This window comes from Eurytemora carolleeae, unplaced genomic scaffold (assembly GCF_000591075.1).
Source record: "Eurytemora carolleeae unplaced genomic scaffold, Eaff_2.0 scaffold1090, whole genome shotgun sequence".
Lineage (NCBI taxonomy): Eukaryota > Metazoa > Arthropoda > Copepoda > Calanoida > Temoridae > Eurytemora > Eurytemora carolleeae.
This window is the reverse complement of record NW_019396976.1, coordinates 35675-107763: the sequence shown is the minus strand read 5'-3', so window position 1 is coordinate 107763 and position 72089 is coordinate 35675. Positions and strand designations below refer to the sequence as shown.

Below are 72089 nucleotides of genomic sequence, written 5' to 3'. Positions count from 1 at the left end.
GAACAATATATTTAAATTGAGTTAAACTATTAATGAAAATAAATCAAATTTTCTAATCCATATATCTTTGCAACCTAGAGGTTAAGAGTGTTTTCTATGAAGATTTATCACTTATAATACTTATAATATCACATATAAGTATATATCACTTATAATACTTGGTAAATATGGAAACCTGGCAGGATGGAGCTCCAAGTCTGAAATAATAAAACATTTATACAGTTTAACCCAGTACTTCGAGTCATAAAACGAAATTATAAAATGTCGTCTTCTTAACTTACTGATAATGGAATACTAAAGATATTTAGCTTTCAATTGAATGATTATATGCAGCTCTTAAAAACTGTTCCAGCATACTCATGGCTATTTAATTATTTTTACAATTACTGAAATTTTGTTTTAATAGTATATAACCCATTGATAAATTTAAGCATTGCTCTAGTCGATGGATTGTCCGTGAGATGGGAAAAAGAGTGACAATCAAGATATTTTTAGTCTGTTATCAACTATCATATTCATCTTATAGGCATACCTTTAGGGTTTCCAGTCGAAAATTTTTGCACGAAAATCGTGTAATCGAGTTAAAATTGCACGAAATTTCGTTGTTTTTGCGCAAAAGCTATTTCGTGGAAATTCTGAAGAAAATCTTGGTATTTGCGTATTTCGTTCTTTCCTATTGTTTCGTTATTTCGTTAAATTTCGAGAAACAATTCCAGGAAATGATGAATAGATTCAAAATTAAACCAATTAGATGGAAGTTGTTTTTACTGAAACTAATTCACACCAATATACTGTCCAAATATTAAAATCTTTCATATTTATGCACTATATGGCATGCAACAAACAAGGGCGTATACAGGGGGGCAAGGGGGTAGTGCCCCTACCTAGACCTGTAAAGGGGGGGCTCAGAGCTATCACACTTTTCAAATCTGAAACTAAAGAGTGAAGAGTATTAAAAACATTGATTTGCTTTTTTTTCTGCTAGTTTTGTTTGAAGGAGAGATAAAGTACTCCTTGTATGGTAATTGGATGTGTATGTGTACCTTCAAAGTATCCAAGAAGCCAAATGTTTTGGATTTACGGTTCAAATTTGGACCCCCCTTGAAGCTCTTGGATGGGGGGAGGCAAAACACAATTTTTGCGCTTCGCGCATATTTAATTTCCCCCACCCCCAACGTTTATTTCTGTATACGCCCTTGCCAAATTAATTTCGTTTTCATGCACACTGCTGTACAAAAATTTCAATTTTTCGAATTTAAGGCATTGCAAAATTACATGCAAAAATGACCTGTACTTATGCGAATATCATGAAACAATTCTGACTTAAATTTTGTATTTATGCGAAATTTCGTGCAAAAAAAATTATTTATTTCGAATAAATGCGCAATTTCGTGCAAAACTGGTTTCGTATTAATACGAAAATTATGCGGAATTTCGTGCAAAAAAACTCATTTCGTGCAAAACCACGCAACTGTTGCGCAAGAGAATTGACTGTTTCGTGGAAACCCTACATACCTTATGGTCGGTTCGGTACGGCAAGCTGCTCAAATTTTGCAGTAATGAAATTATTCAAAGTAGGTTAACAAATAAACTGCGTTATAAATGAAATTATTCAAAGAAGGTTAAAAAATAAACTGCTTTATAAATGAAATTATTTAAAGTAGGTTAACAAATCAACAGATGAAATTATTCAAAGTAGGTTAAGAAATAATCTGTTTTATAAATGAAATTATTCAAAGTAGGTTAACATATAAACTGCTTTATAAATGAGATTATTCAAAGTAGGTTAACAAATAAACTGCTTTATAAATGAAATTATTCAAAGTAGGTTAACAAATAAACTGCTTTATAAATGAAATTATCTAAAGTAGGTTAACAAATCAACAGTTGAAATTATTCAAAGTAGGTTAACAAATCAACAGATGAAATTATTCAAAGTAGGTTAACAAATAAACTGTTTATATTTAAATAGTTTATACCTAAGCAGCTTATTGAGGAGTAGAGCAGCATATTTAGATAGTTTATACCTGAGCAGCTTATTGAGGAGTAGAGCAGCATATTTATGAGCAGCTTATTGAGGAGTAGAGCAGCATATTTAAATAGTTTATACCTGAGCAGCTTATTGAGGAGTAGAGCAGCATATTTAGATAGTTTATACCTGAGCAGCTTATTGAGGAGTAGAGCAGCATATTTAAATAGTTTATACCTGAGCAGCTTATTGAGGAATAGAGCAGCATATTTAGATAGTTTATACCTAAACAGCTTATTGAGGAGTAGAGCAGCTTATTGAGGAGTAGAGCAGCATATGTAGATAGTTTATACCTGAGCAGCTTATTGAGGAGTAGAGCAGCTTATTAAAATAGTTTATACCTGAGCAGCTTATTGAGGAGTTGAGCAGCATATTTAAATAGTTTATACCTGAGCAGCTTATTGAGGAGTAGAGCAGCATATTTAAATAGTTTACACCTGAGCAGCTTATTGAAGAGTAGAGCAGCATATTTAGATTGTTTATACCTGAGCAGCTTATTAAGGAGTAGAGCAGCATATTAAGATAGTTTACACCTGAGCAGCTTGTTGAAGAGTACAGCAGCATATTCAGATAGTTTATATTATACCTGAGCAGCTTATTATGGAGAAGAGCAGCATTATTTGCTGATCTATGTTTGAATTTGAGATATCTATAGAGAAGAAGAGTAAGGTGAGACTGAAGAAATTCTAGAAGTTTCTGCACCTAGATATTTTTTTTTAGATAATATATAATGAAAAAGTGCCCAGCGTTGTCCCGTGGAATTTCAAAAATCGTACAAACGACCACTTCTTGGGTAGCAACTGTTATGAGAATGTGCCCCAAGCCAATATTATCCATCCCAGGGGTAGTTTTTTTTCTTAATTTTTTTTAGTTTTATATAACATAAATGACATAAAGTGAGAACCGCAAACTTAAGGATATAAAGACGACATTGAAGCAATCTAATGATATTGTTAAAAAGCAAAATTTCAGTAGCTTGAAAATAAACGTATAACATGTTTATTGTGTCAAAGTAAAACTGTACAATTGCTGTGTTTAATCTTAATTCTTCATATGCCTGTCCCACTTTCTGCATGATGGGCCTTAACTTTTTATTGGTTTAGTTTTTTAAATATATTTTCTCGTAGAATACAAATCTTGCTATGTTTAATAAAAGCAAACTTGAACATGAGTAATGTTGGAAATTTTGCAAGCCTGCACGAAGCTATTGCGATCAATAATTCCATTGGATAAAAAATTAGGATTAAAAGATTAAGATATTTATTTCGAAATAGCAGTTTATGTTTGCATACATTACTATTTAGTAACTTGTTATAACGATGTACGATGTTTTTCTTAATTACTGTACAGAAATATATGTTCTACATAGAAATAATACAATAAATGTACAATATATAATAATACCTCTTTATCTGCTGAATTGTTCTCTGGTATAAAGAGAACAAGAAAAACCAAGATGGATCCAAGCTTAATGTCGTCTTTGATACATTTGCCAACTTCCTCAAGTGTCTCGATAAAAATAATCTTGAAATAAGAAATCTGTTATCTACTGAACCTTGTTAAGGTAAAATTCTAAGCATCTTGACAAAAATTATTGTTCGTTTCATTTAAAGTGTCTGTTCGCGCAATTTAAAGTTAGTTTCTAGTTAAAAATGTCCCTGCTCGAGTTACAGCGGTATCTTTAAATTTTTTTCTGATCAAGTATTAATAAGATATTCATGTGTTTGTTTCTTTAAACTTTTATAATCTCTTGCGGTTTCTCCACGAAAGTAACTTGTGCTTTTCTTTTTTTAAACGAAGCAATTGAGAATTTATCAGAATCAAACACTTTTCGAGTCAGAAAACGGACTGTTTCTTTCACATTTTTATTCATGTTATAAATCGGGCATTGCCATCTTTGCATAGAGGGTCCCTTAGAATTAAATTAAAAAATTTGTTTTAGTTCACAGAAAACTACCGCATCTGCAACTTATTTGTCATCTTTTGTAAAATTCAAACTTTATACTTTATTACTATAATTTATTTGTTCGGTTCTAGTTTAGAATATAAATACTATAAACGAACAAGTGTTTGACTGAAGTTACGAAAAATGCACGGATAAACAAAAAACTCCGGAATAGAAAGACGACTTTTAGACTATTTTTTTACTTTTTATAGTCCAATGGGCATTGGATACCACAATTTTGCATTGTAAAGTATCAATTTCACTCAATAGTGATTAATTAAGTGTCTAGTAAAACTATACGCCTTGTAACAACATCAAAGTATTGCTATAAAGTCGTCTTCCTATTTCAGAGTTTTCTGGTTATCACTGTAGTCCAATGAACATGAAACATAGAACTTGTTCAGTGTACAGTGCACACTTTTATCAATTTAACTTTTGAAATCTACTAATCAAACCATTTGCTTTATCACCTCCGTTTATAACACATCAAATACACATACGATTACTTTAATTGTCTTCCCATTCTGCTCTTTTAAGAGTCTTACTTTACTTAAATCAGAATTTGAACTATTTCTTACCTCATCTAGTTTTGATTTAGCCCAAGGAGATTCAAATATATCCAATCTAAGAGGATCAAACGCTCCAACCGAACTTCTAAATAAAAACACAGTTTAAAAAAACACATTATTGCTTAAGTTTTGATACTTCTTAAAGCATTTCTTAGAAATGATTTGCCAATCATATTCATATTCAGATTCATATTCATATTCATATTCATATTCATATTCATATTCATATTCATATTCATATTCAGATTCAAGTTATTACTTTTAAATTGTTTAATTAATTAACCAATACACAACCCATTTCACTTAATCAGTGATTTTGAAGTTCCAATATTCAACAGATTTTTTTTCTAAAAACACACATCACACTTAAAATGTCGTCTTCATATTCCTCAAATTTCTGTTCTCACTGTGGAACAGATTTAGATCAATTGGGGAATATAAATATAATCTAATATAATCTAATCCATCAATAAACTAAAAATAGAACTTAACTACCAAAATTGGCATTGGAATAAGAAAGAGTAAGAGATTGGCTGAAAATAACTGAATTAAATCCTTACATGTCTCCTATTGTCTGCAACGCCTGAACCAAACCTTCATTATAAAGCCCTGCTGCTCTATACTGATCAAGTAGTGTAGGAGCATCTCTGTTACCAATCATAAAACTTCTAGAATAAAAATTCATGAATTTTTGTCACAAAGTGAATTTAAATTATATTCCTGATGAGAAGGACCCCCTCCCCCCTCTTCAATGAGAAAATAAAAACTGTGGAATAGGAAGACGAAACAAGAGTATTTGATGTTGCTACAAAACAAATAGGTTTACTAGTGACTTATTAGATCAGTTATTCAAAACAAAAGTCTAAAAGTCGTCTTCCTATTCCAGACTGTTCTGGTTCCCACTGTACCTGAGACAAAGCTGGAAAACGGGGAAGGTAAAGGAAAGAACAGAATCCATAGATGTGTTATTGATTAATGGAATACCCTCAAACATATCAGATATAAGGAGCAGGTTATGTCTTTCATAATCTTAAAAATAACATTACTGAAAAGTACTTCAAACATGCTTAGTTTTATTAGTTTTGTCCTTTTCATTGTTATCATAATTATATTAGTATTATTATAATATTATATCTTTCATTAACATAATTATTATCATTATTATTTATATATTTATTATTATTATTATTATCATTTTTTAATTATCATCATCATTTTCATTATTATTATTATTTTTACCATTATTTTCAATATTTTCATTTTTATTATCATTTATATTATCATTGTTCTCAATATTATAATTGTTATAATTTTTATAATTATAATTGATAAGATTGTTCTTATTATCATTATAAATAATCAGTATTACCATAATCAATAATAGTATTATTGTAATTGAGAAAAATAGCATAAAATAGTTTGTATGTATTTCACCTTGCTGTAGTTTAGTTGCATAGGTTTGTGAAGTTGGTTCCTTGCAATCTGATAGACAAGGGACTAAGGACTGTATTATTCTGCTGCCAGCTGAGATATCTTCAACAATTCTTCGGAAACTTTGAACAAAACTATTGTTCTTCATTTGTTTTGTAAAATTATCTCCCAAAATAAAATCTTTTCTTGCCATCAACTCATAGATGCGGAACTCCTCTTCAATTGTGAATTCTAATAAAAAATGTTATCAAAACCGTTTGACCATCTCTGGATGTATGCATATCATAATGGAGGGTGCAAAGCCCTGAACATTTTGCACCTTTTTTTAATCATTGAATCATGAATAGGGGGGGGGGGAGGTTCACAATATGGTTTTGATGTACATAATTATATACGTAGCTAGGTTAGGTTATTATTCGCAATACAATATTTGCATATTTACTGATAAACACATTTCAGTTTATGAACAATTACACTGTATTTTATCTAGGGACATGACACTGTTTTTGTTACATTACATGCAGTTCTAAAACTTAAGTATTTTAAAATTTAAAAAAATGAATCAGGATTATTTCCTATTAGGAATTTAGGAAATTTCTCCCGGATGGGTTAATAAGAACCAATTCCATTAAAGCGTACTGAAAAATTCTGAAAGGGAAATAAATCCCTTAGAAAAATGTTGTTTTTAAAATAAATAATGGAACCCGATATTAAAAATGAAAATGATATGGAATGTTCAAAACTATACTCACCAAAATCTGGATTTATACAAAGGCATCCACTCTCCTCTGAGTTATTGTCAAATGTATCTTCTTGTTCGAGCAATGATTTGTCCAAACATTCAGTTTGAATGATAAAATTAGGGTTCAATGTCTCTAAACATGTCAGTTCAGACTTTTGGTCTGAGATCACTTCTAATGGTTGAGGTTGATCACTGACAACATGACAGAAATCAACTGATTCATCAATGTCTAAGTCTTCTTTCTCAAAATCTTTAGATGTTTCCAAAACTGGGGAAACTTGCTCGATTGGATAAAATTCATGATCGAGAGATGAAATCATTACATCATCCTAGAACAGAGTTGGTTGGAGTTCTCATATAAGCCATTAAAAATATGATATTTAAATGTCTGAAGTTTTAGTTTAGTTAAAAAGCAAAAATCAAGTTTTTTTTGTATTCTTATTTACAGGATGTTTGGGTGGATACCTGATAATTATATTGTGAGATCTGTGGGCGTAAGGTATCCTGGAATTGTGAGTTTACTTCTTCATATGGAAATGAAATGTCTTCAAAACTGCGATTGGCTTTGGAGGTTATAGGCCCGTCAGATTTTTCACATGGTGAGGATCTTTTATCTCTTTCAGTTATACCGTCATTGTTTGGTGGAGAAGTAGTGTTAGAATTTATTGTGTAGTCAATCAGACTGTTCTGATCAGGATCATGTGAAGATTTTCCACTTGCCGATGAAGTGATTGCAGTCAATGAATAAGTTTTTGCACATGACAGAGAAGTAAAGTCAACTGACGCTGAATCTATAGCACTTACCGAGGAGGTAATTGCAACTAAAGCTGAATTTATTGCACTTGTGGATGAAGTAATTGCAATTGACATTGAAGATACTGCACAATATGATAAAGTAACATCACTTTCTAATGAATTAATTGTACTTGATCCTGAAATTTGTGGATTTGTTGAAAATTCATATTTTGACGGAGAATTGTCTTTTTGGTGTTTTCGCTTGACTCTGTCTACTTTCTCCGGCTGCATACCAATCTGAAATACAAAAAAAAAATATATTTTCTTATTTTTTTAACCTTTAACAAAATAATCTCAACAATATTCATCGGTTGAGAAGCATTATAGATACCAAAATCATTTCTGTGAATTTATTATCTGTTATTACTCGTATTTACCGAACATTTCCCTGCAACAAAAATTTGTTGCTTCCAAATTTTCAAGTTTATAACAATCAAACATGTTCGGTTTATATTATTGTCAATATCATGATATTCTGGTGGAGGGGGGAGCGTAAGTTATCAATGAACTATATTACCTCTAAGCAGAGTTTATATTATTGTCAATATCATGATATTCTGGTGGAGGGGGGAGCGTAAGTTATCAATGAACTATATTACCTCTAAGCAGAGTTTATATTATTGTCAATATCATGATATTCTGGTGGAGGGGGGAGCGNTTATATCGACACTTTTTGCATTTATTTCTGGAATTCTCCTTTACACTACAGTTGTCTGATCCACTAGAGCAGAAGGAAAACACCTTCCCGTTTCCAACTGTCCGTCGGAAAAATGCTCTAAAAAGAATTTTTATGTTTTTGGCAAAAGAAACGGGGTATTGGCTGAAACCTTCGCATTTTAGGAGTTGATTGTGACCTATAAGATTTCTATTTCATGTTCCTCTCTAGCTTGAGGAATTGCTATAAGATTTCTATTGCATGTTCCTCTCTAGCTTGAGGAATTGATATCAAACTGGATTTTAAGCAGATCATATTCAGCAAATACGCAATCAATCTGAAAACGACGATATCCCCGAGGAGCCTGAAAAACTCAGGTTTGCCCCTTTTATTAGTTGAAATTAACAACGAGATGATGACGGAGACATGTGACAATGATACTGCGCTGCCATTGGTGGGAAATCTGGTCACGTGATTTGGACGTATTAATTATATTATCAATTATAGCTTTTGAAAATGAACAATTATTAACTGCCTGATCTTGAAATCTTTACGTTTTTAACCCTAAATATTTGCAAAAATGAACGAAAATTTTTGTTTTGGTTCCCATTTTCGTTGCAGCTGAACGAAACTTTAGAGAAAAAGATTGAACGAAAATTTGGAAACCCTTTACCTGCAGGAGAAACAAGAAACTGAACCATAATGTTTAACTGCTGTTGAAGGACCTCCACATACTCCACAACTATAAGAAAAAAGAAAAAATGTATTTTTCAGTTTTAACCAAGTTTCAAAATAATACATAGATACATTTACAAATTACAATTTTTTCTATTTCCATTCTGGAAAAGGTTTCGTAATTCCGATTTCCGGATCAATTCCGGAACGACTTTTTATCTGTAAATTTCCGTAACCCTACTCCGTAATTCTGGAACGTCCCGGAATATTGTTTCGGTAAATTTCGGTTTACGGAAAAATCATTCCGGAATTTTCCGGGAAAATGTTCCGGAAAAACGTTAGAAACATCTTAAACTTATGTAAAAGATAAAACCATTAAGTAATACTATCTAAATACTATCTAAATACTATCTAATACTATCTAAATACTATCTAAATACTATCTAAATACTATCTAAATACTATCTAAATACTATCTAAATACTATCTAAATACTATCTAAATACTATAGGGCTAGGAGAATCATGTGAAAGTTGTTTCAAGAATCATACATGTTAAAGTAGATAGAAGACTAAATGTCACAAATAAATTCAAATACCAAAGACGACTTTCAAGTCGTCTTGCTATTGTCATGTTTCGTGGGACACCCTGTACTTTGCTCGTCTTGGTGTTTGTCCGTTTGTTCCCAAAAATGTCAAAACAGCTGAACCGACAAAGCCCAAAATTTGTGAGGCAACTCACATGGCCCAAGGGAAAAGTAGTCGGAGTGTAAAAATGTCGAAATTTTTTTTTGTTTAATTCAACATTATTTTTATAATTTCTTATGGATATACATGCAGTCTACGTCTTATAGAAAACAAGAAATGTAGACAAATTCATATTCCCATTCCGGTTTCCAGACTGGAAACCGGAATGGGAATATGAATTTCCAGTTTACTTAACAAAACCCGGAAATTATTCCGGTTTACAAAATGTAAACTGGAATTTTTCTGGTTTACGGAATGAACCTCGGAAATTTGTCTGGTTTGTTAAAGAAAACCTGAATTTTTTCGGAACAGGGTTCCAAAAATTTCCGGTTTCCATTTGGTAAACTGGAAAAAAATCCGGTAACGTAACATAAACCGGAAAAATTCTGGTTTCCATTTCATCTGGAAATTTTCCCAGAAATTCCATTTTACGGAACAAATCACATAATCATTCCAATTCTAAATGGAATTATTTTTCAGGAATAATGGAAAACCTAAATTTAACGCCTGATGAAAGTTCCATTGCCTGCCTACTTGACAATATGGTGCGAATATGGAGGGAGGGGGGGTATATTATTTTCTACAGTGATAACCCGAAAACTGTATAAAGGGAAGACGACATTAATGCATTACTGAAGTGCATTCTATGTTGTTACAAAGCAAATAGCTTTACTAGCAAGTTATAAAACCAATAATTAAATGAAATGGGTCTGTTTACACTACACAGTTGCTGTGCCTCAAGTTCATTGGACTATTTTTAAGTCATCACTTGACTGCGTCTAAAAGTCGACTTCTTATTACGGGTTTTTCACGTAATCACTGTAGGGGGGTAATCACTGTAGGGGGGTAATCACTGTAGGGGGATATTAACAAATATAATCATCAACAATAGTAAATTATAATTTAGTGTTTTTGCTTGAGATATATTTATGTTGAATGTATTAAAATCTGACTGAGATTTAATTAACCTCCTTCTAAGAATTTTTACTATTTAAAAAACAATTAATTAAAAAAAAAATTTACATTTTTCAGATGTAAGTTCCTTTTTTTATCGATTTGAGTACTTTTTCCCTTCCTTAGACCTTTGGACACATTGTGAATAAAATTTTTTTGAATTTTGATAAATCATATATACCTTAAATTTAGAGGTCTCGGTCTCCATTTTTCACTGGTCATTTTGTTGAAGTTATCATCTAAAAAGTCCAAATAACTAATAAGAATTTAAAACATAATCGCCTATACGGCTATATACAGGGTGTTCCACGAAACTTGACAGTAGCAAAGACGACTTGAAGGTTGTCTTTGATTTTTATATAATTTGCTGCATTTATTTGTCTCCATACATTTAGGAGTAAAATTTTAGATTTAATAATCATTAAATACCCCCTAGTCCTGGGCCCTGGCATTAAATACCCCTAGTCCTTGGCCCTGGTATTAAATACCCCTAGTCCTGGGCCCTGGCATTAAATACCCTTAGTCCTGGGCCCTGGCATTAACTAACCCTAGTCCTGGGCCCTGGCATTAACTACCCCTAGTCCTGGGCCCTGGCATTAAATACCCCTAGTCCTTGGCCCTGGTATTAAATACCCCTAGTTCTGGGCCCTGGCATTAATTGCCCCTAGTCCTGGGCCTTGGTTTTAAATACCCCTAGTCCGGGCCCTGGCATTAACAAAATGCCTTATTTGTACTTTCAATATTACCCTAGATATGAAATATTCCGTTCAGATTTCGACAATTTTGGTTTTATTTACAGTTAAACCCTAAATAAGCCATGCATCAAAAGAATTCATCAGATGTCGTATTCTTCAATTTCTGATAATGGAATGTTGCAGTATAAATCTATTGACAAATTGTCAAGATGACAATTGATAAATTCTTTCGATGTATGGCTCATTTAGGGTTTAACTGTAACAAAACAGAAACCTGAACGAAATTCTTAATATCTCGATTGATATTTAAAGCACAAAAGGCTAACCAAATTTTGGAGATGCCATGACTAGGAGAATTTTGTGGTTAGTGTTTAATAAATATTAAAGAAAGTTAACGACTGAATATCGCAAGTAAATTCAAAGATCTAAGACAAATTCAAGTCATCTTGCTACTGGTATGTTTCGTAGGACATCCTGTAAAAAATAAATCCTATTCCCATTATAAAATATGCATAAAATGCTGACTAGGTAGTAGGTACTGTCGACGTAATTTACACTGAGCCTTTAACATTTAAGATTTCAATTTTACGTTCAGTTTACTATTAATTTAACGTTTTCACAAGGATGTGTCATTATCCTTGTATAACTATATATATATATATATATATATATATATAGAATTGTGTACTAGTGTGAGTTTCTACTTCAACTGATAATATAATATAGGAAGATATACTGGCGTAATCCAGCTTAAACACCTGTTATTATGTTATACACTATAAATCATGTACAAAGTAATTAAATATATTCCAGCTATACGTACGTCTGTAAGGTAAATAGAGATATTGCGGCATATATGCCCATAACAACAAACTAAGCTAATGGGGTAGGTCAGATCAGTGGCGCAACGAAGGAGGCCGGTTCGAATTAAAATTGACCTTAATACTGTGCCATCTTATTCTAAAGATTGGAAAAAGGGGGCAAAGTGAAATACTCAAAAATACTCTGAAAAAAGTCAAGAAGACACTTTTACATGCATCATAATATATAAAGTGGTAATCTCTGTTTATTTGTATGTCCGATCAATAACTCATGAATAACGTGACCGATCACTATGAGAATCCTAGTCAACGCTGGGCACTTCAGCTTTTACATGATTAACAACCTCTCTTTTGCCGGTCAGCCATTAAATAACTCGAATCTAGATATTGCAAAACATGTATTAAAAACAAATTATAAAGAGATAAATCAAAATTTTGTAGCGGGCCTCCCATGACCTAAAGAAATCTTGCTGGATATGTCCAGAAAATTGTGCATAGAGATATGCTGTTTATGTTCACCATGAAGAGGACAAACTAATCACAATAATGCAAACCAAAACAAAACAAGTTTAGAAATGATTTACAAATATATTCATGCACGGCTTAATGACGTATTTCAAGGAATTCTTAGAATGCGGGAAGATTAAAAACCGGTTTTTCAAAAGTTAAAAAGCGCATCTCTAATCTCAAGAAATAAATCTGAGGACTAAATTAGTCTTGAGATTATGAAAAAGAGAGGATCAAGCATTGCTCTCGATATCCACCATTCTCAAGTTTTCCGCTCTGAGTATATTAAATATTATAATATTATAATTTATTTTTATATTCATATGTTTACTCAACAAAATCGGTTGACGTAGTATTTACATAGTATATCACGATATTACAGTGTGATACTGAGAGTCTGAGAAAGCAGTATACTTGTATCGTACTAGCTTGAAAACCCGGCTTTAACTGAAAACTGTACTTTCCTGAAAAGATGATCCCACTGAGCTTAGAATCCTTAAACCTGCAGCTCAGAACATTCCTATGGTTCAATTCCGAGTTTCCCAATTTTGGAAGGAAGCAATTAAATATTCGCGGAATTGCGCAGAATTGCACAAAATTGCGCGGAATTGGGCGGAAGTGCACGGAATTGCGTGCAACGGAATTGATTTTCAAAAAGCTTTTCCAATAATTTTGAACTGGACTTACAAATTTATGCAGCAGATACAAGAATGGAAATGGATAGAAGTTATCTCTGTAAATTTTAAAATAATCCAGGTTCAATTATTTTTTTTCAATATTTAAAACATTTTCAGGTTTCTTGTGGTCAAGCTACTAATCTAATATGATAATATTATGATTGTCAGATTCAAAATTAGATATTTTGTTACAGTGAGACTGAGAACCAGAAAACTATGGTGCAGGAAGACAACATTACAGTATAAATGATGATGTCGTTACAAAGCAACAATCTTTAAGTTAAAGCAGACCCAGAGTCTAAAAATCGTCTTTCTATGCCAGTTTTCTGGTTATCACGTGAATATTATAAAATAAAAAATGAAGTTTTAATTCAATTATCTCAGCAATAGAGACTGAAATGTTAATGAAGTTCAGTTTATTGTATGCCACTGCCAAAGTTTAAATTGATTTTTTTTAAACTCAATGTTGTTGAACGAAATTGCTCTAAGATACCGTTATAGTTTTCAAAAAAATTGAAATCTTTGATCGTCTTTTAATTTGAAAAATCCTCAATTATATCATTAAAAATGTTAAATTTGTATTCTATTCTGTCGTATAAAACGTAAAAATTAAATCATAATTTGAATTTTTTTAAATCTTTGAAAATGACGACCGCGAGCACATTTTCGAATAATAGGTCCGTTTTTGAAGGTTAAAAAGGCCAGTTATAGAAAATATTTCATTGATGACCCCTAATTAGTAGAATTGTGCATGAATACAGCACTTTTTAGCACATTTTAACGATATTTAGTAGGCTAAAAAGCTAAACATACATTTTCCAGAGACACCCTCACTTCCTGCATGCCGAGTCCATTAGCGTCTGATCCAATCAGGGTTCAGTCATGTGTTTGATGTCTACTCTCAACCAATAGAAATAGTTTGGCGGTAACATCTATCTTCCTTTCTATCTTATTATCCAATTAGATAATGAATATTCAATCGGCGCTATCAGTAAATGGAAATATTTAATTCTTCTGTAGACACTCCTGCCGTTTACCCGCGCTTTTGATCGTAAATTACGATTTTAGCTATTTTTCCATCTCAAAGTGGACCATTTCAATTTAGAATATTAAAACCAAACTAAGAACATTCCCGTGGTTTTCCCAAGTTCCCCGGTTAATATTTAAGACTTAAATTCATACTTTATATATGTGGCAGTTCTTTTTTAATGATAAAAGTGTTTCACCCTTTTTCGTGTCTTAATGTGTCATATACTTAGAACAGTGTGTTCTTAACATGAGTAATTACTCCTTATTAGCAGTCCTCATTATCAATATACAAATCCTTAGTAGCAGTATATACGTCCATATTATAATTGCATACGTCATTATTATCAGTATATACGTCCTTATTATCAGGGGCGGATCCAACTTTTTAGAAAGGGGGGTCAAAGTCTGAATAATATAGGGTTGTTAACAAATTCAAGAAAACACGAAGACGATTACCACTGTGTAGCGAAGTTGACCGCGGAAGATTCACAATACTATAATACTATATCCGCTCCAAATGTGTCTCCTCATGTTCCCCCCCCCCTTACCGCCTCTACTTGTGGGGAACAGCGTCAGTTAGCTTTAGAATGTCGAGATGTGAACACCTCTGATCAGGAACTACTAACTCCTTCATCCTGCCGCCGATGTCTACTCTAGCAACAAATGCTGCTAATGTCTAAGCGTCCATCATGTCCAAATCCACAAAGCAGTCGCATGTCCCGGGGTTGAGAGGCAATTCAAGTTCCTCCCTACACATGTTCCAGACTGCAAACCCTCCAGGACCGTCGCCTAGATGTGAACCCTTTGCTGCCAAGATGCTGACACCTGTGAGCTGACCATCATGAAGCTCCAACTGTTCCTTTCCTTTCAACACTATTAATCAATGTTATTTCATTTTCAACCGTTTAGATGCTCCCAATTAAGGGCCAATATTTTTAAACTTTGCTTTTATTTCTCATTTCATGCTATTATTCAATAAAGTTACCGAATATCCCTGTGTGTTCTTTTATTTGTGTCAACAAGGGTATAGTACCAAGCCAAACGTAGTGAGCGAGGGGGGCTGCAGGGGGGCTTAGCCCCCCGCAAATTTTTTAAAAGAAATAAACGGCGTCAAACCTTATAGAAATCCAACGTATAGAAACTGCTACGTATAGCAACATGGCGTATTTTCCGGGAGAACATTTTTTATATTTTTGCGAAATTAAACGTTTTTGTAAAACACTGTAGCTTATCATTATCATAATTTCTATTTTTTTAACATACCCTGGACATTAAAGGAGCAAAATAGTTTCATACGTACATTTGTACTGCTCTCTATTGTGTTTAAGGTCCCCCATGGATTTTATTATGTACTGACAACATAAATGAATGATTATATGGTTATACATAAAATTGTGTGTTACTATTAAAAAAGATATTTTATAAAAATGCTATCTATAGTTTTATTTTTAGAAAAAAAAATCTTAAAAGTATAAAAAAAATTCTCCAGTAATGCTAATATGATTTCATAAAATTCCGTTTTATCATTTAAATACAGGATTTTATGAAAACCATATCTACTTTACACTGATTATTTAATTTCTCAAAAATATAAAAAATGTTCTCCCGGAAAATACGCCTTGTTGCTATACGTAGCGGTTTCTATACATTGGATTTCTATAAGGTTTGACGCCGAAATAAGCATTAGAAGTGAGTATTTTAAGTGCTCAAAACAGAAAATTACTCTTAAAGTATGTATAAATATTTCTACCTTAGAGCTGCACTTACAATTTTTTTACTCAGATATATTACTCCATAAAAAACATATTTCCATTTCCATTGGCATTACATAATTTCTTATTACAATTTTACATATTGTTAAAGATTAATATATTAACTGAAAAAGGTTCAGGGTTTTTTTTCATGTGAAGTTACCCAAAAGAATGCGATTTCAAGATTGTAGAGTTTAAATCTGTTCTTAACTCCTATTCTTTGTGGTTAACCCTGTAGGTTAAAATATAGCGATGGACAATTGTTAGATTCTTTTTACAGAAACTTTAAATTCTTTTCGACTTTTAAAGATCTACGGGTTCAAAGATTTGAAATTGTCTTCTGTAGAAGTTTACTATTATCAAACATGCAAATTTGTTATCCTAGGTGAAAACATAAGGCAAAAACGAACTAAAAATGATCGTTTTAAAAACCCAAAAACTATCATTTTTTCCTTATTTTTTCTTCGAGGGTAACAAATTTGCATGTTTGGTAAACTTCTACAGAATAAAGTTTTAAAATGTTGGAACCTTCTCATATTGTCGTAATACCATTTAAAAGTCTAAAAACATAAAAAGTTCCTGTAAAATGAATCTGGATATTGCCCATCCCTATTAAAATTTTAAAAAATGAATTATTTGTATGTAAACTACTAAACATTTGGATTAAAAGTAAAGTTTGCAAAGTTGTATAAAGATATAAGATTTAATCTTCCAGAATAAAGAAAGCCTGTCAACTTTGTTATGCATTTTATTATAAATGAAGATAAATGAACCCTAAACCTATTGAATATATTTAATTAAATTTTACGGGTATTTTTGTCTATAAAAGCTTTCCACACTTTTGTAAGTTTTACAGTTTCTAAGATCATTATATCTGTCATCGTTCATGCTAGCTTTTTGTTAAAGCATACATTTAAAGTATCTGTTGGATAAAAAAGTTACAGTAAACTTTTAGGTTAGTCTCCAGAAAAGGGGGGTCAAAAGATACTCTTGACCCCCTCTTTTTTCAAAAGGGGGGTCGTCTACCCCTTGCCCCCCCCCCCTGGATCCACGACTGCTTATTATCAGTGTGTACGTCCTTATTATCAGTGTATACGTCCTTATTATCAGTATATACGTCCTTATTACCAGTATATACGTCCTTTTTATCAGTAAATAAGTCTTTATAAGCAGTAAATAAGTCCTTTTTAGCAGTATATACGTCTTTATTAGCAATATTATAAGTCCTCATTAGCATATATACATCCTTATTATAGCCATATGTACTACTCATTAACAGGATATACGTTCTTATTAGCAGCATATAAGTCCTTATTAGCAACATATAAGTCCTTATTAGCAGTATATACGTCCTTATTAGCAGTGCATATACGACCTTATTAGCAGTATATAAGTCCTTGTTAGCAGTTTATAAGTCCTTATTAGCAGTATGTAAGTCCTTATTAGCAGTTTATAAGTCCTTATTAGCAGTATATACACCCTTATTAGCAGTTTATATGTCCTTATTAGCAGTTTATATGTCCTTATTAGCAGTAAATACGCCCTTATTAGCAGTATATACGTTCTTATTAACAGCAAATACATTCTTAATATCGGTATATACGTTCTTAATAGCAGTGCATACGTTCATATTAGCAGTGTACACGTTCACGGTTCATATTAGCATTATATATGTTCATATTAGCAGTATATACGTCCTTATTATTAATATTTATGTTCTTTTTAGCAGTATATAAGTACTTGTTTTCAGTATATTGTCATTATTAGCGTTCTTATAAATTAGCAATAAATAAGTCGATATTAGCAGTATACACGTACGTCCATATTAGCAGTATACACGTCCATATTAGCAGTATATACGTCCATGTTAGTAGTATATATACATCCATGTTAGCAGTATATATGTCCTTATTAGCAGTTATAAGTCCTTATTAGCAGTGAATATGTTCTTATTAGCAGTATACAAGTCCAAATAAAGGGTGAACCTAAAAAAAAACACACAAAACGGATTTTTTTTATTATTACTAAGAAAACCCACATAATATTGGATGAAAATCCACAAAACTATTATTTGGGACCAGTGGATCTACCAAGAAAAAATTGATAAAAAGCTTAAATCCATCTAGAAATCATAGATAGAACCTATCTCCAGAAAAAGCCACATGCCAGTGATGGTAAAATAAAAAAGTGGCTGTATATTGGTGCAGTCCCCGGTCCTGACACTCTCAATGCAATAAAAAAAGAAAGCCTCAGAAGCTTTGTTGTCTACCAGAAGAAGAAGTTTGCTATGTATGGGTTCTGTGCTGATCACCTAAAGGGGAACGGATGACCCTCTGTTCCAGGAAGAAAGATTGCCCAGGTGAAGAGACTGATGAACAAAAAGGAACGCAGGAGCACCCGGTCTGTTTCTAAAAGAGTTGGAGTCTCTCAAACATCAGTTGTAAGAATCATGAAAAAATATGGATAATAGGCATACCATAAGTATAAGGTACAGAAAATGTAAGATGAGCATAAGGAGAGATGTGTGGAGTGTGCAAGGATGTTCCTTAGTGTTTATGGGAGAAGAGTGAGAAATGACTGAAAGTGGGGAAAGATCATCAATACTGATTTCACTGCCAAAATCACTACTTATGGCCAATAGAAAATGTTTGAAGTATTCTTAAAGGGAGTGTTCGCGAAAAATAAAAGGGGGTATAGGATTAATGCGATAAAAAAGCGTTTTTGATCGCTACTAATCTTACTTCTATTTGTTGCGTCTATAAGGAGGAAAAATGTTAAAGACGTCTCATACCGAATAACACGGCGTCCATACAAGTTGAGAAAATTTCAACATACGACTTAGAACGTAAAAAAATCAATTTAATTTCAAACAAATCATTCAGATATTACAACCTATAGTCATCGATTATCTTTTGCCACATTTATATATGGTTGATTTTTCATAATATGTTTTAATCGTTATGATCTGAGAGTTACTTATAAAAACATTTATTCCTGTTTCGAGGATTTTTGGTAATGAAGACGACATTTTCATATTTTCCAGGAATGTTCGAAAACAAGTTGTAAGCTAAATATTATTTAAAAAAAAAATCAAAACTAGTATGAAATATCAAATATATAACCTTGTGGCGAAAGATAATCGATGACTATAGGTTGTAATTTATGAATGATTTGTTTGAAATTAAATTGATTTTTTACGGTCTAAGTCGTATGTTGAAATTTTTTCAATTTTTATGGACGCCATGTTATTCGGTATGAGACGACTTTAACAATTTTCTCCTTATAGAGCCCACAGAATGAAGTAAGATTACTAGTGATCACAAGCGCTTTTTTATCGCATTGAGCCTATGCCCCCTTTCATTTTTTGCGAACACTCCCTTTAAGGGAAAGGTTGCTGAAAAAGAATGCTCTAATGACCAATAGCTGAAGAAAGCAATCATTGCAGCATGGAGAGAGATGTAGACATTTGATGGCATCTCTGTCCCACCGACAAAGAAGGCCGTCAAATCCAGAAGGAAGACTACTAAAAGATTCCAAATACTCAAATATATATGTTACCACTAAAATATATCCAATAAAACTGTTTGAATCATAATGCAATTAGAGAAGAATTTGTATTATGTGTGTTTTTTTAGGTTCACCCTTTATTATAGCAGTATATAAGTCCATATATTAGCAGTCCTTATTAACAGTATATACGTCCTTTTAAAATTCGGTGATGGTGATGGACCAAACCTCCGTAGAGTAAAAAAGTAGATGTTAGTTCCACAATTATTGAAAAAATATTTTGGTCTGGGTTGACCCTCGTCAGTTCTTGAGATTGTTTCTTCACAAAGATTAAAAACAAACTATACGTCCTTATTAACAGTTTATCAGTCCTTATTATTAGCAGTATATAAGTTCTTATTAGCAGTATATACGTCCTTATTACCAGTACATCCTCATCACTGCTTTGTCCAATAGGATAAGAGTTTTGCCTTATTTAATGATTTTGCAAATCAAAAAAAAATATTCAAATAAGGAATCAGACAGTATAAATTCCTTACAGTCTCATTCTCTGTAACCATTTATATCTAGTATTTAACTGTTTACTCTACGCAATACGCGTACCATGACTTAACTAAATGTAGTATAAAACCTGTTAAAATGATAATCCATTTATTTCACGATAAAGTACGTTGAAATTTCAATAAATAAACGCAACCACGCAAATGCCACGCAGAGAATACAGAGAATACAGAGAAAGAGGATTAAGAATAAAATCAAAAGTGTGTACATTGGATACTCAGATTCCAGTTCCACCCCCGACACTCTCCAGTTCCACCCCCGACACTGAGCTGTGAGGACCTTAACCCTTCCTTACCCTGTTGGCCCCCCATCAGCTGAATCAAATGGCGGGACCAGGTATCTTCTTCAGTCTTCAAATCATCATACAATGAATATAACTGAGCGTATCCTGGGTGTATACCAGGACTGTGTGAAAGCTGGCCTGGAGGTCAAGTTGAACCTGTGGAGTAAAGGAGGAAATGAGTACTTCTCATTTTCCAGAACCCCTGGACCTCAGACACAGTCCCAGTCTTGGAAGAGGAGAATGAGGAGAAAAAAGGCTCTTGGAACCCCTGACAGAGAAGCGAGATCTAGGGAGACCCCAGTTTGTGAGGAAGGTCGCAAAAGGGCCCCTTTTTTTGACAAGACAACAACTGAACTGAGGCCATTAAACCTTGAGAGGCCCGTGAACCCTACTTATTCTGAGGTGGTGAAAACAGTAAAAAGTTTTAAGAGTCCTGCTGTATATAAGGCTAATGTGACCCCCTGTTCTAAAGTACAGAATGTGCAGTCCGTGTCTAGCCCCCAGAGGAATAAAACCCCACAGCCAAACCCTGTTAGTCCTAGCCCTACTCAAATACCTCAAATAGATGGTGGAAATTCGGCTACACCTGAACACCCTGAAACTGAACCTTCTTCCCTAGATACACATGAAAATGTATCCTCCTTACCTACTATCCACGATTCAACCCATCCGACATCCTCAGTGAACAGAAACCTAAATCCTATTTTATTTCTAACTATTCCTGAAGGATATGAATTCACTCCATTTGATATCGACACTTCCTTTATTTACCAAATCTGTAAACCTCATGGTGAAATAAACAAAATAGTTATGATCGAAAGATACAGGGTGTATCATGCCCTGGTAGAATTCAAATCAGCTGAAAATGCACTTGAGGCTAAAACCATCCTAGACAACACAGAACTTTTTCCTGATGAACCCTGGTCAACTACACTTAATGTGGAATTTTCTTTCCAGAAAGAGCTAAAAATAGAAGAAAATATTAGGGTCGAGATTGCTCGTGATTTTACTAAAAATCCTATGTAATGTTTGTAATTCAAAAATCTATTTGTTTTCTGTGATGATGAATAATTCAAACATATAACATGACATAGTTAATAAATATTTAGATCTTAAAAAAAGAGAATACAGAGAATGCAGAAAATGCAGAGAATGCAGAGAATGCAGAGAATACAGAGAATGCAGAGAATACAGAGAATGCAGAGAATACAGAGAATGCAGAGAATGCAGAAAAAGCAAAGAATGCAGAGAATACAGAGAATGCAGAGAATGCAGAGAATGCAGAGAATGCAGAGAATGCAGAGAATGCAGAGAATGCAGAGAATACAGAGAATGCAGAGAATGCAGAGAATGCAGTGAGTCGTTCAAATTCAGCACTTTCGATGCACTTTTAATTTAATTTAAGGTTTTTAATTAAATGGTAATTTTCTAGAGAATTATTTTTGGACCCTCCCCTCCCCACCCCCTCCTGATTTTGTACATGGATCTCATATGTAACACATGGATATAATTGGTCATTTGGCCGCAGCGCCCGGCCCCCGAGCCTTTCCTAGCCGCGGCGCTTGGCCCTCTAATCTGTCCTAGCCACAGCGTTTGGCCCCCTGGCCTATCCTAGCCATAGCGCCAGGCCCCCTAGCATGTCCTAACCGCAGCGCTCGACCCAGAAATTGTATTAACCTAACCTAACTCTGAAATCATAAAAAGATAAATAATAGTAATTTTGATGAAAAATAGGCGGGGGGCGGGGCCGGGTGATGGGGGTCCAAAAATCGTTCTCTAGGACAGACCCACTTTTAGCTGTCTATAAATAGTGCCTTGATATTTTGGACACCATATAATACATATAATTGATAGTTCACGTGTTATGATTTACAGGCTGCTGGTAAACTTATTTGTGGGAAACTTCAAGTGTGATTAATGAGGTTCCGTAACACTCCGCGGCACCGGGCACAGAGAGAAAATTCTATGTAGAATGGAAAGTTCTGGATGTTCAAAGCACTGTACAGCTTAGGGATGTTCAAAAAGCACTGGACAGAATAGGGATGTTTTAAGCACCAGGTTGATTACGCTGTACAGTTTAGGGATGTTCAAAATATACTGGGTCTGAAAGGGTTGTTTAAAGCACCACGTTAATTACGCTGTACAGTTTAGGATGTTTAAATTAAACTTGACATAATACGTCAATTACGTTGTACAGCTTAGAAAGGATGTTCAAAATAAACTGGTTATAATAGGTCAATATTTTTTTTATTTTTGCCGCTTACATTTTTTAAGGTCTCTTATCATGTCTATTTTGTAAGGACTTTTTAAAGATCTAAGCTTCAGACATGTAGCTCAAATAATGAAAAAAGAAATGGACCATTTTTGTTGAAGGCCCTTAAATGTTTTAGAACGCGGAACGATCAAAATCATTAATGTTCTTAACGATCCAGCTGGCCCTCGTTCTAGAATTAACCTGGAACGAACAATTTCAAAATATAGGAACATGCCCAGACCTATCCTTTGCTTATATAATTGCAACCTGGTAACTTTTCATATTTCAAACCTAGACAATTTGTTCTATTTGAAATCATCAAATATTTACGACACCGGGTTGCAAAAATTTAGAGATTAGAAAGTAAGGTTTGTGGTAATACTTTAGGTAATTCTTAAAATCATCCATCAATCACAGTTTCGAGATCTTGCATAACAATTTTATTTTCATAAAGGAATGGCGATTTATTTGTAGCTAAAAATATATTGTTATTTCGGATATTATCAATAATGTCATGAATCTCTGAAAAATATTTCTATACATATTTCAAGCATAATATGTATATTCTTTTTTAATATTTTTTACTAACATTGTTATTCCAGAATTCAACAATGGCTTTAGAACAATTGGAGATTTTATTTCAGGCAGAGTGTTACCAGGGTTCACCTATTATTAAACATCTTATTTTTTTACACTCTGTTTAAGTAATAATCTTTTTAAGATATTAAGAAATTAAATCGTTGCCACAGTTTCTGACTTTCTACTCCTATATCTTTGCAAACATTAGATAGTTCAAACTTTGAATTCTGTTAGATCAAGTTATCTAAGTTTGAAATATTAAAGGTTTCTATCATCAGTTTACAAAGATATAGTGATTTGAAATTTGAGTTTGTCTACTCCGTGATCTAGCTCCTAAAATAGTCATTACTATTTCTTTGCAAGACCTTGTAATTTTAATTACCATATTTTAAAAATTGATTTTTTTTTCAAACCGTAAACCAAATCATCCGATTTGCAAAGTTTAATTTTGAATAAGAATTCTTTTACAATTTTTTTTGGCCAAATTTTTCTTTTTTTAAATTTACAAACGTTTTTTTTTAATGCAAAACAATACAGAGGGCTGAACTTTTGGAGGCAATTAACTACGAAATTATTTTTTGCTATTTTAAGAATTTTGAACATTTGTGAAATCTTAGAACATTGCAGTTATTTAGGAATCTTCGGCAATTTTAATATCAGTAATGTTTGTATTTGGTTTTTATTTCAATAAATGAAAACAAGATTTTTTAAAGATTCTTTTATTCAGCGAAATACAATAAAAGTGGAGCCGGAGAGGTTGGGTGTGCCCCCAATAGGTTTAATAATAGATTGATTTCAGCATGCTGATTCATGCTCTGCTCTTCATACTATTACAGGAAATACATTATTTATCATTACAACCGTAGATCAATAAAAATAATATATGTCGTCTTTTCAAGATTTGGATGAAACTCGTTCACAATAACCCTAAGGGAGTTTCGCGAAGTCGGCGTAAAACAAACTCTCTCTGTCTTTTATCTACGCCGACTGAGCCTGAAATTTAAAAGAGTATCGTTGGACAAAACTCCCGAGTTTTCTCTTTTGGGGTCTTAACATTTGTGTAGGTTTTGATTTAAGAGATTCGAAAAAAATTGAGAATATAAACAAGCTGAATAAAATAATATTTCATAACAAAAATATTGATATTCACAAAACTGCCTAACCCAATTCATGAAATCCGGGTTTTAAAGCTGGTTTTCAGAACGATACCATGCATTAAGTTTTGGGCTCTGGGTAAAATTCCTTGAGCTTCTGCCTTAGAGTTAATAGCCCGGTTTCTTTGTCCGGTTCTAGCTATGATTTAGCTGCGACTTCCTAGCTTAGCTATGATTTTGTATTCGTTAGTCCAAAATCAGAGCAAGATCGAAGCTTAGGTTAGATCTGAAGTCGGAGCTAAATCATAGCTAAATATCAGCTGATGGAAATTACACCTGAGGTTGGATTAAGCTTCGACTTCACAGCTAAATCACAGCAAATGGGAACAAACTATTCGCCATTTTTAGGTTTTCACATGATTTTGGGTACAAATAAGCAGACATTAAAACTACTAAAATTGCAAAACATGAAAATAGAGACCAGAAATAATATGCCAAGATGCATAGTTCAGAAAAATAAAAATATTTCTAAGATTTTTTAAAAAAACCTAACTTTTTTAAGAAACATATTTTTTTTTTATTTTTTAACTAATGAATTAAAAAAAATATTTCTAAAAAGTACTTTTTAAAATAAAAAATAAAAATTTTCTTAAGAATATTTATTTTTATTTTGAATACTAAAGAATTTTTTAATTAAATAAACCTTTTTATCAGATATTTCCTTTTAAAGATTATTTCTGTTATTCTCTTTTTCTTCTTCATCTTTTATCTCTATCTATCTATCTATCTATGTATTTATTAGTCTATCCATCTAATTTATCAATCATTTTACAATTTTAAGGCCAAAAATCAAAGACGACTTTTTAAAGTGGTCGAGAAAATATCAATGCCCCACAAAATTTTAGTTTTTGCTGTCAGTTAGGAAGGCCAGCTGTCATCAAATCATAGTCAGAGCAGCTGAGATTGGATTCATAAAACAAATTACTTGTATTACTTGACTAGATCTGAAATCATACTAAATCTAACCTCAAAATTTTGAATTATGAATGAGCTTTGACTATGATCTGAAATCTAACCTTGTAGCTGTGATCTCAAATAATAGTCAGAGTCAAAGCAAGTTGCAGCTCGATAAAGAAACCGTGCTAATGTGAACGAGTTTCGTCCAAATCTTGTAAAGACGACATCTAGTGTAATATCTGTTATTCTTACAATATTTAGTCGCTATAAAGTTTAAAGGGACAGTCAACGTAATTTCAAGTCCGATTCACAATGGTAACCCTTCAAATTGAATATAACTAACATTATGAAAGATGCATAAATCTTCATTCTACTGCACTCTACAGTGTACTCTTACAATCAAGCCACAATTATCAGACAGGAAGAAAACAAGAATATTGCCATGCTTAGAAATAAGTTTTAAAAGTAGTGCTTTAAATCGTGCTAACCACATGAAATTACATTGACCTACAGGTTGGGCTATTTTTGTCTAAAATAGGCTGGGCCCCGCCCCCCCCCCCCATATGATTTTGCCCGTAGAGTTGAGATAGGGGATACAATGTCCTTGGTCTAACATTTTCAGGCCTGGTCATCAAAAAAAAAGTTAATGGGGTGCACGGGAGGATTTTAAAAAGTTTAAAATTTACGTCGGAAAAAAGTTAAAAATATACTTTCTTTATAAGAGCAAAAGTTGAAACTTACGAACATGAATAAACAATTACTTTGAAACAAAACGTATATTTTAATTCTTTTCATTTGAAATCTTATTTTCCTAACTTCAATAGGTCGAAAGTTTGTTTTTTGTTTGGTATTGTTTGTAATAACTGAATGATTTGTTTGGAATTAAATTGATTTGTTTACGATCCGAGTTGAATGTTGCATCTTTCTGAATTTGTATGGACACTACGTTCTTCGGTATTAGTCGTTTTTAACAATTTTCTCCTTATAGACGCAACAGTAAAGAAGTATACTTATAAGAGTAGTAGCGATCAAAAGCGCTTTTTATCGCATTAAGCCTATACCCCCTTTCAAATTTCGCGAACATTCCCTTTCACAATAAAGATTTTTTTAGATCTGCGGCAATTTGTTTTTCCCCCAACATATCCAGATTAATAAAAATAATCAAAGAATCTTGTCTCAAATATTTCATGGATTTTTAACACAATAATAACTTAATTACATTCAAATTTCGGATTTCTCTAAAAATAAAATTTGTTTTAAACAATTAAATTATTTTGTCTTTTTTCAAAACAGCTGGAGTTACTAGCAAAAGTCCTAGGCACATCTTAAATTTACAGTACATTTACAGTTCATGTTATAGTACATTTACAGTACATTCCCAGTGCATTTACAGTACATTCTCAGTACATTAACGGTAAATTTACAGTACATTTACAGTACATTTACAGTACATTCACAGTACATTTACAGTACATTTACAGTACATTTACAGTACATTAACAATACATTTACAGTACATTTACAGTGTATTTACTATACATTTACAGTACATTTACAGTACATTTACAGCACATTTACAGTACATTTACAGTACATTTACAGAACATTTACAGTACATTTACAGTACATTTTTAGTGTAATTACAATACATTTACAGTACATTTACAGTATTTAATAAGGTATGTAAGGTTGTTAAACTGAGTGTGCAGTGTTGTGGACAAATTCTTCAGGAGACATATAAAACGTTTCCACGATGTATAATTACTGAGTTTGAGCGCAAAGTCGACGTTCAAAATCATGAATTTGGGTGGGTACGTTTTCAAAATCGGTTTTATTAATTATTAAATAACGACGACGAAAAACATAGTAAAAATTATTTAGTAATTAGATGGCTAGGAACATATTTCTCAAAAGAAATTTGTCAATAAATCGAAGTTAGAATGAATTATTTTCTTTTTCATCATTATATTGAATTTCTTAGGTTCTATGAATTTGTTCGCAGATTTCTTCAAATTATTCAAATGTCGTCTTTTTAATAAAGATTCCAGAAAATCTGCAGAAAATCTTTGTGACTAAAGAGAGATTATAGAAACTAATAATTGAATAAGATTACTTATTTTCGATGATAAGAGTTAATTTTTAGTTTCTCAACGTGTTCCTAAACAACTAATTAGTTTACTGCAGAATTTTGTTTTGTCGTCGTTATTTAATAATTTTAAAAAAAAATTCTGAAAACGTATCCACCCAAAATTAAGTACGATTTTCAACGTCGACTTTGCGATCAAACTCAGGATTTACAGATCTTTAAAAAGTTTTATATGTCTCAAATGAATCCTAAAGAATTTGTCTACAACACTGCATACTCAGTTTAACTACATTATATAGCCGTCCCGTTAATTCAAGATTTTGGCAGATTTGCAGGTTTTTAAATGATCATTGCAAACAAACCCACCTAACTGATTGTTAAATAAGAAATTAATTCTTTGCCACAAATTTTAATTTTCTAACCCTATATCCTTGCATCCTGATTAAATTAGATTATTTGATCTCACTTAATTCTTAAAATAATGATGTTTCTTCGGGATCAGGGACATTAAGTCTTCGTAAATCACGTAAATAGATAATATAAATTGTCATTTTTATTGAATTTCTGAATAAAGAATAAAAATAGCGATTAAAAGAAGAATATTGGAAAATGAAACAAATTTCCTATAAACAAGGTTTTTTAACAAGCAAAATTGTGATCATTTCTTTTATATATTCATGACAATAGGTGAAATCAGACTGGCTTAATTGAAAAAAAAATCTTAAGAATTTTTTTTTTTTTTTTCTTAAACGTGATGTCTTCATAATATAAATTAAAATTTTCATAACAATAAGGTTATATTTTTTAACAGTGTGATATTTTCTTAATTTATTCATGATTATGATCAAATTAGCCTGGCTTAATTGAAAAAAAAATATTAAAAAATGATGTCTTCATAATGGCTTCGTTTTGTTTAAGAAATAAAACAATGAACATAAAACTTTCTCAGAAACGATCGAGTGGCCACTGGCTGCTTAGTTTGAATTGTTGAATCTCTCAAGTTTGAATTGTTGATGGTAAATGTAGTTTTAATTTAACATTTTACATAACCAACTAAGCCATATCTGTCTCATTTTTGAGAAAATTATTGTTTTTTTATGAAAAATGTGCAATAGTTTTGAGAAGGAACGAAATCAATTTATTTTTGACCAATTGAAAAAAAAACGAACAAAAACGGTCGTTCTGGACCAAACGAACGAACAAAATTAAAAAATCCGATAGCGCCCATCTCTACTGGGAGGGAGGGGGGAGGGTATATGAAGATTTGACTCGAATGTGTTTGAGACCTACATCACATATTTTCTAAAGTACAAATTGTGTCATTCCCTGATACAGGGTGTCCCACGAAACACGACAGTTGGTGAATAGTTTTAAATGTCTTCTTCCATAATTTGTTAAGTTCTTTGATACAAAAAAGAATAGTAACAAATAAAACATGGCAGTCATTTTATAGAAAGTTGATTTCAAAGTAAAATATATTTGAATAAAAGAGTGTGTTGACGAAATAAACTAAAAAAGCCTTTAAAATCTAATATAATATTTGGAAGAAGACATTCAAAACCATTCACCAACTGTCATGTTTCGGGGGACACCCTGTAGATTGATACAGGAAAATGTAAATAATGAATTTGTACAGGTGTTTACTCTACCCCTCCTCACATATGGAGCAAAATATCCAAAATTAAGGTAAGCAAATAATATTCATTTTGTTTCTTTCATTTTGTGAAATATTTAATAAAATGAAGAAATACCAACGGTCATTAGAAAATGAGGAATACAGTGTTCCTTATAATACTTGGAATACAGTGTTTCTTATAATAATGCGGAATGCATTGTTCCATAAAATAGTAGAATACAACAGTGTTCCCATATAGTGCTTATTAATACAGTGTTCCTTATAATTCTGAGGAATACAGTACTCCATTCAATACTGTGGTATAAGTGTTCCCTATATTATACTTAGTGATGTCAATGTTCCTTATATTACTGTAAAATACAGCTTTCCCTATAAAACTTTGGGAATTAGTTCTTCATACAATACTATGGAATACAGTGTTCCCTAAAAATGTTTAAATTCAATGTTCCATAGAATACAGTACTCCATTCCAATAATGTACAAAAAAGTGTTTAAAATAATATTGTGGAAAACAACAATGTTTCTTATAATACTGTGATATACAGTGTTCCATAGAATTCTTTGACACATAGTGTTCCTTTTTATGATCCTCAAAATGTTCCTTTTTATGATCCTCAAAATGATCGTCTAAATCTTCCCTTAAATGATTCCCTAGGGCATAACCTCCTGGATTTTTTAAAGATCTTGTAAATGATACCTAAAATAACCTCTGAATAATCTCTTAAATGATTCCCTAGGGCATAACCTCCTGGGTTGTTTAAAGATCTTGTAAATGATACCTAAAATAACCTCTGAATAATCCCTTAAATGATTCCCTAGGGCATAACCTCCTGGGTTTTTTAAAGATCTTGTAAATGATACCTAAAATAACCTCTGAATAATCCCTTAAATGATTCCCTAGGGCATAACCTCCTGGGTTTTTTAAAGATCTTGTAAATGATACCTAAAATAACCTCTGAATAATCTCTTTAACGAACACATGAAGAACCTCCTATTATCCTATATAATTCCTAAACTGCCTTTCAATTGAATACTTAACATTGTTAGTTTTAATCATGCGACTTATTTAAATTACGCTATAAAACATGTTCGGAGATACAGGGTGTACCACGAAAAATGAGAGTTGCTGAATATTTTAAAATGTCTTCTTCCATAATTTGTTAAGTTGTTTCATACCAAAGAAAATAATAATAAACATTATATGTCAGTTTTCTTATAGTAAAATCGATCCCAAATTAAGATATATTGGAGTAAATGATTTTTCTACAGAGCTAAACTGCAAAAGTCTGTAAATCTAATCCAGTATTAGATAAACGACATTCAAAACTATTCATCCCCTGTCATGTTTTGTGGGACACCCTGTAGCTTAACTGCGTTTTATCTATTCTCTATAGTCTTATAAATATGTAATACGATGGTCTTAATCATGTAGTATAGATACCATCGTAGGAATTGTAACTACGTTAATTCCTATTAAGTTTGTGACATAAGATATTAAATAAAGTTTAGCTCTATAGAGTAACTCCGTACTGTTTACTGGGAGAGAGTGATCCTGAAACCCTGAAGCTTGTATTCAGGTCGATCATCCCCTTTAGTTTGGGATCGACATATAGCTTTTTGGTATAGCTAAGGCTTAACTCCCGGCGTGACATTTAGAGCAGGTCGTCCCCATCATTTGGGATCGATATATAGCTTTTTGATATAGCTAAGGCTTGTCTCCCGGCGTGACATTTAGAGCAGGTCGTCCCCATCATTTGGGATCGATATATATTGCTATATTGCTAGCTAAGGCGTGTGTCCTTGTGAGACATTTAGAGCAGATCGTCCCCATCATTTGAGATCGGTATACATATAGTTGGATTTTGATAGCTTTGCTTGTGTCCATGATTCAGTACTGATTGAGTTTGATAACGGACTGACCCTGGATAGATACATTTCTATAACTTGCTATGGAGTAGGTGTTTACTACAATCCTCTAAATGAACTCGTAATGTGCTAGACTCAAAATTTTCCGTAAATGATCCTATACATGACCCCTAAATGACCCCTAAACGACCCTTAATTATAATTTAGTAATGATGAGATGCACCAGACTTTGATGAGCCAGGATTCAGCTGTTACAAGGAATTAAACATTTACATGATTTTTTCAGGAAAAACTCTAAATATCATTGATTCTATTCTATTGTGTGTTCCAACCACAAAAAGTTCAGCAAATTTATGACGTATATGATAAAACTATTCAATGTCGAAACTTGTCGAAAATGGTCGAAAATTCCAATTGCATAAATGTCAGTTTTTAATGTGTTTTTTTTATGTCAATTTTATTCTTGTTTGAGATGCCAGCTTGACGAAAATTGTCGAAAATGGTCGAAAATTACAATTGCATAAATGTCAGATTTAATTATGTGTTGTTTTAAATCAATTTTATACTTCTTTGAGATGCCAGTTTGTCGAAAATTGACGAAAATTGTAGAAAATGGTCTAAATTCCATTTGCATATATGTCAGCTTTTAATGTTTTGTTTTATATCAATTTTATACATGTGTTTAAGATGCCAAATTATCGAAAATTGTCAAAAATTGTCAAAACTTGTCGAAAATGGTCAAAAATTCCAATTGCATAATGTCAGCTTTTAATGTGTTGTTTCATATCAATTTTATTCTTGCTTGAGATGCCAGTTTGTCGAAAATTGACAAAACTTGTCGAAATTCAACTCATTCAACTTAACTCATTTAACTTAATCAACTAATTCAACTTATTCAACTTATTCGTCTTGTCCATTAAAATTTAATTCAACTTGTTCATTAAAATTTATTCAACTTGTTCATTAAACTTATTCAACTTGTTCGTTAAAATTTATTCAACTTGTTCATTAAAATTTATTCAACTTATTCGTCTTGTTCATTAAAATTTAATTCAACTTGTTCATTAAAATTTATTCAACTTGTTCATTAAAATTTATTCAACTTGTTCATTAAAATTTATTCAACTTGTTCATTAAACTTATTCTACTTGTTCATTAAACTTATTCAACTTGTTCATTAAACTTATTCAACTTGTTCATTAAACTTATTCAACTTGTTCATTGAACTTATTCAACTTATTGAACTTATTCAACTTATTCAACTTTTTCAACGTATTCAACTTAATTAATTTGATCAACTGATTCAACTTATTCAACTTAATTAATTTTTTCAGCTTATTCAACATATTCAACTTATTCAACTTATTCAAATTATTTAAATTATTCAACTTATTCAACTTATTCAATTTAATCAACTGATTCAATCTGCAGATTAACAAAAAATCAATATCTCAATACCTCTACAATACAAGAGTTACCTGCTGAGATCTTATATAAGTACAATATTTCCTTGCATGGATATATCAACTCCAACTAGATTTAGTAAATGTTTAAAGCGTGGAAAAGCCTGAAGACTGTAACCGTGAAAAGTGCCCGACTTTGATGAGTCGATGTCCATTTGGGGGAAACTGTTTAGGTAATATTTTTCTTTATTTTTATTGTTTACTTATTAAAGTAGCTTCAGTCAGAGCTGAAAACTTTAGAATGGAATATCCTTAATCCCGATCGCTTAATTAACCTGGAGATTAATAACAAGAGGAGAACAAGCATTCTTTAATCACGAGATTAAGAGAAAGAGTGGATCAAGCCTTAACCCGGATATCCACAGTTTAAAGGTTTTCATCTCAGTTCAAAGGTTTTCATCTCTGGCCAAATCCAATAAATAGTAAGAGTAAGACGACAAAAAATAACTTGAAATCGAATGTCGTCTTTGTTTTAGAAATATGATTGGAAATACGGTAACATGATAGTGAATTTGAACGGCGTCAATCGACCATCTTTACTGGTTTCGCCCTCGCTGTACTGTACATTGTACATTGTTCATATTTGTAACAAAACCAATAATATTTACTTTTTCAAAATAGTACAGGGTGTCCCAATAGACATAGGAATTGAGAGAATACTTGAAAGTCTTTCTTTATTTCTGATATTTGAGGCATTTAAAAGAAAAGTAAAAAAAAACGAGGCTGGAGCCTGAACATCTTACTAGAATTTCATAAAGTGGTAGTAACCCCAAACTCAACTGTTGGCCGCCCTACTCGGTTACACCTTGGGTGATTAAAAAAAATTAAATCACAAACCAAGCCTGAAGTAAAGGCCCTTCTCAGTTCTCACCTATAGAGATAACATGGACAGATTGAAATTGGGTAACAAGGTCACTGTATAATCGCTTTCTTTAAGTGAACGGTGAATGTGATGACGATGGGTGCAAATGCGAAGTTACAATCAATTGCAGAACGGAGAAAGGGTAAGTTTAACAAGTTTAACAAGCTTGCTCAGTGCTCAGTGGCAAAGAAGTAAGGAATTATGGCATGAATTTTACTTAAACTCAAGTTTCAAACATTTAAAAACCTTGCAGTAAAATTATGATTAATTTTTTTCCAAAATATTCTAAAAATTTTCTAAAATTGAGATTAGTTGATTGTTTAATCTTCACCGCTTGTTCAGGATAATTGCATTTTCACGCCTCCACGCCCCGCCTGTTTTGGGTTAAAAGTCTCATCAACTTTAGAGACAGGGTCGACTTTGGACTGTCCCAACGCCTAGGGCTTTACTTTTACCACTCTAACTCATTTATGCTTTACTGTTGTCCTTACCATTTCCATTTTAGCACTGTAAAGAAATTGTTGTTAGCTTTGGTTTTTTAAGAATTAATGTCAAAATTCTAATCGATTTTGTGTGAGGGCTTCAGAACTTAAAGTTGTTTTGCGTTATTATTCTATTTGCACTTCACACATTAGTTTCAAGTCCCGTTTTTCCGTCAATTTTCTGTACGTGTCATGTCATGTAATGTAGCTCTGGCCGGTACAATACTTCATCATGAACCAGCTCTAGTCGGTACAGTACTTCATCACGAACCAGCTCTAGCCGGTACAGTACTTCATCATGAACCAGCTCTAGCCGGTACAGTACTTCATCATGAACCAGCTCTGGCCGGTACAGTACTTCATCACGAACCAGCTCTAGCCGGTACAGTACTTCATCATGAACCAGCCGGTACAGTACTTCATCATGAACCAGCTCTGGCCGGTACAGTACTTCATCATGAACCAGCTCTGGCCGGTACAGTACTTCATCATGAACCAGCTCTAGCCGGTACAGTACCCCATCATGAACCAGCTCTAGCCAGTACAGTACATGAACCAGAGTTTGTAGTTGTGTAACTACAATATACCTCCTTAATCAGAAATTAAAAGTCTGAAAAATCTTTTAGGTCTGAAAAAGAAGTAAAAATGCAGAAGACACGGCATAAGGTAAATAAATCATAATAAAAATTGTACTCCAAAATAAATGGACTGTAGACCTTTGTATTTTCAAGTGACCCCCATTTTAAGAGTAGCATGTCCCATTCACAACAGTACCCTTTAAACCTTTGATTAGCATGGAGGAAGATATCGTTATTTGTCTGATATGACCTGTGTTAAATTCGGACGATTTTCCTTTTTGTCTTTGCTGCATTAATCCACAACTCACTATTATAGAAAAACTAATAATTGAAATGATAAATTTAAGTAAGTAGAAACTGACAATTAAAATTGCTCTGATTTCAGTGTACACTTTTTATGCCAAAATTTTGGAACATTTTTTCAGTCTTGCTTGAAAGGAAAACATGATCCAACAAAGTGTAATCTATGGGGACAAGCTGCATGTAATAAGAAAAAGAAAAACAAATGTAAAGAAGTGAGTATCTTTTATTTTCAGAACTGAAAGGGATTGTTCACCGAATTCAAAATTTGTCCCTAAGTTCAGAACTAATAAGTGTTTTTTGTACGATGGTAAGCGATCTTATCAACATAACGAAGACGACTTTCGATTTCAGTTTTAATCTATATCAAGCTTTTAAAAAGCATGGATAGACAAAAAAATGGAAACCAAAAGAATCTGTCAATTAAAAAAGCTTATCTTTAATTATTTAAAAACATGTAATTAAAAAAAAAGCTTTTTAACAATAAAAACTTAAATTAAAAGTTGTCTTCCTTATATTGATAATATTACCAACCACCGTATATTTTTTGGTATTTGCAAAGAATTTGAAAATTATAAAGCATATATCCCTTCTTTCAAAATTACACAAAATTCTTTATTGTTTTCAATATTTTATGATATCTTAATATCTTACAATTTGTTTTTCAAACAAATGGTCGATTAACTTCAATTCTTATTCTAGTTAAAATAATAGATTTTTAAAGAAAGGACATTTCACAGATAGGACATTTCATAGATAGGACATTTCAAAGATTGGACATTTCATAGATAGGACATTTCATAGATAGGACATTTCAAACATAGGACATTTCAAACATAGGACATTTCATAAATAGGACATTTCAAAGATAGGACATTTCATAGATAGGACATTTCAAAGATAGGACATTTCATAGATAGGACATTTCAAAGATAGGACATTTCATAGATGGGACATCTCAAAGACAGAGAAATTTAATCATTGTTTTTTATCTTCAAAGTAATCTTATTTAATAAATACCCTGCTATTTCAACAACTTTTCTGATTTTTGCTTCACATTTCTTCTCCGTCTATGAAATTACCTGACTATGAAAATTATTCTGTCCATGAAAATTCCTGTCTTTGAAATGTCCTATCTGATAAATGTCCTGTCGATGATTTGTATGAAATGTCCATCTATGAAATGTCTTTTTATAAAGTGGTATAACACCCTAACTACAGGCGAACAATTTCTCTGAGAGAAAATTTGTAAATTGGCTTTTGTTTAAATATATTCAGGCTGGAACTTGTGAAATATCAACAGTCAATGAATGCTGTTTTGTTCTAACCTGCTTGGCAGTGTCTGACGTTAATAAAACTGGAAATAATACAAACAATGATCTGCCCGGGGGATCTGAATCTGGGAATGATTATAGCAACGATGATGGATATGATTATGGGGATAATGGTGGAAATGGTTATAGTGCAAATAGTTCAACAACTTTAGCACCAGCTGTGCCTGGGTCAAATTCTACAACTCCTGCAATTGGTTCTACTGCTTCCAGTTTAGAGCAGTCTGAAGCTAGTACTGAACAACCACCAGCTTCAAGCACGGTCCTGCCAGAAGGTTCAGATCCTGTATCAGAGCTAATAGCTGGTTTAACAAACGCAACTGATGCTACTGGTAACTCTACTGCAAACAATGATAACGATTTGCAGAAGAATGATTCATCCAAGGATGAAAATTTAATCATGAAAACTATTACAATTGAAGTCATGAAGCCAGGCCAGGACAACCAAACTGGAGTTGACAATTCTACAGCTACTGACTTAACATACGGAACAGAGGGTTCAGTCTCATCTGATCTAATGTCTACGGATAATTCTGAAGCAGGTAATTCATCCACCATGGTCAGTATTACAGACACAACAACAAATAATCCCTCTGAGAATGCTGAAGATGGAAGTATTACAGATGATGAAAATAATGCTGGAGATGGAAATACGAATAAAGATAGTAATAACACTTCAATTAGTGAAAATTCAGTCACACCAAGCCCTGCTACTTATGAAAATGGTAACAATTTTATTTTAGATGATTTAACTTATGTTTTATTTGTGTTTTAGCCATCTAAACATGTTTTAGAATGAAAATTTACAAGTTTATAAAAACTTTACCAATTTCAACTCAGTGTCTTTTTTTAGGTTCAGAAAACTCAACAGATGAAAATTCTTTGAAACCTGATGGATACAGTGAGAAAGAAAAGCCAAGAGGGTATAATCAGGTTGGAGATGACTATGCTCTAAGTCCGCCAGAAGATGAACAATTAAATATAGAACCCAATAACTTGGAAGATAATTCAGAAAATGACAGTGGTTCTGGATCTAGCACCAAATCAGGAAATGATTCTGAACAAAATGCATCCACAACTGAAGTAAATACTGAAAGTGAAATTGGTTCTGGATCTAGCACAGAATCAGGAAATGATTCTGAAATGCATCCACAACTGAAGTAAATACTGAAAGTGAAATTGGTTCTGGATCTAGCACAGAATCAGGAAATGATTCTGAACGAAATGAATCCACAACTGAAGTAAATACTGAAAGTGAAATTGGTTCTGGATCTAGCACAGAATCAGGAAATGATTCTGAACTGAATACATCAACAGCTGAAGTAAATACTGAAACCACCTTGGGAGCAGTAAAAACTCCAATAATTGGAGATGATTATGCTTTGGATCCGTCTGATGATGGGAAAACAGATGCAGAAAAAAATAATTCTGAAAATGATTCAGAAGCAGGAAGTGGTTCCGAATCTAGCACCGAATCAGGAAATGAGTCTGAACTGAATACATCGACAGCTGGAGCAAATACTGAAAGTGAAAGTGGTTCTGGATCTAGCACTGAATCAGGAAATGATTCCAAACTGAATACATCAATAACTGGAGTAAATACTGGAAGTGAAAGTAGTTCTGAATCTAGCACAGATTCAGGAAATGATTCTGAACTGAACACACCAACAACTGGAGTAAATACGGAAACCACTTTGGGAGCAGTAAAAACTCCAATAATTGGAGATGACTATGCTTTGGGTCAGCCTGATGATGGGGAAACAGATGTAGGAAGCAATAACCCTGAAAATGATTCAGAAGCAGGAAGTGGTTCTGAATCTAGCACTGAATCTGGGAACAGTGATGATGGTACTGCATCAACAAAAGTATTAAAAATTGAAATATCAGGTCCACCGGAGGAATATGAAGAAGGAAGTAACTCTGCTGGAGCCAATCCTGACAATTCTGTTGATAATATTGAACAAAATACTAATGGAAAAGATGGTTCTGGAGCAAATGCTGACTCTACCTCAGACAACTCTGATAGAGGCAATGGGAAAAACCCAGATTTACCACCAGATAGCTCTAATAATGGTAACGGAGGTAATACAGATGAAAATGATAATAGCAGTGGGCCAAATGCAGAAGGTGATAGATCCAATGTAAATGAAAATGATGGTTCTGAAGCCAATAATGATCCACCCACTGATAACTCTGAGACTGGAAACAGATCCAATGTAGATGGAGACAATGGTTCCGGAGCTAATAATGAATTTTCACCTGACAACACTGACAATGGCAACAAATCCAATGTAGATGAAAATGATGGTTCTGGTACCAATTCTGATTCACCCACTGATAACTTTGATACTGAAAACAGATCCAATGTAGATGGAAATGATGGTTCTGGAGCCAATAATTATTCACCCACTGATAATATTGAGAATGGCAACAGATCTAATTTAGATGGAAGCGATGGTTCTGGAGACAATAATGATTTACCAACCGATAACTCTGAGAATGACAACAGATCCAAGTTAGATGGAACTGATGGTCCTGGAGCCAATAATGATATACCCCCAAAAAATTCAGAGACTGGAAACAAATCCAACATAGATGGAAATGATGGATCTGGAGCTAATACTGATTCACCCACTGGCAACACTGAAAATGGCAACAAATCCAATGTAGATGAAAGCGATGGTTCTGAAGCTAATACTGATACACCCACTGACAACACTGAGAATGGCAACAGATCCAAGGGAGATGAAAACGATGGTTCTGGAGCTAATAATGATTCCCCCACTGATAACTCCGAGACTGGAAACAGATCCAGCGTAGATGAAAATGATGGTTCTGGAGCCAATAATGATTTACCCCCAAAGAATTCAGAGACTGGAAATAGATCCATTCTAGATTTAGATAAAAATAGTGATTCAGGACCTAGTAATGAGGAAAAGGGAGGTTCAGATCCTAATTTGAATAGAAAAGAAGGTTCAGGACCTAATACTGAGGAAAAGGATGGTTCTGGAACTAATGCTAATGAAAAAGAAGGTTCAGGAACAAATGTTGATGAAAAAGAAGGTTCAGGACCTAATACTGAGGAAAAGGAAGGTTCAGATCCTAATTCTAATAAAACAGAAGGACCCAATACTGAGGAAAAGGAAGGTTCAGGACCCAATTCTGAGAAGAATGAAGGTTCAGAAACCAATACTGATGTGCCCTCTGAGATCACTACTAGTTTAACCAAGGATAGTACAGATGATTCTGCTAAAGAAAATGGAGACACTGATTCAAGCAATTACTATGAAGATAGTTACAAAGATGCCAAAATTTCAGCACCTGAAGTTGACAATAAAGAAAGTAGTTCAACTGATAATACTAATAATGAAGAAAATCCTGATGCAGAACAAACTTCATTGAGCGGAAATAAAGAAAATCCTAGCACAGATGCGAATTATGAAGATGACTCATATTCTGATAAGAATTCAAAAAACAATGATGAAGATACTCCCCAACTGAAATCAGACAAAACGGAAAAGGAAACCTCTTCAGTACAGAATGAGAATTCTGGGGATGGAGCCAAGGCAGATCCTGAAGGTAGTTCTGATGGAAATAAAGCTCTAAACAGAATGGAAAATGTTGATGAAAGTACTGATCCAACTGAAATTGATGATAAAAAGGACACAAAGGTAGATAAAAGAAAAAGCAATGATAAAGAAGAATCTTCAGGAAATGGAAATCCAGCAGAAGCCTTTCGTAGTTATGAAGAAGATGGGAGAAACATGACTAAAGATTCCAAAACCAAAAATGTTGATGAATTATCAACCACAGAAGAAAACTATGAATCAGATTTAACAACTCCAAAAATAGTTCAGTATCCATTTGACGAAGGCAGTGGAAGTTTTGCTGACACACTTCAGAGCATAAAAAATGAATCAGATTCAGATTTAACAACTCCTAAAATAGTTCAGTATCCATTTGATGAAGGCAGTGGAAGTTTTGCTGACACACTTCAGAGCATAAAAAATGAATCAGATTCAGATTTAACAACTCCTAAAATAGTTCAATATCCATTTGATGAAGGCAGTGGAAGTTTTTCTGACACTCTTAAGAGCATAAAAAATGTTAATCCAGAAGAAGAGATGTCTGAATATGAGGGCGATGATAGTGAACCAAAAAAAAGGTTACCAAGCAAAAAATTTATATTTTAAATGTAGATTTTTTCAACATTTTATTTAGAAAACGGAAGACACAAACCATTGAGTATGGATATAACGGGCATCCATCTGCCAAGGAGATGCTTGAAAAGCATATGTGTGACAAAGCTGTTCTATGCGCGGTAAGCCAAACTTCAATATCCAATAGTTTTTGCAAACCTTTTATAGCTTATATTATACTTAAAGATGAAACTAGATTATAACTTAAAAGAACTTGTCATTTACATTTAATTTGAAATCAGTTATAATGAAAATGTAGCATGGAAACTTTAATTTTGGAAAGGTCTTTGTTATCTAAAGAATGAAAGTATTTTGAGAATAAGACAACTCACCTGCTAAATTATTGCTCAATTCTAGAGTTGTATCCCCTTCAATAAGCAACTATTTAACCAATAAAAGCAACAAATTCAAATAAAAAAGATATTGATTTTGATGTTGAATTAAGATCTTTTCTGAGGCTTGTGAATATTATCTCCACAATAGTATTGAATAAAAATATTACTAATTCATAACCTTATCAAAGTTTTTTTTTGTGCATACTGCAGTGATCTAAACGTACTTTGAACAAAGAAATAGTGTGCTTCAGTAGTGAGTACCTCTTTAATAAACATTCCCTTTAATATTTCTATGTGTTAAGACTCTGGCAGAGAATAAGATGTGTAAGGAAGGAGAACTGTCCTGTAACGTAGTACAGACCTGCCAAGGGGATAAATGTCAATGTGAGGTGGATGCTGATTGTCTAGTTGCAGGTATACTATCAACATTTTTATTTTAGATTTTTCAAATTAATTTTTTAAATAGATGGTTCGAGATCACGCAAATCCGCCGCTTTAGTGTTTGTAAATTTAATTTAACCAGTTGTAGCCTAAAGTCAGACCTGGTCAGCCTATAAACCTATAAACCCTGGGGCAGTACAAACTAGGACCGTAAGGGTCGGTACATGACAGTTCAGTTTTAAATGCATATTTTTGGACCGTTTCATTAAATCCTCTTCTTGGCTAAATTAAAACGTCTTTTGTGCTTCTTTATTTGATTTTGATAGGTATATATAGGTTTATAACAGATGATAGTTTAAACAAGCGAGTACAGAGATCTATTAATGGCTAAAATATACGATATTTTCCACAGCAGGTTCCATTGTGTACAACTGGCGTACACGACCAATAAACAGACGTCTGTATTCAGGGATGTTTAAGGATCCTTTGGATACAAAAAAAAACCTTCAGAAAGAGACAAAATAAAAAAATTTCATATTTTATGTTAAAAGTAAGAGTATTTCTTTAAAGTTTGTAAAACTTAAACCGCAACAAGTGGCCGTTAGTTTGCATTCGAAAACCTTTTTTGGAATGTAGCATATGGCATACCAGTAAAACTTTAGGTCTGCTTAGCGTTTACCAAGAAAAAAAAAGCATTTAGAAAAGAGCAAACTGAAAATTCTTTTTTATTGAAGTACACTCATCAAACTCTTTATATTTCCAGAGTAAGGATTTATTGCACTTAATACAATATTACGTTTATCTAGATATTCAATAATTTATTATTAGCAAAATCAATACAAATATGGTTTTTATTAGAAATATTGTTGCCCTTGATAAAATATCATCTTTCTACTGCTGGGAATTCCATATAATTTAGTAATTTGTTTCATCTAGAATTATATTCATTCAAATGCAGCATACCTACAGTACGGTGGTAACCGATTATATCAATACAATGAAGACGACTTTCGATTTTCAAATTTTAGATATACTTTATGACTTTAAATAATCCTATGAATAATGAAAACCACCGACCAATATTTAATAAGTTTATTTTCAAGCTTATGGAAAACCTTTCTGACAACAACATAATAATGTTGAAATGCTTAGAAAAAATATCCCCCCTTTTCACAGTTTTATGGATCCCACTGTATTTCTAGGGATCCTGACCAGCGGGGATATCTCTGAGCTCCAAATGTATGGAGCGGCCTGTATAAACATGGCAGGATTAAATCACGATAAAGATGGCGCTGATAAAATTGAGAACTTGAAACCTGACCGTACAGCCCAGGAGAAGCAGTGCAAATCTACCTGCGACAGTATTTCCAGCATAGATCAGGAAACAGCATGTTTTTCTTTAAATGGTTTTTTTCCCAAAAATATTAAACAAAACAATTTGCCAAAATATCATAATAAGATTTCATATACAGGGTTTTCCATAAGTTGTTTGATTATATGACAGTCATATTATAGTAAAATTGATTTCACAGTGAAATATAGTTGATTTAAACATTTTTTTAAAGAAATAAACCGTGTAAGGTCTTTAATATCTAATAATGCAGTATGGAAGAAGACATTCAAAACTATTCTCCAACTGTCATGTTTCGTGGCAAACCTTGTATGTAAAACTCATTAAAAGGGACTGATCTCATAATTTTAAAAAACCCTCCATGTCCGATTCACAATGGTAATCTGATCAATACAATATAGAAGAAAACGACGTTTTCTAGCTGAACAATTTTTTATTTTAAAAACTTTTCTTTTGTTTTCTTTGTAAAAATGTCACTTTTGCAGAGAAACCAAAAATGAAAATATTAAGTTTTTATAAACAAAAAAAAAATATCTTATTCATCCATTATCAGAAAAAGCTTCTAAAGGTACAGTTGTAAATCAGACATGCCACTATAAAGGTCATGCACTAAGAAGAAAAGCAATTACAGTCACCCTAAAACTTATTGTACAACAACTCAAATTGAATTTTAAACCTTTAAAGGGCCCATAGTTTTTAATTCAAGTGACCCTCCATTTAAAGAGAGTTATGTCAGATTCGCAACAGTACCCTTTGAACCTTTATTTGATCAATAATGTAGAAAATACCTTTTTACCAAAAAAAGTTTGAGCAAATATAATTTGTCACTTTTTAAACAGAGGGTCACTTGAAAAAGCGCTTACAGTCCCTTTAAGCTGATGTTTACATAGAATTACAAACTGTTTAGTTGTGTAATGGAACCGCGCCAAGGTACAATTTTTTAAAAATAATTTAGGCAAGAAAAAAATTTCCTTTTTCTAGTTCTTGTAAAACTGATTTCTCTTGTGAAGAGGAATGTAAATGCTGGATAAATACAGATTGTCCTCCTCTTTCCCCAGGTAACAGACTTTATTTACCCAGGTAAAAAACTTCTTTTTCCCTAGGTAACAAAATTTATTTTCCCCAGGTAACAAACTTCATTTTCCCCAAGTAACAAACTTAAATTTCCCCCAGAAAACTTCATTTCTCCCAGGTAACAAACTTCATTTCTCCCAGGTAGCAAACTTCATTTTCCCCAGGTAACAAACTTCATTTTCTCCTGGTAGCAAACTACATTTTCCCCAGTTGAAAAAAATAATTTTCCCCAGGTAATAAACTTATTTTGCCCAGGTAGCAACCTTCATTTTCCATAGGTAGCAAACAACATTTGCCCCAGGTAGTAAACTTCATTTTCCCCAGGTAGCAAAACATAATTTTCCCCATTTAACAAACTTGATTTTCCCCAGGTAGCAAACATAATTTTCCCATTTAACAAACTTGATTTTCCCAAACTTCATTTTCCCTAGGTAGCAAATAATATTTTCCCCAGGTAGCAAACTTCATTTTCCACATTTAACAAACTTGATTTTCCCCAGGTAGCTAAAGTTGAAATCCCCATGTAGCAAATTTTATTTTCTCCTTGTAGCAAACTTCAATTTTAAGACTTACCAAATAAAAAAACAAATTTCTGAATATAATAAATGTAACAGGAGACCAGGCTGCAGACCAGGAGGATGAGGAGGAATCAGGAACTGAAAAAGAAAAGAAGGAGAATGTTCCTAAAGATGAAGCTGAACAAGTAGATGAAAATGGCAATGACTATTCCAATGATGATGAATATGAAGATGAAGATGCTGAAGCTCTGAATGAGGAAGATGACGCACAAGATGGAGATGACGACGATGAAGGTGAAGATGAAGAAGAAGAAGAAGAGGGTGAAGATGAAGACGAAGAAGCATTGGATGAAGAAGATGCAGAAGATGGAGAAGAAGAAGATGAAGATGCAGAAGTTGGAGAAGAAGAAATTGGAGATGAAGGCGGAAATGATTATTCAGACGATGGAGATGATGATTATGAGGATGGAGCAGAAAAAAATTCGATTGAGTACAGTGAAGAAGAAGATGAGGATCTTCTTGGAGAGGAATTTGGTCAAAACTACTCTGATGATGATGGTGAAGAGACTGCTGATGAGGATGAGGTTGAAGAATCTGAAGTAACAAACATCAGTCAGAAAGTGACAAGACCAACATTTTACCAAGCTCATATATTCCCTATTAGTGTAATAGATGCGCTTCAGGTAATTCTTTTATAAGAATCTGGAATTTAAAAAAACATGATTTTATAGAAAGAAATTTTGGTTTTGAAAAAAAAATCTTGAATTCGTCGAAAGAAATTTTGGTTTCCTAGAAAAAAATCTTGATTGAAAAAAGAAGAAACCTTAATTTAAAAGAAAATAATCTGAATTTCTAGAGAGAAATATTGATTTAAAGGGAGTGACCGGCTATGTTAGGTAGTTGAACTGAGTATCCAGTGTTGTGGAAAACTTCTTTCGGATTCATTTGAGACATATTAAACTTTTTAAAGATCTGTAAATCCTGAGAAATATATATTGATTTCCTCGAAAGAAATCTTGTCTTCATGAAAAGAAATCTTGATTTTCAAGAAAGAAATCTTGATATGATGAAACGACATTTTGATTTCATGGAAGGAAATCATGATTTGATAAAAAAAATCTTGATTTTCAAGAAACAAGCCTTGGTATTTGAGAAAGATAATCTGAATTTAATGAAGAAAACTTGATCATGAAACAATCTTGATTTTTTGAAAAGAAATCTTGATTTTTTATGAGAAATCTTGATTTGATGAAAAAAATCTTGATTAAATTGTCTGGCTAGGATGGAGGTGAGATAACTGTTGATGTCTCGAATGAGAAAGCCTGCTCTTCTGAAGAATACTGCAGTCAAATAGGATTCTTCTGTCCAGCAAAGTAATTTATAATAACTTTCTTGTCCCGGCTGATCACTTTTATGTCCCGGCTGATCACTTTTTTGTCCCGGCTGATCACCTTATTGTCCCGGCTGATCACTTAATTGTCCCAGCTAACAATTTTATTGTCCCGGATGATCACTTTCTTGTCCCGGCTCATCGGAAACTCTGTATAAAACGACGTGTGACCTCCTTAATACGGATAAATGCACCATCAATAACCCTTAACAATATTTATCAGCCTGTATAAGATTATGTTTACAGTCCCATTAATCAATATTCATTAACGAATCCCTTTAACATTTACAGTGATAGTCAGAAAACAATAGAATAGGAAGACAATATTTTAGCAGTAATTAATCGTATTTGATGTTTTTACAAAGCAAAGCGTCTTACCAGACACTTATCAAATCGCTAATTACACTGCACAATTTCTGTGGCTCATGCTCATTCGACTTTTTAAAGCTATAATTTGATTCTAAAAGTCGTCTTTCGTGTTTTCTGGTTATCAGTTTAGTGAATTATATTTGTAGGTCTGGTGACTGTGATGTATCAGCGGACTGCAGTGCTCCAACTCAATGTAAATGTACAATAAAAGTTGATTGTAGAACCAGTAAATAATGTAGATATATATTTTTATACTCCAAATAACATTTTAGAAAATAATAAATAAGTTTAACAATTAATCAATCAATAACGTTTTCTTTTTCTTCGAAGTCGTCTTCGTTCCTCCTCGGATCCAGTGAAGAAGAAGAAATCTTTAAATCAAAGTTTTTAAATTATTTCTTAAATATGATCTATTCATCGGAAGATGAGTAAAATGTGGGTAAAATATTGGATATTTGTTGATAACTTGTCTTTTAGTTTTAGATAAAATTTACTTTCGATCAAACTTCAATTTAAAAAAAACTTTCCTAAGCAAAAATCATCACTCTCTGTCAGTTCAACAACATCTGCGCAAGCCTAGAAAAAAAATATCTCTTTTATATTTTGCTTTTTTTACAATGAACGACAATTGTATGAGACAGTGCAACCTTTAAACATATGTGAAAATATTTCTTGACCAGCTTGATTAAGTTGAAGTTTTTTTTTCTAAGTTACCTGTTTGCTTATATAATTACAAATATGTTACCGCCTGGTAACAGAATATTTGACCCAGAACGAAGCAATCGTTTAAAATTCGTTAACAATATCTCATATTTGCTTCAATATTTTACAAAATGCAGTATAAGAAAACACGTTTCAAAAACACAATGATTGTTCTAACTATAAAATTCTGCTATATTAAAAACACTATGACTGTTCTAACTATAAAGTTCTGCTATATTAAAAACACAATGACTGTTCTAACTATAAAATTCTGCTATATTAAAAACACAATGACTGTTCTAACTATAAAATTCTGCTATATTAAATACACAATGATTGATCTAACTATAAAGTTCTGCTATATTAAAAACACAATGATTGTTCTAACTATAAAATTCTGCTATATTAAAAACACAATGATTGTTCTAACTATAAAATTCTGCTATATTAAAAACACAATGATTGTTCTAACTAATCCGGCGCGCTCCGCGCGCCAAATTAAAAATATTTACCCCCCCTAAAGAATCCTTATGTCCGCCCCTGGTTCTAACTATAAAATAACTATAAAATAACTATAAAATTCTGCTATATTAAAAACACAATGATTGTTCTAACTATAAAATTCTGCTATATTAAAAAAGTAAAGTTTGTTGGAAGATTTTAATTCCTTTGTGTATCGTTCACTTCCGCTTTTAAGTTAAAAGTTCAGCATGATACATCTTTCCCGGGTAACAATGGTGCAGATAACATTCAAGATGTTAAAATTTAAACTTCCAGTTCAAGTTTGAGGAAATTCAATCCATCCGGTTACATATAAAAAATTCAAGACACTTAATAATAAGATGTATGATTCAAAACGTTCACATTCGTGCCATGGTATATTTTTTACTGGCATTTTTGACCTTAAAAACGAATATCTAAGACAAACAGAAGACAAATCCCATGCATGAACAAATTGAAGAATTGAAGATTTAATGGTTTTCTTCGATATTTTGGTCTTTTTGAGGCCGATCCTAACATAACAAAGTAGTCCGCCAGCCACGTTTTATATATTTATATTTTACAAAATGGTTTTTTTGAAATTAGATATTTTTCTTTGTCTTTTTTACCCTAAAATATTTCATAAACAAAAACAAGAATTTGAAAAATTTCGTTAGTTAATATTTTTACTCGAGCTTCTAAATTTTTTAAGATTTTCCAGCCCTGTCCCCGTTAAATAAAATATTTGTTTCCCTTATATTAAGCTGTTTGCAAAATTTCGGTCAAATCAGAGATGATCACTTCTGGAGCATTTCCTTTTTTAGAATACCCTGCTCCTGAGCTAGATTATATAATAGTAAAAACCTCCGTTTTATTATATTTATAATTCGGATAATCCTATAATACATGTTTCAAAGAAGAATATAAAAACGGAAAGATGTTTTGTATTTTTTACCTCTTTAATCATGTCAGTACATTTCATTTCTCCCTCTTCTCTCAGTTTTCGGCCTCGTTCTCTGCAAAATTAAAATTATCATTTGAAATGGGAAAAAAAGACATCGAAGACTTTAATCTTTATTTTGTCTTTTCTCATAAACATCGAAAATACTTGCAAAATAAATTCCGTTTTAGGGTTGAAACTTGCAAGGTTAATTCGGTGTTTCTTTGATTTAAAAAAACCGTCAACATACTGAAGGTTGGGGTGGAGGGTTTGTGTACCTATATAGCAGAGATAAGAAAGTACAGAGATTAGATGGCAGTCAAAAACCTTTCGAAGGAATGTAGCATGTCATGCCGGTACGACTATAGACCTATTTAGCATAGCCCGTGAATGCTTATTAGTCTAATCTGTCACAGTAATAGGTGTACAAAAAACATATCCCCTCTACCTTTTGTAGGCACACCTTGCATAATGGTTACCTTAAACCTTTTTCTGAGTAAAACTGAGTTTTTGCGATTCCTCTAAATACGCTACTTGCAGATTTGCGCAGCGGAGTGAGAAAAATTAACAGAATAAATCTACTTGAAATATATTTTCATCATTGTTTAAAAAGTACCATTGTCAATGGGACATGAAACTCTTTAAATGTGTGGTCATTTTAAATTCCATTGATAGTCCCCAAATGTCTTACGCGAAATCATCTTCCACTTCTTTTCTTCTAACTGCTGCTCGTTCCTCTAGTTCAGCTCTTGTTCTATTGCTCAGTTCCATCCCTCGCATCTCATATTCTTGCCTTTAAAAACAAATATTTTCATTGAAAATTTGTTTTTATATAAACTAGCTGAAGTGTCGGACGTTGCCCGCGGATTTTTAAAAAAAATCGAAATTTGAAAAAAAAAATTATTGATGAAGAAAACAGTTTTGATTTTTGAAAAAAAATCGAGTTTTTTAGCCTTTGTTATCCCAAGGATGCCCATGGGTTACCTAAATAAATTTCAGCCAAATTGGTCCAGAAGTTTGGCCAACTATAGCCAACATATTTGTTTCATTGTAAATATGTTTCATTGTAAATATGTTTCATTGTAAACATGTTTCATTGTAATGATGTTTCATTGTAAATATGTTTCATTATAATATGTTTAATTATAATATGTTTCAAATTGTCAATATAATTCATTGTAAATATGTTTCATTGTAAATATGTTTCATTGTAAATATGTTTCATTGTAAACATGTTTCATTGTAATGATGTTTCATTGTAAATATGTTTCATTATAATATGTTTAATTATAATATGTTTCAAATTGTCAATATAATTCATTGTAAATATGTTCCATTGTAAATATGTTTCATTGTAAATATGTTAGCCATAGTTGACCAAACATAAGGACCAAATGGGCTGAAGTTTTTTTAGGAAACCAATGAGTACCCTGGAGGTAACAAAGGTTTAAAAAATCTAATTTAATTGTAAATATATTTCTCTCCTAAAAACCATGAGCCTCTTTATGGCCAACAAGATTAAAATCTACAATTGAAAAATGTATTTTTTTTGGACTTACATAATTTCTCTCATGAGGACCTCTCCTCGCTTTCTCAATTCAATTTCAACTCTAAACAAAAATACTTTCATGGAGACAAACAAATTAACTTATTAATTTCACTCTAATTGTTTAATCAATTCATTCTACAGTTTGAGGAAATTAAACTAACTGAGTAATAGAATCACATGGAAAATAGTTAAACCCCTTGTTGTGAACTTGTGTCCGAATGTTGATTCTAATTTATAATGTAATCAAATATTTTTGATATTCTTTAAACTAAATTTTTAAAAATTCTCTTTTTTACTTTGCCATGACGACCTCTCCTCTGAGCCGAGTGGTTTGTTCAATCTGAAAATAAAACACTCTTCAAACTTAAAGAAATGATAATGTCATTAAAAATGACGAAATATTAATTTTTTCAACCTTAGAACATATTTTGTCTTCCAGAATTTATTAAATCAAAACATGTTATAATTCTCTTGAAATATTTTTATTGGAGTAACAAAGATAAAATTACAAATCTTAAAATTATAAATTCTCAAAGTGTATGATTTTATTACAAACAAATTTTCCAAGATAATAAGTTTTCAATCAATAATTTTGAAAAAGAATTTTACGCAAAATAGCAAAGTTTAAAAAAGCGTTTTTGACAGTATTTACCAAAAAGATACTTTCCTAAAAGCGCTCTGGTGTGTTAAATTATGTGGAGAAAGTGATGTGGATAAGAGCGTGTTATATTTGTTGTTAATTTTGAGATATTTTATTCTCATAAGAAAGTATATTTACCCTTTCTCGTTCTTTTTGTCCTCTCGCTTCATACTGTGCCTGGAGTTCTGCTTGCACTTTTTTTCCTCTTTCTTCAAACTCTTTTCTGAATTATTAATATTTACAAAAATAGATTTGAGCTTTTGACATAAACTTAGATTTTTATATCCCTATATCTTTGCAGCCCGACTCCATAGACCTTTGATAATACAAACTCACGCAAATCTGCCCCTTTAGTAAAAGTGAATTCAACTTATATGAAGCATAAGGTCTGACCACGTCAACCTTGTTGCACCGGCTAGTCCTTTCCAAAGAGCTAGGTACAGTACAAACTGGGACCGAAAAGGTTGACCCGGCTCGGAAATTCAAATGTACTACGGCTGCCCGTGAACTATTAATTAGATTAATTAAAAAGTCTAAATACTAAAGGTTTCTACTTTCTGGTTTCAAAGATATAGGAATTGCATAACTTGAATTTGTGGCACGAACACAGTTTACTTTTTTACATAGTCCAACCTTAGTGCTTAGTCACCCAAGCATATTGAGCAGGGCACCATATAATTCCTTCTAATACGATTCAAAATTTTGATTTAATGGTATTTTGGGCAAACATTCATATGGTTGTTGTAAACAAGTGGAAGTATGGAAAACACCGCAAATGCAGGACACATTTCTGAAGTGTAGTAAACGTTCACAAAAAAACTTGACAAAGTTTAAAATGACACAGAAAGGGTCTGTTTATGCCATTGAATTAGATTTAATATTGTTTTGGTTTGTAATATGAATATTTAATATTGTTTTGGTTTGTAATATGAATATTTAAACTTGTTTGGTTTGTAACATGTATATTTAAACTTGTTTGGTTTGTAATATGAATACTTAAACTTGTTTGGTTTTTAATATGAATATTTAATATTTTTTGGTTTGTAATATGAATTTTTAAACTTGTTTGGTTTGTAACATGTATATTTAAACTTGTTTGGTTTGTAACATGTATATTTAAAGTTGTTTGGTTTGTAATATGTATATTTAAACTTGTTTGGTTTGTAACATGTATATTTAAACTTGTTTGGTTTGTAATATGAATATTTAAACTTGTATGGTTTGTAATAAGTATATTTAAACTTGTTTGGTTTGTAACATGCATATTTAAACTTGTTCGGTTTTTAATATGTATATTTAAACTTTTTTGGTTTTTAATATGTATATTTAAACTTGTTTGGTTTGTAACATATTTAAAGTTGTTTGGTTTGTAATATGTATATTTAAACTTGTTTGGTTTGTAACATGTATATTTAAACTTGCTTGGTTTGTAATATGAATATTTAAACTTGTATGGTTTGTAATAAGTACATTTAAACTTGTTTGGTTTGTAACATGTATATTTAAACTTGTTTGGTTTGTAATATGAATATTTAAACTTGTATGGTTTGTAATAAGTATATTTAAACTTGTTTGGTTTGTAACATGCATATTTAAACTTGTTCGGTTTGTAATATGTATATTTAAACTTGTTTGGTTTTTAATATGTATATTTAAAGTTGTTTGGTTTTAATATGCATATTTAAAGTTGTGGTTTTTAATATGTATATTTAAAGTTGTTTGGTTTTTAATATGTATATTTAAACTTGTTTGGTTTTTAATATGTATATTCAAACTTGTTTGGTTTGTAACATGTACATTTAAACTTGTTTGGTTTGTAATATGTATATTTAAACTTCCTTCTTTGAGTCCTTTTAGATCTTGTTTTTTGTTTGTGGATAACCCTCTTTATTATACTTTGTCTTGCAAATTTTGTTCTTTGTACCAAACAATATTTTTGCCTTTTGTTCAAATTCTGTTAAATGGTGGTATGTAAACTGACGATTACTACATATTTTTTACTCACCTTTAAAAAAGAAGAAGAGTATATATACCTTAATTTAACTTCTTCTTGTGCCCCAAGATTAGTATAAAACTTCTGCAATCTTTCTTCCTCTAACTTACCCAGTGCACTAAAATCAAAGACGACAATTAAAAGAAAACTTCAATTGTAGCCACTGTTGTTGTAGCTTAAATAGTTCCTAGGAACAAATAGGTTATTAAGTATTAATGTAGCCACTGTTGTTGTAGCTTAAATAGTTCCTAGGAACAAATAGGTTATTAAGCTTTAATGGTAGCTACGATGTGCATGGTTAAATGATAGCTACAACGGTTGTGGCAAGTACGATAAGTGCAGTAACAAATAAAAGTGAAGAATTATATTTACAATTCTAATAAACATGAAACACTGAAATTGTACAGTGTACAATAAGATCAATAAATGGCGTTTTCCCTTTCCACAGTTTTTTTGGATCCTTCTGTATACCTGTATCTTTCTTCTTCTTCCTTCCTTGTTCGTTCTAGTGTTTGCATTGTCTCCTCAGCACACCTGCAGACATTTTTTAATTTAAATGAAATTTACATTTTTTTATTTAAAAATAAGTTTTCACTGAATTGTGCCTTCCCCCGCACCTCCTCCCTCCTGGGACCCATCCTATATTTCTAGTTTTGTACACTACAAGAAAATTATTATTCAAAATTGCCATATTTGTACACATATCATGAAAAGTGTATAATTTTCCTTCCCTTCCTTCTTAAATAGAAATGCGCAAATCAATTTTGTAAAGAAACCACAATTGAATATAATCAGCTCTCAGAAAGAGAAACATGGACATCTATTTCATACTTGATCAGACAAAGCTTTGAAACCTGGGAATCGTATATTTCACTTTCTAAATGGAAATTAACTTGAAATAAAGTCTACGATCCCTACAAATATCTGCTTAGGAAAATGTACCGCTCTTGTGCATCTGTCAACAAATCTCTTCCACTCCTTTCCAGGCTTGAAGCTAAGCTCTCTATTCTATTCTGAAACAAGATGGTCGTTACAGTCGTCTTCATTTACGTAATGGACAATATAGTCGTCTTCATTTACGTAATGGACAATATAGTCGTCTTCATTTACTTAATGAACAATATAGTCGTCTTCATTTACTTAATGAACAATATAGTCGTCTTCATTTACTTATGGAAAATAGGTCGTCTTCATTTACGTAATGTACAATATAGTCGTCTTCATTTACATAATGGACAATATAGTCGTCTTCATTTACACAATAGTCGATACAGTCATCTTCATTTACACAATGGTCGATACAGTCGTCTTCATTTACACAATGGTCGATACAGTCGTCTTCATTTACACAATGGTCGACACAGTTTAGTTTAATTTGATACCTGACAATCTGTTCCAGCGTATTCTATATAGCTTCTACATCTTGCTTCAAGATCCTGAGATATTTCTTTAAATAAACTCTCCCCCTGGGCTCGGAACCTAGAACATCAACATCAAATTATTAAACATTAAAGGGAGTGTGTTGTTAGACATGGTAGTAAAGCAGAGAATGCAGTATGGTAGAGAAATATTTTAGAATGCATTTGAGACCTATGAGAAGTTTTTACGGTGCATATTTGTTCAGCTAGAGCGAAAATTCAATCAATGAAATCCTCAAAGATTGTTCCTTTTAGAGGGAAGATTTTGAGAATTTTGTAAATTGAATTTGTGTTCTTGCTGAACAAATATGCATTGTAAAAACGTCTCATAGGTCTCAAATTTCTCTACAATACTGCATTCTTAGCTCAACTAACATGCCTATACCAACACTGAATCCTTGCCGAATCATTACGGTTTCATTACAAAAGCATTACTGTTTCATTACAAAAACATTACTGTTTCATTACAAAAACATTACTGTTTCATTACAAAACATTACTGTTTCATTACAAAACATTACTGTGTCATTACAAAACATTACTGCTTCATTACAAAACATTACTGTTTCATAACAGAAACATTATTGTTTCATTGCAAAAACATTACTGTTTCATTACAAAACATTACTGTGTCATTACAAAACATTACTGTTTCATTAAAAAAACATTACTGTTTCATTACAAAACATTTCTGTTTCATAACAGAAACATTAGTGTTTCATTAAAAAACATTACTGTGTCATTACAAAACATTACTGTATCATTACAAAACATTACAGTTCCATTACAAAAACATTACTGTTTCATTACAAAACATAACTGTTTCATTACAAAACATTACTGTTTCATTACAGAAATATGTCTGTTTCATTACAAAAACATTACGGTTTCTTTACAAAAAAACATTTTTGTTTCATCATTTCTGTTTCCTTACAAAAACATTTCTGTTTTCTTACAAAAACATTTCTATTTTCTTAAAAAACATTACTGTTTCATTACAGAAACATTGCCGTTTCATCACAGAAATCATTACCAAATTGCAACCCAATAATTACCAAATCATTTATAATAATAATAATAATAATAATAATCACCCCCATATCAATACCGAATCATTTGGGAATTATTACCCAATCGCAACCCAATAACAACAAAGCAAATCACAACCCAATTCACTACAAAGACAATTATTTATCACTGAAAAAACATTTCATATTTTTCATATTTTTATTCAACTACAAAGCACGAGATAATACAAATAAAAAAATCACAATTTACTATGTAATTTGGACCCGCCTAACCAGAGTAGGTTGTTTTAATTGGTTGGCCCACAATACATTACATTACAAAAACATTACAACACAATAGTTCTAACTTCTAATTGGTTTTCAAAAACGTTTTAATAAATTTAATAATAATTTTAATAAATTTCAATTTTAATAATTTAATAAATTCTTTTTACGATTTTTATTTATGAAAAGTTGTGGAATAACATTTAAGCTTAAATCTATTCTTTAATAATCCAAAAACACAAAATATTTATTATAATTGAATACCAGCATTCACTTCATTTCTGGATAAATTATTAGGACCTTTCATTAAATATTATTTACGACATTAACAAGGGAAAAATTCCATTCTCAAATATCTAGACATAAATTTTACATTTAGGGTTTTTATGTTTCCTATTTTTCTATAGACGACTTCGCATTAACCCCGCCTGGACTATAGTTATTGGTTGGTCACAGTTTTGTAGATTTCCCTCCCAACATCTATATCTTTTTCTAAAAATTATTGTTCCGCAAAACATCCTAAAATGCCAGAGTGTGAAAAAAGCTGTGATTTCCTTGTATGACACATTAATTCACAGTAGAAGTAGATGATTCATTTGATGTACCGTCCTTTTTTTCCAATCTATAGCAGGCCCGTAGCCATAGGAGGGCACAGGGGCACGTGACCTTATATTACCTGTTTATGAAATTCTCCTCTATACTATTAGAAATATTACCTGTTTATGAAATTCTCCACTATATTGTTAGAAATATTACCTGTTTATGAAATTCTCCACTATACTGTTAGAAATATTACCTGTTTATGAAATTCTCCACTTTACTGTTAGAAATATTACCTTTTTATGAAATTCTCCACTATAATACTGGAAATATTACCTGTGTATGAAATGCTCCACTATAATGCTGGAAATATTACCTTTTTATGAAATTCTTCACTATACTGTTAGAAATATTACCTTTTTATGAAATTCTCCACTATAATACTGGAAATATTGCCTGTTTATGAAATTCTCCACTATAATACTGGAAATATTACCTGTTCATGAAATGCTCCACTATAATGCTGGAAATATTACCTTTTTATGAAATTCTCCACTATAATGCTGGAAATATTACCTGTTTATGAAATTCTCCACTATAATACTGGAAATATTACCTGTTTATGAAATGCTCCACTGTAATGCTGGAAATATTACCTTTTTATGAAATTCTTCACTATACTGTTAGAAATATTACCTTTTTATGAAATTCTCCACTATAATACTGGAAATATTGCCTGTTTATGAAATTCTCCACTATAATACTGGAAATATTACCTGTTTATGAAATTCTCCACTTTGCCCCGAGCAGATCCCTCGCACCTTTGCAGAGCTTGAGATATGGGTACATATCCAAGCTTATCAAATCCTCCAGTCAATAATCCTAAATTTTGGGATTTCTATCTAATCAATAAAGAACTGAAGCGTTTTCCACTTAAATTTGATAATTTGAAAATGTTTTAAATACATTCTTAGATTTAAAAAAGTACCCTTTAGAATAGTAATATGTTAGGCCGTTTGAATAATATATAATATCAAGAGATAAGCATCGCTTTTGTGTAAGAACAACATTTTTCCGGAACGATGGTGTCAATTAGAAAAAACGGTTGTTGGACGAACGACTTTTTAAAACGATAGGTTTTTTTCTGAATGAACGATTTTATCGAACAAACTTGTGAATAAACGATTTTTTACTGAAAGAACGATTTATTGAACAAACGATTTTACAACACGAACGAGTTTACTGAACGAACAATATTACTGAACGATCTTTAACTGAGAAAACGAATCAAATAGATGAAAAATTATCACTAATTTTAAGAACGAAAGAAATAAATTTGTGTTTTACACTATTAAAAAAACGACAGAATGGATCGTTCATGTTCACGACCGCTGAACTATAACGAAATGAAGAAAAAACGCACCAATCTCTCGGCATCTTCAATAGTATGATTGTTCGATCTTTAACAGGACCAATGACATGTTTCAGAAATTCTCATTCGGATATAACTAGATCATGCTGGGGGGGGGGGGNGGCTTACCTCCGACATTTATTGTTCTTGAATTTGCTCCTATTCCAAGCGAATTTAAAACCTAAACACCAAAATATTATTGTATAAACCTATTTTTGAATATTTTTAAATAATTTCATTTTTTAAGAACTTGTGCAATTTTATAATTTTTATCATAAAACATGAAATATGCCAAAAATATTGCTTAACACAACACTAGAATGCCGATTTTTTAAAACTCAACTTGTAAACCTGTAAATGATCTAAGCCAGAAATATTTATGATACTATAAAGGATCTAAACTAGATATATTTATGGAACTATGAAGGATCTAAACTAGATATATTTATGGAACTATAAAGGATCTAAACTAGATATATCTATGGAACTATAAAGGATCTAAACTAGCTATATCTATGAAACTATAAAGGATCTAAACTAGCTATATCTATGGAACTATGAAGGATCTAAACTAGCTATATCTATGGAACTATGAAGGATCTATACTAGATATATTTAGGGAACTGTAAAGGATCTAATCTATCTGTATCTATGGAACTCTACCTGTGCCGGATCTAAACTATCGAGATGTCTATGGAACTATATAGGATCTAATCTATCTGTATCTATGGAACTCTACCTGCGCCGGATCTTAACTATCGAGATGTCTATGGAACTATATAGGATCTAATCTATCTGTATCTATGGAACTCTACCTGTGACGGATCTAAACTAGAGATGTCTATGGAATTAACTCTGCCGGTGATGGTCAGGAGAATCGAGATAAAATACACCTAGAAAAAATGTAATCATTACTTAACTCAATATAACGTTAAAGAATTGTTTCTTAGAAAGTAAACATGAATCTATATTTTAAAGCTGTTCGCTTATACATGTATACATTTATATCTCAGCTTAATCTGACATTTTTTGAAGGAACACATGGCTAAAAAAATATATTTTTTTTTTAATTCGTAATTTTTCTTTAGTCCACGGGAAACGCCGGGCACTTCAGCCAAGCATCAAATAGAAAAATTGTCCAGTGCACGGTTTTATGATAACAAGTGCTTACTTAGTTTAATTATCTTCATTTATATTTCCAAAAAAAGAGGAAGAAAACTGTTTTAAAAATGAAAATATGATATTCAAGTGGTAAAAATATAAATAAAATTGGCATGATATGCAGTCCGTTGTACCGTCCAGTAAGGCTACACAGTGTAGAATCGACCCAGCACGTGTCAACCATTAACATTAAGACCCCCCCCCCCAGTTTATGTAATGTTGTCTTCAACTTAAATGCTCCTCTCGGAGACAAGAATCCAAACCAAACAATTTCAGCCCGCTTATCTTCTTTGTTCTCCGATAACGGAGTAAAAACGTTTATCAATTGTGAACCATTTCAAAGTTAAACAAAAACATTTCTATTTAAAGAATTAGTGACTTTCATCAACATTTAATTGTTAATCTTTTCAGAAGTTTTAATGTATAAAAAGCGTCTTCGGACTTTTCGACAGATAACCCCCGAATAGAAAAATAGATCGTAAGAATCTTTTCATTATAAATTTGTAAACCCTGTAATAATTATTTATCATTATTCATTTCATTATTTTTTTTAGGAAATAAAGAGTTTTCTGCATTATCGATTTTGATTTGTGGGTTATACCTTGTCTATCTGTTCATCGTCAGAATCTTGTGCCTTAGCGACAACAGCACGTTGTATGCAACAAATGTAGCCTAGCAAATTCACAGTGCTGTGTATAGTGTATATGCTCGGTACAGCAGTATAATATCTGAATTATTGTGTTTGCCAACACTGAACTACAGAGAAGAAGAAGGTCAAATATTTGCGACATTACCGGACAGCTTTGGGACCTCGTCGCTCCTCTTATTTCGATTTTATGCAATAATTATGCGAAAACAAAAATTATCAGAAGTTTAAAATTTCGTTAAAAAAGGGAGTTTGTTTTCAAAATGTTTCAATCTTAAGTGCAATTTTAAGTGCAATTTCAAGTGCAGTTTTAAATGCAATTCTAAATGCAATTTCAAGTGCACTTTCAAGTGAAATTTTTAGTGCAATTTCATGTGCAATTTCAAGTGCAATTTCAAGTGCAATTTAAAACGTAATTTCAAGTGCAATATTTAGTGCAATTTCAAGTGCAATTTACTTTAGTTTGACGTGATATAACAGTTTTTCGCGAAGGTGAATGCCTATTGCAACCTTGTAAAAGATTGCAAAGGTTTTGGATGAATTGCAATTCATTATTTGCACACAATTCATTCTTGTTTAAATTTAAAAATATTAAAAATATTAAAAATACGGTTAATATTCAATTTTTATCATATTTTTGTTCAAAATTATTTTACAATATTTTTTCAGGCTAATTTTTCCAATTTTAGTGAAAACTGAAAGTTAAAACACAAGTTGAAGAAAATAAAAACATCTAGCCTTAGTTAGTCTAAGTCCTCATGGTTCATTGTAAAGTCAACCAAGCAAGTTTTATGTAACAAATGTAGGCTTGCAGTACATATATGTTAGCCCTAAAGAGGTTTTATTTTTCAATATTTTTTGCTGTAAAATAATTGACGATAAATCCATTTTTTATACGGAAAATATTATTTAATATTTATTGTGGTATTATTACTATTATTAATTAAGGTTTATTTCTCCAAAGAAAAGGGGTTTATTGTTTTATTTTAATGAAATGATAAAGACACGTGCTTTAAACACTAACTGAACCTACGTCAAAACAATTCATTAGACGTTGGTCATAAGATATTCTAGCTACCAAATTTTTTAAATAATTTTTCGGGAATTGTTTGATATGATTCATATTTTTCCCTCTTTGTCTTAATTTGATGGTTTTGCAGGAAATTTCTTTTTTTTTACTTTTAGAAATTATTGATGAAGAAGATTGGGAAGAATTAATCTTATTTTTAAGACACCCTTTGAAGTTTTGAACTGAAATTCAGTTTCATTTTTAATTTATTTTTAGGAGACACTCTTTTTCATATTTTTTACATTTTTAGAAATATAAAAAAGTTGCCATGAAGGTTGTTAATTTACTATTTATAACAATGTTATTTTGGTTCGCAGTGTTAGTTTTTGGACATAAATTTTCTCTTTATCGAGAAGGTTCAATTGCCTTTTTAAATTTAACTTTGGCCCGTGCTTTAAAGAGGGACAAACAACTCTAAAAAGGCGAGAACCTTCGAGATATAGAGAAAATTTCAGTCCAAAAACTTTATAATACGTCCTGCCAAAATAATAGTGTTATAGGTAATTTTATGAAAAGTCGGAAAAACACCCAAACGTACATAATACATATAAAATCACCAAGCTTCAAAGCCAAATATTTTCTGCATGCACATTTTTTAATTTGCCTTATAAATTTTTTTGATGATTCAATCTTTTTAAATCTATTGAATTACCCCGAAAATCACAATTAAGAGCTATGAACGATCTAATATGATGTGGTACACGACAGTATAATGTTTTGTTTAGCGGATATAGTTGATTCCAGTTTACTGTTAGAAAATTGTTCAACCATGGCATTTTCAATCTTTTCATCATATATCCGGGATTAAATTAACACTTGAGAGTACAGATGAGGGAGGGAAGGGAAATGCAAGTACAGGGATGGATGCCTTACCGCAATAACTCTTAGTCCAAGCCACATTTTACTTAATTTATTATTATGAGCCACCACCAAAAGCTGACTGCAACATTCTTCTTGTGAAGTAATGTATATTTTTGTCTAATTAATCTCTATTTAAAAAGTTCAGCAAGGTGAAAATTAAATCTCTTCTCTAAGTTAGACAAAAGGATAATGTCATACTTTTGCAAAATTATTGAAACAACTTCCCTAGTTTAGATTTTACGTCCATTCATGAAACTAAAGGCAAATTTATTTGGTTTTATATAAAAATTTTTTTGCGAAAGCCATTCAGAAAAAAGATTAATTGAAAACATGCCAGATTGATTTTCTATTCCCATATATCTTTGCAACACAATGTCAAATAACTAAGATATTTCAAACTTTAAATTCTGTTACATCACATAATCCAAGTTTGAAATATGAAATGGGTACACCATCAGGTTGCAAAGATGTACGGATTCGAAAATTTATGGCGAAGATTTATTTCCTTTAATTAGATTTGACGTGTGGGATAATAATTAATTCATGTTCATATTAAACTTATCCCAGACTCATTTCTTACATTAAAAAAATTGGGAATACGCTAACGCTTTTTCATTTTGTAGATAATCGTGATCAATTAATAGAAAATGAGAAGAGAGACTGCAAGATTTTCCTGGGGTTATCTATTCAACTCGTCGACTTCAGTGAGTTTAATATTTAAGCGATAGCTTTGCTGTGGAATCTTAATCAAAACTTTCTGAGAGAGATCATCATTGGTTTCATTGGGTGTTCCTTTCCTAGGGGGTACACCTAAATCACCTTGAACCTAGCCGAATGCAGTTAAGGCCATGAGGTCTTTTAATTTCTTTCTAAATTACTGCAAGACACTGATACATTTAATGCAGCTGACAAAGGGAAGTTCTCATTACAACAATGTCAGCAATAAACCTGCATAGATGGCCGATATCAAAAACAACTAAAATAAATACAGAAACTCAAGAGCTGATATTGAAATACTACAATTTGCCTGATCAGCATCTCAAAACTGCATATTAACCCTCCAGGGGGGGGGGGCGGGGGTATAGAGCTAATTGAACGAGCGTAACAGGACAGCCAGGAAACAAGAAGATAGGAAAAATGATTATCTGTATTCTGCATTAAATATATATATCAAATAATTTGTTTCATGAAAAAAAATTAAAATAAATAAATTGATAAAGTTAAAAAAGGTTTAATTTAAGTCCCAAGTGAAACTTAACATTTAGGTCATAACTTTTTATTCTTTCGTCATGAACTCTGTTTGTAATAATTTCGCCACTTTTATTTTATCCGTAAAAAAAGGAATAACCATCTCAGTGTTAGCAGATTTTTATATTTGTTTTTATGTTTTTATTTGTGGACAAGATTCAATTTCCAAAATCAAAATTTTGGGCGGCAAATAAAGCAAATAAAAGGAAAAAATATGTGATTAAAATTTTATTTATTTAAGAAACTATTTTCTTGAATTTTTCAGTTTGAAAAAAGTTTTATAGAAAGGAAACCTTAAAATAAACATTAAAGTTCCTCGGCAATTGAATTCACCATTGAAAAAAAACAAAAGCAAATCTATATACATTTAGCAGCCATGTGACAAACATTTTTTGCAAAAATAAAACATATTGAAAACATTTTTTGATATTTTATAATTGAAAACTCGAAATTAATGTTTGCAAAATATAACAAAATTGAATGGTACCCTTCAACCATCTACCTAAGGATTAAAAATGAGAAGGATGTCTAAGTTACGTTTACAGGAAACCGCAATTTAAAATGCTCAATTTTCAACAAAATAAATAAAATTTCTGCGCCAGTCAAAATAGTAGAAAGTAATCCTTATATTTGTGCGAACCCTTCTCAAGAAATATTTAATCATCTATCTAAGTACTCGTTATATATTTAATCATCTATCTAAGTACTCGTTATATTCATAAAGAATGTTCACAAACATTTCAATAGAATGTTTGGTAGGAATTCTTTAGAAAGTTGTTGATTTTTAACTTGTTAATTTTGACGAATACGTGTACTTTGTTGTCAAATTTTGATTCTTAATTGCATTTTGCCACCAACTTTGGAATTTTTTCTAAGACAAATTACTATAGATAAATATTAATGTATTTTGATTAATCATTATTATATTTATATAACAATCTTTTAGAAAAAGCAGATATCGAAATTTTATTAATTTTATTTTGATTTAGATACTTAGAAACAATCGTTCTAAATTTTCTGAAGAAAATCCAGGAAGGAATCTAAAGGTAATAAGTCTCTAATCCCAATTTCTATAAAATCCAATGTCGTAGACCGTTTATATTTCATTCTTATAATTTCTGCTAGATCAAAACATACAAGATTGAAATATCAAAGGTTTACACCATGAGGTTTCAAAGATATAGGGATTAGAAAATTTGAGTTTATGGCAAAGACTCGACTTCTTTATAGAACATTGCTATTGTGGAAACAAAAACAAAAACAGCGCATTATTTCTACAATCTAGGGGGGGGGGGCCTCAAATTGTTCAAGGGAAGGGGATAACCCAAAAAAATGTTGCCCTTCAGACTCATTTTTCAGTCTCCCACTGGACTAAATCCGGAATACGCCTTGCAACAGTCCTTTTAATGAAATATCAAATTATAATCTTACCAGGCGTAGAGGTTTCTGTAACATATTGTTGATATACGCATCCAGAACCTAAACAAATAAATATAGATGTTTATTGTTAAATAAAAATAAAAAATAATGAAATCATATCACAAGAACTATAAGTGGAGACTAGGGTTTCCAGCGAAAGGGATAATCGTTGCTCCGAAAGTTTTAGTTTTTTCACGAATTTTCGCTTTTTTTCGCGAAACAGATTATTGCAAAATTTCGCGAAAAAGGCGAATTTTTTTGCAATTTTTTCGCGCAATTTTCGCAATTTTTTCACGAAATTCCACATCGTTGCGTTTCCTTTCGCTAAATTCGTTTTTATGAAAAAAAGCAAAATTTCGCGAAAAGTTTGCGAAATTTTGCATTTTTCGCGAAATTTTTCTTTCGCAGGAAACCCTAGCATACATAGAAGTATTGATATGAAATCATTAGAGATTTCAGTCTTTTGACATGAATTGTTCTAAAATCAACCCCTNCCCTTGGCTGTTAAGATATATTCCCATGATGTGAATCTTCATCAGGAAGTGACACTCCCTATTCTCATAGCCTGTAATGAAAACTACGCACGGGGCACAGGCAGGGGGGGGGACTGGGGAGCAGGCGTAACTAGGATTTTGGAAAGGGGGTGCACATTCGTGGAAAAAAAGCGCCACAGGCAAAAAACTAATTTTTGACACAATTATGATTAGAAAACTGGCATTTGTTGATACATATATTTTACAAACTTACATTACATATTATGAATACATATTATAAAATACATGAAGATTGATTATTTAGCGAAAGGATAAAATTCAAACATCAACGTTAAATTTCTTGCAATTTTGAATGTATGGTAAAAACTTTTTATTAATCAAACAGTACAAGATTTTTACGTTCTGAGATAGGAATTAATAAATATCAGGAAGCAGTTGAACTGTGCGTACGTTAAGTCTCCATAATTTAAGATTTGGTCTGAAAAAAATGTTTCCAAATATCTATATATATAGAGTAGTAATCTATTTTTGTTTATTTGTATGTCCGATCATAACTTAGAAACACCTTCACCGATTTGCCTCACATTTTGCTTGAGATACCTAGTAGTTTATATAAAATAATAATCTCTGTGTTTTTTTAGTTTGTTTGTTTGTCCGATAATAACTCATAAACCCCTTGACCGATTTACCTTCAATTTAATTTGGAGCCCTTGGTATAAAAACTATGGGTTTAGTCTGGTTTAAAAGTTCTGAATTAATTTGGTTAACTTTTTAACTTTTAAAGAGAAAAAAAGTTTTCATGAAGAGCTGTTTTCCCCTTGCAAGGCCTAAGATGATGAAGAAATAAATGATGAAAAAAAATGTTTTTAATATATTTTTTAATTTTCTGATTTTGCATCTTAATCTGTTTACGTTGATTATTAATGAAGCTTTTAATCTTGAAAAAAATGAATATTTTGATATTAAAAAGGTTTCTAGAGAAGAGGATCTAGGAAGATTAATCATAATGGATCAGATGTTTCATGCATGATATTCACTTACCCCTTCCTTCCTGTAACTACTTTCAATAGGATTTAGAGGAAACTTTAGTAACATTGAGATAAATAAAATACAAGGTGTAGAAGATGGTAAAAATAAAAATAAGTTTTAAATGTTTCATCAAAAGATACACAGCTGGTTTTTCGCATATAAACCTGCCGTAATTTTCGAGACAGATATTGGCAACTTTTTTTGCAGATTTAGTTTTTTCAATTTTAATTGAATTTATTAATTTTGGAAGCATTGCGTTGTACTTTTCGTGCATAAATGTCATGGGTAGGACTGGGCACGTTCAGACTTTTTCAAGCCTTTAGTTAACGGTAAGTAAAATCGTTCAATACCCTGTTTTAATTTATAAACAGTATTTTACGTTCTTTCTTACAGTTTTCGTTCGTTGAATATCTTAATTTTATAAAAGGGGTTAACGGAATATATTATAGAAATTGTTCACCATGCAAGCCGTCTACATGAGCTGTTGAAGATAACATTCAAAATCATCAAAATACATAAACCATTTTTTATTTTCTGTAAGATTCATGCAATTTTGAGTAAAAAATTAAGAATAGTTGCCTTATTTTGAAACAAGACGGTTCGTTCATTTTTCCGTTCGATCATAAACGTTTTTAAAATCTACAGTTATTGACGTTCATTAATGTACTCTACCGTTAATTTTCAAAAACTTGCCGTTTGTTAAAGGAACATTGCCCAATTAAGTTAGTCAGGTAAAAAAAATTACGTTGAGCGTTTCTTTAAACAATTAAAAAATTCATTGGAATTTACACACATTTAACATTGATTTCGTCTATTATATTTATCGTAAATTTTTAAATTATAATTTTAAAAACAAATATTATTTTAAACGTTTTTGCCCAAAACCGTCAGTATGTGAATTCCTCAAATCTACTTTGAATAAGTTTTAACCCCGTATACAGTGAGGGAGGGAACCCCCAGACACCCTGAGCCTCCGCTATGCAGACACGAGCCTCTCAGATTTGCTAGGCAGACTGAGCCTCAGCTATGCAGTGATTAGCATGCGCAATACATCAAAATGTGCCTGTGTAATACAGGAGGTTTTTAAAACTTGTGTTTAAATAAAAGATTTGTATTACAAATTTTTCGACATTGTTGCAACTTATCTCCAAATATCTTCCTTTCTGTGTAAAAAATGCTAAAAGTTTCAGTGAATCTTATAACCACTTTATAATTACATATATGTTTATAATCTTGACAGTCAATAAATAACTCTAACCTTAATAAAATTCTTATGCCATTACATCAAAACAAATTACTAAAAATTTTCATTACACATGAAAAACCAAGATTTAAAAAAATCTATGCTGTATGATTGAGGCTCGTTTACTGCATAGCAGAGGCACGGTCTGCATAGTGGGCTCGGTCTGCCTAGCAAATCTGGGAGGCTTGTGTCTGCATAGTGGAGGCTCTAAATTACTAAAAATTTTCATTACACATGAAAAACCAAGATTTAAAAAAATCTATGCTGTATGATTGAGGCTCGTTTACTGCATAGCAGAGGCACGCTGCATAGTGGAGGCTCGGTCTGCCTAGCAAATCTGGGAGGCTCGTGTCTGCATAATGGAGGCTCATGGCGTCCGGGGTATCGCCTGAATCTATGGATACGGGGGGGTTTTACCCAACCCCTTTCAGTCTAGCAGTACTTTATAGATTACATTTTAGTAGGAGCCCATTTTCTAAAATTTAAATTAAACCTGCTTTGATTTAAAGGCAAAGAAAATTACAAAAAATTGTAAGATGTACGTTCAAAGAATCTAAAACTATAAATTTCCAATTTTGACAAATATTAGCATGAAACGTGCAAATAATTGTTTTTGAATAAATTTTTCGATGAATTTGTCAAAATTATTTTGAAGACATTTTTTCCAATTCGATAAGATATGTTTTTATAAATTATCCTCGAATTCTAAATTACTATTTCTTAGAATTCAATTATAAGCATTAGATATACTTGGTGATAGTTTCAAAAATTAGAACGGTTTGGCAACATAACTAGAAAAGAGGGGCCCCCCTCCCCCTCCCCCCCCCGCAATTTTATCTCACAATTACTATTGTTTAAGTTATAAAAGGCGGACCAAAGAAAGTATAAAACCTGCCAATTTAACACTAAAAGAAGAAACACAAACTTACCACTTATACTTGTAAAATGATCTCACTAGGAGAACGAATACATTTTTCACAAAATATAGGTCACTAAAATTATATATATTCTATGTTCAACATTTATACGAAAGAATAAAAAAAATCTAACTTTAACCAAATTGAGTATTGTAATATCACAAATATTTCACTATCCAACACTGAAATGTGCGTAAACGTTTGACGCGCGCACTTGTTTCAACTACTGACGCAAGCCGACAACTGACGCTTTCCGGAGGAAGGATTCCAAGATTGCGTACACGTTGTCCCCCCCATACTTCCCTTCCCCTCCCCTTCCCTCACATCCTGGCGTATATCTAGTCTAGGTTCTTGAAACTTGATGCATTTCCCAAATAAATGCATTATTTTAATACAATTAATATAAAATAATGCCACAATTTTAAGTTCTTTAGATCTAAAAGACTGGGGGGGGGGGGGTGTCTATTGCCAAATTTAAAGTTCTTACATTTTTGAAAAAGTGAGACTATGCATTTGATAGCTAGGGAGGTATCCTACTGTCACCATGACATAAAAGAGGGCCGAGCGCTGTGGCAACCAAGATTTGTTAGAAAGATGGTAAAATAATTACTCATAAAGACACCGGAGGCTGAATTTAAAGAATTTGAGCCGTGGCTTAAATTTGAGACGCGGTTAAAATATACTTGGTTTCTCAGACTCAGGTTTCTATAATTTAATTATCAACATTTCTTTCCTTTCTTATGTATAAGTAATATTTCAAAATATGATTATCTAACAGAAATCAAAGTAGTGTCAAAGGTCTATCAGGTTGCAAAGATTTAAAGATAAAAAATTGAGAAACAGTCTGTGCTTAAAAGAATGTTTTTAAGCTTCTTAGAAACCCCGCCTGCAGGGTTTCCTGGTCAGTTTAGGAAATATAGAGTTTTATAATTCGTTGTGCACAAACATTGTACAGTAATTGTGTAATGTTTCTTTCCACTTTTACGACGTTTAATAATTGTCGTCATATTTGTCCAGGGGCGGAAACGTCATGTGAGGGTGTCTGTACCTTAAAAGAGTGTGTGTAAAGTTTACCGAACCGAAGCGAAGGTATGTACTGTAAGTATATACAGTACATACGAATCTCGGTATTTGTACAGTCTAGGAGAGTACATTTGTCACACAGTTTACTTAATGGTCTAGAATATGATCTATTCTTAAACTTGTTATTATAGTATAATTAATAGGGTAGGAATGAATACCGCGTAGAAGACGTCACTTAATTCCTTTTTATACTTTTAAAAATATTCCTATGAATGTAACAACTTCACATGAATCAATGCTTAATATAATTTTATCAATTCTTTTGAAATCCTAAAAATATATTTATTCATACATTTATGTATTCCAAACAATCTACAAGGGAGATGTGTAGGTGAAATTTCAAGAGCCATTACATTAAAAAAAGTGACATGTCCGATTCACAATGACACCTTTTTTGTGAAAGATTCTGTTTTTCAAAAATTAGTTATAGTCTACTTTTTTATGTGGAATAACTATGAGGGGCCTTTTCTGCATTTGACAAAAAAAATCTCGATTTGATTTTGGATTTTGGAATGAATACCATCTAGAGTCTAGACATCATTTACAAAATCCCAAGATTCCTGAATATGGGGCTCACCATTAGATTTTTAGATTTCAGTTGAATGCGTAGTTAAATTGTTTGATTAATTGAACCAAACTAAATGAGCAGACTTATTCCTATTTTGTGTTTATGGTTAAAAAGGAATCTGGTTTCTGTTAATTAAATTATAAATTTAAATTTACAAAACGGCATGTTCAAATCACAACGGTATTTGTTCATTCAAGATGGCTTGAGATATCCATAATCTCTTCTTTGAAAGTTGATTATTTTTGCTGTGGTATCTATATTCTATGATTTGCGCATATCTGCGACAGAAAGATCGGATATCTTTAATGCTAAGATAATGGTTTAAAGGGATACCGTAATTCAACCTGACAAAAATCTACTCATTTTAGCACTTGTCATTCTCTAACCTTTCGCTGTTGTCATTAAATAATTGAAAATTATTCATCCGTGGAAAATTATATTGTAAATGGAAATAACACAATATCATTCTTTTACGTTTACAGTTTAAAAAACGCATTCTTTGTCTCGGTAAAAACTGTAAATGTAATTTGAACTAACCCCTCCAAGCAAAGATGGCAATGCCCGATTTACAACGGTACCCTTGAAAGATAAGCTTTGGCTGGTCAAGTATGAATTATTTTTTGTTTCTTTAACATGTTTATTTCCATTTTCGGTTTCTTTGTGAACATGACTTGCGCGCATTTCTTGAAAACGACGATATTTTCAACCCTTTTGAACAGATTAATATGTTTTAAGGGTACCGTTGTGAATTGGACATTGCCATTTTTTACTTGAAATTACGCTTACATTAAATATCAATATTACTTAAAACGCAACATACCACACACACCCCACACAGCTAACAATTATCTCTTTGAAAAAGTAGAATATTTATTGTCTCCCCCCCCCCCCCCCCCCAACACATAATCCAACATTATCCGGTTGTTGCAGTATTTCCGGTGAATTATATTCATATTCATATTTAAAGAATTCCAATATGCATGTAACAGCAACTAAGGGGCACTTTGAGAATATTATTTGTAAACCCTTTTTTTTGCCTCATCCTAGGCTCAAATTTTATGAATTTGAGCCCCGTCTCGAATCCTCCAAAAACCGGTTTCAATTAAGCGCCGGATTAATTTTTTTTAATCTAGATATTTATTTAAAATCTGATAGTTTACATAATTTTTTATGCGTAATTACATATGATTAAATATGAAACAATTTTTACATATGTTACGACGTTACGGATTGGATTTTAGAAAAAACAAAAACATTTTTAATTCAATTTAGAAAATACAGCTATATATAGGAACATTTCTGAGATGTGATTTAAATACTTAAGATCAGAGGAATTTCTTTTTAAATTAAAAGGAATAACTCAATAGAGTTATTTACTCGTGTTTGTAATCTTTGAGATGTTATAAAATAATTAACATAAATTGTACTTGGTATTTAGTGCACATGGATACTTGGAATTTAAATTTGAAATCCGAGTTACAATGAGAAGTTAGGGTACATTTTTTTGCGTGGAATTATCTGATCGTAATTTTCGATCAAATAAAATTACAACCATTGTTTCACAGTAATATTACAATCTGAAACTCAAGATCTGTTTTGGTCTTTTACTTGACATGGCTCTTTAGGAAGGTTAGGAGGGTTATCCATAAAAGATGAGACTATTTTGGCGACCTGAGGCCGAGTTTAAAGAATTTGAGCCGCGGCTTAAATTTAAGACGCAGCTCAAATATGGTTGGTTCCACTTCAAATTTTTTTCAATGTTTCAAAATTTAAGTCGGCGCTTAATTGAAACCGGTTTTTGGTGGATTTAAGACGTAGCTTAAATTAATTAAATTCGGACTCTGTAAATATGACGATCGTAAGGGTATATTAAGTCTTATTTAATGATTTGACAAAAAGAAAGAACTTAGTTTTGCAATTGCAAAAATATAAATTCCGTTCATTCGTCCTTGTGTGTAACTTGTTTAACATGTTCATAACAAGGTAATCATTCCGGTTTAGTTTAGTATATAAAGCAGGGGCGGATACAGGATTTAAGTGAGGGGGGAAAGATATTTTAGTAACCAGAAAATTCATAATTAGGAACAAAAAATCGCGCCGTAGGCGAAAATTTTTTTTGACTTAAAAGACTCAAAAAGAAACAAAATTAATAACTAAAGACTAAAAAACTAGATTTTTAACTTTTCATACATTATAGTTTATTAAGACAGATATTTTTCCTGTTTTGCACTAGGGTTTCTTTCCCTTAAGCATGCTATTGAGAAGCTATTCTGAAAATAGGAACAAAAAATTCCAAATTCATGGGCGGGCTACGCCCCTCCTTACTAAGATACTTACTATAGGTATATGGCGTGTTGCACAATGCACATGTCGTCTGTAGAAATCCTAACTTTTAACCACAAAAATCCTAACTTTTAACCACAGAAATCCTAACTTTTAACCACAGGAATCCTAACTTTTAACCACAGAAATCATAACTTTTAACCACAGAAATCCTAGCTTTTAACCACAGAAATTCTAACTTTTAACCACAGAAATCCTAACTTTAACCACTGAAATCCTACCTTTTAACCACAGAAATCCTTACTTTTAACCACAAAAATCCTAACTTTTTAAACCACAGAAATCACAAAAAAGTCCAAATTTTTCTAAATTTTCAAAAACTGAATGTGTATTTAAGGAAAACTGAAAATGTTTAACTTCCCTTTAAAGCTTCTTTGCTAAAATCTATGCAAAATTTCTTCGCAAAATGTGTGCAATATATTTTCTCTTGTTGAAAGCTTTCTTAAAAGCTGTATATTGTTGAAATCCAATGACTTGAAGTAGGTTTAAATATAGATTTAGTCTGATATAGGTAAAATAAGGCATTCAGGCAGTATGCCTTAGGATTTAGGCAGTAGGTATAAAAGCTCCGCTTAATGCATCTCTAGTTTCGACATTTTCTAAATGTGGGCTGCCGTCTGTAACTGAACTTTTAAAATTACCGAAGCTGTATAAAGGATTTTGTGAAGATATAGACAATTTTGGTTTTTTTATTAAATAAAATTTGAAAGGAAATCTTTTTATCTCAAGCGGGTTTGAAAGCTGCAGTATAGGTAGAACACATTGGTAATGCCAGGAATTCTGGGATTAATGGTTTAAGAATTATAATTGTGAAAGTAAGTTACTGATATATTTGAATGCCGCAAAGACGATCTACAGGCTGTCTTTTAAACTGTTATGGTTCTTGGAACACCATAAGGAAACCTTCCAAACATCCCTGTCTTGCATTTTCTGACCTTTCCTTCTCTTCATGCCTCTTTCCCTCTTCCTCCCCTTTGCCACAGTATAATAGTCGAATTATCCGTGCCGGTACAGTACGTACCGTAGGACAATGACATTGGGCCATAGAGAATAGAATATATATTAGAGGGGAATTTACTAGAAAAAAGTGTAAAACGGCCATTGTGTTGTACTGTTTCTATACTGCAGGTGTACTTTACATATTTATGCTATATAACCTTTTATAACTATAAATCAAATGATGTTTTTATTCACCTAATTCATTATAAAGTTTATTTAACAATTTAAAAAATTCGAAATTGAAATTAATAGTCTAGGGAACATACTGTATTAATGTACTCTACTTCATATAATTTGTGAACATTTACATGATTTGTACACTTTGAACTCCCTTTCAGGCTGAAAGGGACTGAAAAAATTCATAATGAGAGATTCTTTAAATTCCCCTCTAATATATATTCTATTCTCTATGCATTCCCACAACTACCACCCCAACGGAACAAACCATCTGCCCATCGTTGACCTTAAATATGTCGTGAAGATTGATAGCAAACAGTTCATCTTCTATTTTATTCATTTTCAACCACTTTCTTTCCTTTTCCTCCTTTTCCTTCATCTTCTTTTCCT

General features: G+C 32.0%; 5 protein-coding genes across 5 annotated transcripts; 2 read left to right on the top strand and 3 right to left on the bottom strand.

Annotated features, from left to right (window-relative positions):
* Positions 1–2263: 2263 nt before the first annotated feature.
* On the bottom strand, positions 2264–8123 carry LOC111710706 (uncharacterized). The gene is made up of 9 exons (XM_023484822.1): positions 8111–8123; positions 7182–7748; positions 6727–7045; positions 5978–6205; positions 5452–5572; positions 5104–5211; positions 4553–4628; positions 3434–3553; positions 2264–2731 (listed from the first exon to the last, which is right to left on the bottom strand). Exons 2-9 carry the CDS (start codon positions 7740–7742, stop codon positions 2264–2266), a joined length of 2001 nt encoding a protein of 666 aa, XP_023340590.1. The 5' UTR covers positions 7743–7748; positions 8111–8123.
* On the bottom strand, positions 8124–10801 carry LOC111710705 (nuclear hormone receptor family member nhr-134). Its single transcript, XM_023484821.1, has 3 exons — positions 10723–10801; positions 8840–8908; positions 8124–8286 (listed from the first exon to the last, which is right to left on the bottom strand). Exons 1-3 carry the CDS (start codon positions 10761–10763, stop codon positions 8124–8126), a joined length of 273 nt encoding a protein of 90 aa, XP_023340589.1. The 5' UTR covers positions 10764–10801.
* Positions 10802–33843: 23042 nt separating this feature from the next.
* On the top strand, positions 33844–34227 carry LOC111710703 (uncharacterized). Its single transcript, XM_023484820.1, has one exon. The coding sequence runs from the start codon at positions 33844–33846 to the stop codon at positions 34225–34227; it is 384 nt and encodes a 127-aa protein (XP_023340588.1).
* A 69-nt stretch (positions 34228–34296) lies between these two features.
* Positions 34297–45711, top strand: LOC111710702 (dentin sialophosphoprotein). The gene is made up of 10 exons (XM_023484819.1): positions 34297–34317; positions 35808–36585; positions 36714–37020; positions 37056–40025; positions 40082–40181; positions 40697–40808; positions 41978–42136; positions 43815–44401; positions 45000–45091; positions 45624–45711. The coding sequence occupies exons 1-10, from the start codon at positions 34297–34299 to the stop codon at positions 45709–45711; spliced, it is 5214 nt and encodes a 1737-aa protein (XP_023340587.1).
* Positions 45712–45724: 13 nt separating this feature from the next.
* On the bottom strand, positions 45725–66759 carry LOC111710700 (trichohyalin). Its single transcript, XM_023484817.1, has 16 exons — positions 66542–66759; positions 62859–62906; positions 57258–57335; positions 56572–56623; positions 55808–55913; positions 53164–53260; positions 52724–52794; positions 52253–52315; positions 51822–51899; positions 49927–50011; positions 49445–49488; positions 49159–49209; positions 48291–48392; positions 47615–47675; positions 46005–46053; positions 45725–45848 (listed from the first exon to the last, which is right to left on the bottom strand). Exons 2-16 carry the CDS (start codon positions 62880–62882, stop codon positions 45781–45783), a joined length of 1029 nt encoding a protein of 342 aa, XP_023340585.1. The 5' UTR covers positions 62883–62906; positions 66542–66759; the 3' UTR covers positions 45725–45780.
* Positions 66760–72089: the final 5330 nt, after the last annotated feature.

Excerpts from the sequence above, each read along its gene's own strand:
- LOC111710702 (XM_023484819.1), top strand. The coding sequence starts at position 34,297 with ATGCAGAAGACACGGCATAAG. Across the intron at positions 34,318-35,807 it reads TGCAGAAGACACGGCATAAG|GCTGGAACTTGTGAAATATC; the intron begins GTAAATAAATCA and ends AAATATATTCAG. Across the intron at positions 40,182-40,696 it reads ACAAAGCTGTTCTATGCGCG|ACTCTGGCAGAGAATAAGAT; the intron begins GTAAGCCAAACT and ends CTATGTGTTAAG.
- LOC111710700 (XM_023484817.1), bottom strand. The coding sequence starts at position 62,882 with ATGTTACAGAAACCTCTACGCCTG. Across the intron at positions 49,489-49,926 it reads GACAAAAAGAACGAGAAAGG|ATTGAACAAACCACTCGGCT; the intron begins GTAAATATACTT and ends TTTTATTTTCAG. Across the intron at positions 45,849-46,004 it reads GAGTGATGATTTTTGCTTAG|ATTTCTTCTTCTTCACTGGA; the intron begins GAAAGTTTTTTT and ends TTTGATTTAAAG.
- LOC111710703 (XM_023484820.1), top strand. The coding sequence starts at position 33,844 with ATGTCATGTAATGTAGCTCTGGCCGGTACAATACTTCATCATGAACCA.
- LOC111710706 (XM_023484822.1), bottom strand. The coding sequence starts at position 7,742 with ATGCAGCCGGAGAAAGTAGACAGAGTCAAGCGAAAACACCAAAAAGAC. Across the intron at positions 5,212-5,451 it reads GTTTTCCAGCTTTGTCTCAG|AAGTTTTATGATTGGTAACA; the intron begins GTACAGTGGGAA and ends TTTTTATTCTAG. Across the intron at positions 4,629-5,103 it reads TTGCAGACAATAGGAGACAT|AAGTTCGGTTGGAGCGTTTG; the intron begins GTAAGGATTTAA and ends GTTTTTATTTAG.